Source organism: Erpetoichthys calabaricus, chromosome 3 (genome assembly GCF_900747795.2).
Source record: "Erpetoichthys calabaricus chromosome 3, fErpCal1.3, whole genome shotgun sequence".
Taxonomy (NCBI): domain Eukaryota; kingdom Metazoa; phylum Chordata; class Cladistia; order Polypteriformes; family Polypteridae; genus Erpetoichthys; species Erpetoichthys calabaricus.
The window spans coordinates 239,153,892-239,225,980 of NC_041396.2; the positions used below are offsets into that span (position 1 = coordinate 239,153,892).

The following is a 72,089-nucleotide window of genomic DNA, read 5'->3' on the forward strand; positions in this document are numbered from 1 at the left end:
CCAAAGTGGTTCTAACAGACCAAGGGATTCACTTCACTTCGGAAACGTTCAGTGAAGTTAGTAAGTTACTGCAAATTAAACATCTAAAGACATCGGTCTATCATTCTCAAACAGATGGACTGGCAGAATAATTTAATAAGACTCTGGAACAGATGTTACATAAGGTAGTTAGTGAGGATGGGAGTAACTGGGATAAGTTGATTCCCCTCGTGCTCATTGCCTACCAGGAAGTACCGCAGACCTTGACGGGCTTTTCTCGTTTTGAATTATTATATGGTAGACAACCCCGAGTTCTATTGGACATGTTAAAAGAAGGGTGGGAAGAAGAGGTCTTTCCCTCCTCTAATATTTTGGAATATATCGCTCAATTACGCGATAGATTGGCGAAAATTAGACCTGTACTATAAGACCATATGGAAAAAGCTCAAGCAGCTCAGGTGCGATATTATAACAGAAACACCATCCTTCACGAATTTCATCCGGGAGACCATGTTAAGGTGCTGATTCCCACTTCCCACTCTAAATTATTGGCACATTGGCAGGGCCCTTATGAAATTAAGGAAAGAAAAGGTTGTTGGTCAAACAATCCAGTCGTTGGCCGACTGAACGAGTATTTCATATTACTTTGCAGAAAGAGTGGAAGGACAGGGACACTGATCCCTTCTCACTTCTGGTCCTCAATGATAACGTCATTAAAGTCCATCCGCATTTGATGTCATTTCCTGTAAAACTCAATGTATTCATTGTTCCATTGTCAAATGCTCTTATTTTATTCCAGTTTTGCACCATTTTTTTCATTCTGTCCAGAATTTTATATGGGGTCATTCCCCAACTGTTTTTGAGACTTTCTGCGTTGATTATTACTATCACAAGGGTAATAATGAAATCCCATATAGTCTTGTTACCTTGTTTCAATTTCAATAGGTTATTACGTGCCATTCAAGTATGATCAGGGATGTCAAAAATTCAATCAAACTCTTTTTTAAAAAAGTCTACTCTTGTAGGGTATATGGGTGCTTATTCATATACAGGTTTGACAGCTTATAAAGAGGCTGATTTGAGAGTTGTGAGAAAATAAATGCTACTTGTGCCTTTTTGTCAGTATATGTGCAAGGTTGGAGGTTGAAAACCAAATTGCATTGACTGACAAAGCCATGGAACTGTTTTGATTCATGGTCATCTGCTCCTCTCACAGGCAGTTTTTTTTGGCTAACATGTTATCCATCTCCCTTGGTATGCTATGACACAGGAGTGTCAAAGGGTATTGTGAACACCTGATTTTATCTGGAGATGACAAAAAAGACAAAAATCCTAGTCAAAAAAATAAGTCTAAGTCAGAGCCAAAATGACTGCCTGGAAGGCAACACAAAAACAATGGCAAAACATGGAGCAAAATAAAAGGCGAAAATGAGTTGAAAACCCAGACAAAATCTAAAGCTATGGCTGCTTTGAACAGGAAACTCTAAAAGTTATTTTCTTTATTCAACCACAGGGATAACAGTACTGGTGACATAATAAAGATAATGACCACAGTTATGTGTTGCAAAACTAGCATCCTGTGAACAAAGAATGGAATGAAAAATAAACTTTATGAACAGAAATCAATACAAATAAATAAAAAACTTCCTAATACATTTTCCTGTTAACATAACCACAAAATAACTCAAAGTATGCATATATAAGTGGTTTAATCTAACAATCCCCACTCCTGTTTATGAGTTTGATGGACAGGATATCAAAGCAGAGGTTCAAACAGTATCTGCTTTGTAAACCTAAAATTTGCATCTCTTGTCTTTGTAGATAATACCATCTTCTTGGTCTCATCCCACCATGATCTCCCTTGCAAATGGGGGAAGTTCACATCTGACGATGATGTGGTTTAGATGAAAATTTGTATCTCATCTGAGGTCTTCTGAAAAGACGTATCTTGCTCTCTGTACCTTATGATAATTTGTTAAGTCTGTTTTCTAAAGTTTTGTGTCATTTCTAAATTATTATATACACAACATAACTCTCTTCAAACCACAAAACTAAAATTAAATTGTTAATTATTAATCATGAGTTCCATGAGTCCCGTGGAAATCCAGACAAAACATGGCCCTCTAAGAGTTTTTTTTTTTCATTTTCAGATAATTTGCGTGTCACTTTAGTTTCTTAGGGCGGCATGGTGGTGCAGTGGTAGCACTGCTGCCTCGCAGTAAGGAGACTTGGGTTCGCTTCCTGGGTCCATCCCTGCGTGGAGTTTGCATGTTCTCCCCGTGTCTGTGTGGGTTTCCTCCAGGTGCTCCGGTTTCCTCCCACAGTCCAAAGACATGCAGGTTAGGTGGATTGGCGATTCTAAATTGGCCCTAGTGTGTGCTTGGGGTGTGTGTGTGTCCTGTGGTGGGTTGGCGCCCTGCCTGGGATTGATTCCTGCCTTGCACCCTGTGTTGGCTGGGATTGGCTCCAGCAGACCCCCGTGACCATTTCAAAGTTCAAAAAAATATATTTTGTATTCACATCCCTAAATTAAAAAAAAAATCAGCCTGGATCATTGTGATTGCTCTGTAACAGGCTGCTAAACACAAGGATATGTTAACTCACAGTTTAGTAACTTGGAGACACTGACTAGCTTAACATTAAGCCTTTATAAAGGAAAACAGTCAATCAACCAATTAAAGAAAATTAATGTGTTCATGTATAATGTATGTATTCTGTAAATTATCTAATTTATTAAAAGGGGACTAAAAACCTAACAAACATTTCTGTGATAAACCCAGTGTGTCAAAAGAAAATCCCTCTTAACACAGGGAGAACATGCAGACTCTAAATAGACAGTAACTGAGCAATCATCCATCCATCCATCCATTTTCCAACCCGCTGAATCTGAACACCGGGTCACGGGGGTCTGCTGGAGCCAATCCCAGCCAACACAGGGCACAAGGCAGGAACCAATCCCGGGCAGGGTGCCAACCCACCACAGACTGAGCAATCAATTGAACCCAAATTAACTAAACATTGTACCATCCACAGTGCTTCATACATGAATCAAAATGGTTTGTATCTCAGAGTTAATCTAAAGAAATTACAAATCACTCTGATAAATACCACATTAGAACTTTTACTAAGAAAAGAAAAAAGATTTATATAATGTTCAATAGTATAAGTATTTTTATGCACTTACACTTCACATCTTTTATTCTAAACAATCAACACTTTTTAAAATCAGTAAATGTCAATCATTTCATAGCTGTTTGGACTTCCTGTAAAATATATTTTATCTGTTTTCACAGTATTTATTCATGATTTGTAATAAGCTGTTTATTGTACACTAATAATTGTGTGCATTTTTCTTTTTTCAAAATATATGCATGCCTTTAATATTAAAGTTCAATAACGATCACATAAAACTCATTAAAATTAGCTTAGCCGATTTTCTTGGGCTAACCTTTAGTTTAATTTATTTCATTATGGTTGTTCCTACATTTAAAAAGGCTAAATGTACCACCATAATTTATAGGTATTCTTCTAGAATAGAGAGGAGAGACATTCCTTCCACATTAATTTAAAAACAGTACCACAATAAAGTTGATTCTCAGAGGATCTGAATCTTTTCAGTAATAATCTTTGACAAAGTTGTTAGCTAGCACTAGTGGTCCTGTTATTTTGGTGATATTTTTTTAGATGTAAGGAATTATTTTAAATATATTCACATATATTTAGTATATTTGTTAAGAGACTAGAAAAATGCAGTACACCTGAAAAATAATTTTAATTTATGACTGAGAAATTCAGACACTGGTAAAATAATCTTTACTGAATAAACACATAAAAGCTAATTTTGAAATAGCTTCTTAATTTTGCATTGTTTTTAAAAATTTGGTTATATTCAGTAATAGCACAGGCAGTAAATATGATTTTGTTAATAAATGTAAGTTCAAAAACAAGCACCTTTGTCAAGGCGGCCTCAAAAGTATAAGAGGGCAAATAACAATAATAATAATAGTTTTTATTTACATAGCACACTAATATAACATAGTCATCCCTATGTGCTTTAGAAATCAAGAAATGAAACTCATAAATACAAACAATAATACTATTTAAAACTGTATATAAAAAATAAAGTTTTAAGTTTCAACAGAAAACATAAGTAAATATTACTTATTACAGATTATTAAAAGCACACTGAAACAAATGAGTCTTTAAATTCTTATTAAAAGTACAGCAGTTAGTATCACAGAGCTTCGGACAGACTGTGGAATCTTACTCCGTAGGCAAGGTGCAATAGAACAAAAAGCTAGGTAGCCCATTGTGCACAGTCTCATCTGTGGAACAGCCAGGAGGTCAGAAGTCCAAGGGCCTCATGTATAAATGGAGCGTATGCACAAAAATGTTGCGTGTGCCCATTTCACACTCACATCGCGATGTATAAAAACTAAACTTGGCGTTAAGCCACGCACATTCTCACACCAGCACAATCAATTGCATACACAAGTTTTCTGCTCGGTTTTGCAAACTGGTGGCACCCAGCGTCAAAGTAGTGTCACTGTTCCTGTGTGGTTTCCTTTTCTTTTTTTAGATTCACATCCATGGCGTGGCTTTATCAAATACATTAAGATTAACTGCATATTGTTTATAAACTTAAGGCATCTGATAGTAATCAACCAGTAACAATATAATGGCTTACGGAATGTTCAAACTATTCCAAATACCATAGCTGCTTTAGCATTGTTACTCTTAGTGCACCACTCAGGGTACTTTAACCCACTGTATCTGAGTTTGGAATCACAGCTGTACAGCATCTGATCTAAAAGCTCTATGGCAGATTTTGTGTCGAGCGCACAGTCTATTTGAACTTCACTCATTCAGCAAATGCTTCAGAGCCTTTCCTGTAGGGACCTCACGGTTCAGAAATAGTTTCATCCCAAGAGCTACAAACACACTCAATCAGTCCATCAAGTGCTCCTGGTAGAACTGTTTGAGCTTGTACGTACAATTATCTCACTGTAAACCTGAACTACAATTGTAATATTCCACAACCTGTGCCACTATATGAACCATTTGCACTGTCTACATTATATATACATGTATACTATACTTATGCTTTCATATTGTGTATATTTCATAGTTTTTTATCGTATTATTCTTCTTATTATTACTATTATTATTGTAAGAGCCAATCTTAGAAAGTTAAAGTTCTGAGTTAAACTCATATTAATGTTTGCTTAATTTGAATAGAATATAATTTCTTCCATAGTCATAGACAATGGTATGGTCTTTTCCCCCTATAAGTTAGTAAGAGATAGAACCTTCTTGCTATAACTGAGAAACAGTGTGGTAATAGCTCAGTTGTTGTGTTTAGAACAGATCCCAGTAAACAGATGTTGTAACATCATGAATATAATGTATTATGTGTCTTGTTGGCATAAGAGAAAGCCTATTGTGGGGGTTCCACGGGGCCTAGATGGCTCGCAGTCGGCGGAAGGGGTCAAGGAGAACCCGACTCCACCGCCGACCAAAAACATTAACTTTTCTTGGGCTGCACAGGAGGTGGAATCCATCCTCCTGCCTCTGCAGTCCTTGCTTAAGCTTTTTCAGGTCCTGCAGGAGACAAAGGAGAAACTCGGGAAGAAATTTGGCGCCCTCCAACCTGCAGGACACTGCGGCACAGGTAGGTGAACCCTGGGCCATAGAGGAAAGGGGGCGGAATGCAACGGCAGCAGTCATGATCAGTACTGCTTGCCAGGCCACTCCGCCCACTACACAAGACGCTGCTGCGATGACTGACAGCGTGGCAGAGGAACGTGAGTTGAGGCAGCTGGTGGATGTCGGCTGCCAAACAACTCCGCCCCGCCTGCCGGCGCCAGTCTCGTGGCCGTCTAAAGGGGTGCAGATGGTGAGGGGTCCATCTTCTTCCCATAGAGGGATCCAGACCGTCAGTGCACCCCAGAGAAAGCAGAGGACCTGGGGAAAGAAACGGGAGTCTCCCAACAGTACGCAGTGAAAGCCCGTCAGCGTGAGGGCACAGGAGGGCTACGCTGTTGAGGGGCGGAAACGTCATGTGCCCTCAACCGAGCAGGCAAAAAGGCAGGGGTTTCCTGCCTGCTTCCACTCCCTCAAGGGTCGAGCTGGAGGGAGTTGGCTGTGCTACAACTGCAGCTGCTGTGGCCACGTCTGGAGGTGTTGTCCGGAGAGGACATCTGAGTGGCAGAGGCGTCAGTGCAGCACCCCCAGACCTGTTTTTTATGTTTCCACAGGGCAGAACCATGGAGCCAAGGATGCCGACTCCCTGTCCTGGAGAGAACCGGCCCTCGCGGGGCATGCCGATGAGCCCCATAAGGCTCATCTGGGAGAGGGGCAATGTGGCGGGCGACCTGGTCCCATGCCCGGCCGGGACCCCCCTCTACATATGTTCTCACTACCTCCCCCGGGACGCTTGGTGGCAGCCTCCCTGGCTGACGATGGTGCCTCAGTTTCCCGCAGGGTTTCATGGGAGATGGAGTTCTCCACAACACTGTGGGAATCTGGGATGGCCGCCAGGGGGTGCTGCATGGATCCCGGGGCCCACCTGGACATCTCTACAGCCCCACCCGGAAGTACAATTAGGACCAGGTGGTCAAGCACCTGGAACACTTCCAGGTGGGCTATAAAAAGGGCCAGCCACCACCACTCGGGGAGCCAGAATCGGGAGGAAGAGGACGAGGTTGCCTGGGAGAAGTGGTGGTGTTAGAGGATTGTTTGTGTCATTGAAAGTGCTTGTGGGACTGTGTTGGGCCTGTGGGACACGGGGAAAGTGAGCCCCATGGCTGAAGAGAAATAAAAGACTCTTTGTTTTTAGCACGTGCCTCTGCGTCAGTCTCTGCCGGCTTGGGCTCTATATAGCGCTTTATTACATTATTTAAGAAGCACGGAGTGATTTGCACACAGAGAGCACATAGAAGAACTCATAGAATACAAGGCATTTAACATGTTACTTTAGTTACGATGGGATCTGAGAAACTCTACAAAATTAAACATTGATTATAAGATTAAGTTTACGATGTTCTACTTTAATAACAAAATAAACTACAAGATTAAAGTGGACATTTCGACCTTTTATTCACTGTGTCCCTATTTTTTTTCTTTTCTCTGTACCCTAATACACTTCCGTATCACACTCGGACAGTAGGCTGTGACTCTCCTTTTCTTGGGGACTTTGATATCTGACCACATCTTTTTTATTTCGGGCACTGTGGGACTTTCTGAACTTGAATTTTCGAGTGTCTTGACTCTGTATCACTCAATCAACTTCATTTTGTTATTTATGCCGCTGCTTAAGCCAACAAATACCGGTAGTATGTTTTTCCTTGCCTTTTCATGCTGACCGGGATTTATGGAGCGGAAGTGTGTGGAAGTTGGCTTACGCACGGTTTTGTTTTTTTTTTTTGTTTTTTGTTTTTTTTTTGTTTTTTTTTTTTATGTTTTTTAGTTTTTTTGTGCATACGTACATTTCCACTTTTGTCCGTACACCATGTTTTAGTGTGAATTCTACACATGGCATTATGCACGAGGGCCCCAGAGAGCAAACAACTAACAGATGCTTAAATGTTAATTAAGCCTTGTAGATAGGCACGGACAATACCTGCAGTACATGTGAACACTAACAGTGGGAACTTACCATGGATTTTTTTTAATAGATAACAAGTATGACGATTATAAAATTAGGATTATATAAGTATATTTACAAGTTTTTGTTAAACATGTGCAGCTCTCTTTTATATGTATATGCAGTACCATATCTAAAGTATATATCATGAGTAAAGAAAAGATGTCTGACTGAATAACTCACTCATTGATATATTAATATTTAGGAGTACAACCCCACCACAACAGAGAAACTAAATACACCAAAATCTCAAAAACACCTTGAAGGATTTGATTGAAATTTGGTGACATTATAAAAAAGAAAATTAAAAGAAAAATAGCTAACACATGTTGGTAATAAAGCTGTAAGAGTCAGGTATTCTTAGGCAAAACATACTTTTTTGCTTCAGCTGGGATTGTGTGTAGAAATTGGGCCTGTACTTCATGAAAATGAACACGGCAAGCAGAACAGTGCCAATGTACAAGCTGATGCTGTAATCCCACAGAGAAATAGAGTGGGCAAGTGAAAAAGGGCAAACAGGAAAAATAAAGGTAGTGGCGAGTTTCATGCAAAATGAGATGTGAAGTAGACAGAGAAAAGTTAATTAAAATGTGGTTAGCAAGTGGGTTCTTGGGTTCACACAGCATTCCCTATTCTCTCAACTTTATATGCATAAACTTCAAGGAACAGGAATTCGGGAAAGAAGGCAGATTCATGGTAAAATACATACAATATTGCAGAGAACTGGGGTGTCCTGCAATATGATGCTATGCTCCTGTTGGTAAAGAACAAACAGGTACACCAGCCCACTTCAAGCCCTAAGTATGACACAAGCCAGGAGTGACAGCATGCTTTGATCTATTTATGCTCTTGAACAGCTCACTAAAAGGGTTCCCCAAAGACAAACATAGAGACGTTGGACATTGTACATCATTCACTGTATTATTACTTTTCACCTGTACTTGTCTGTACAATGCTTAAAACATTGTGTTAATTCCAAGGGACTCGTAAATGTGCAGCCTTTAAATGTCAATGCTATATGTAATAAGTTAAAGGAGACCATGATTTCTAGTGTATTGCTTTTGATCTAAACCCCCTTAGACTTTGTAAAAGTATGAGATTACAGATCAAAGCACTTACATTCAAATCTGACTGAAGCTATCACTTTTACAGGTTCTGCTACATGGTGAAATCTTATTTAAACCCAAAATTCCAATTATTCCCCCTTCTTTGAATTTAAAAGAATACCGTTTCCTCTAAAATTTAGTTTAGCAATATCATCAACAAAAGCCAAGTCAGAAAATCAAGAACTGATCTACAGCAGGAATTTTTAACTCATGTGCAAATTGTATGTAGCATGCTCAAGAGTGGGTGACACAATGGTGCAGTGACAGCGCTGCTGCCTTGCAGTACGGAGACCAAGAGTCCTTCCTGTGTGGACTTTGCGTGATCTTCCTGTGTTTGGGTGGGTTTCCTTCAGGTGTACCAGTTTCTTTACACAGTCCAAAGACATGCAGTTTAGGTGGATTGGTGAGGCAAAATTGGCCATGGTGTGTGGTGTTCATACTGCAATGAGATGGAACTCTGTTGAGGGATTGTTCCTGCCTTGCTCCCTATGCTTATTGGTACAGGTTTCAGCTCCCCCTTGACTCTGCTCAGGACGAAGAGGGCTTAGAACATGGACAGATGGATGGATTGGTGGTTTTATCAATAAGCATTTTGTGATTTTTTCGTTAGAGGAGATATATGGCAGAGATGACTTAAAACATGTTATCCTATGAGATATTATTGATAAAAAAATTATATTTGCTTTTTGTCTCACAACTTAAGGCACTCAGACTGGCCTAGTTGACATGTGTATCTTGTGAAGTACAAGTGTTGCATCTAGCACACAGTATCCATTTCTTAATCCCAATACCACCAGTATAGACTCTTTAATGTAAAATGCCTGTCCAGAAAGGAACAAGACCCAATTAATCATTTGCTTTCTAACCTAGGCATTACTACTGCAATGAGACCAGCATTTCATATAAATAAGAGACTGGTTTGCCAGTTAGGAGCTTCACTGGGTTTGATTTGAATTCTATTGTTGTCAGACTAAAGTATCCATTATGACAGTGTGATCTTTTGTTTTAAAGAACCAACACTAAGGTGACATTTTGTACTGGACATTATACCTCCCACCTTATCTACCTGACATGTAAAACAGAATGGCCAGCACTTACAATTATACAAATAGTTAAGTGATGCACTTCCAATAAGTAAGCATTTTCTAGCAATTATATATAAATATTAGCCTTATTTGTTTTATCAGCATTTAATGTATACCACAGACATTTTCAAACTAATTGTGAAATGTATTTTTGACTGAAAAAACTTACCTTCAAGTATACCTGTGATTAATTTTTACAAAAACTGTACTACTAAAATTATGGTAATGAGTCATAACAGTGCTAAAACTACAAAATAGAAAAAACACTTTTCCTTTCTTAAAATACATATGCTGCAAAGCAAGGAATAATAATCGAACAGTAGAATATTTCACCTTCGTCAGCATCATTAATAAAGAACACAGTAATTATTGTTAATGAAACTCACTAATTTATACAATAATTTAAACATTTAATTCATCTTTATCTTCAGGATTTTTTTTACAATATCAGGAATATTTTATTCAGCATATAACTTAACTGTTGAAGAACTTGTTTCAAATATTGCACAACTAATTATAAGTTTCAGTGCTTTGCGAAACCAAGGATAGAAAAAGGCATATATAAGTGGATTAAAAGCAGAGTTCATGTAGCCTAGCCAAACAGCAAACAAAATTAAAAACTCAGATGCAGAAAAGTTTGTGAAAACATTAACCAGATTTAACGTGAAGTAAGGCAGCCAACAGAAAACAAACACCCCCATTACTAATGCTAACGTTTTTGCAGCTTTCCATTCTCTGTTTTGTACGAGTCGATTCTTGTTTCCTTCAAGAGAATGTGCTTTGTGCTCCATACTTTGTATTGTTCTGGCTTGTCTACGAGCCACTTTAAAAATTTGTCTGTACGTACTAATCATTGCAAAGCAAGGTATCATAAATGTGCAAGCATTAACTAAGGCCCATGTTTCATTATAAAAAAGTATACATTTATCACCATTGCATGATAACTGAGTAAACAGATCTTCATACCCTTGATTAAAAGCATTCTTGAAAATTAATCCAAAGCTGTACATAAATCCAGTTGTCCAACCAACAAATATAAAGATGAGTGCAATTCTAATGGTGATTTTATTTGGATAGGACAATGGATCACATACTGCATAATAGCGATCAATGGCAATAAATCCTAAATGAAAAATTGATACTGTGCAGAGCATTACATCTATAATTGTATGCATCTTACAGAACACAGCGCCCAGATACCAGCAGCTTTCAATAGCTATCATAATGCTAAAAGGAAGAACACACACACCAAGCATGAGGTCTGCAAATGCCAGTGAAAGAACAAGAAGATTATTTGGTGAATGAAGCTGTTTAAAATGTGAAATGGAAATTACTACAATCAAATTTCCCGTAATTGTTATTATAACAATTATACAAAAGAAAAAATACAAAGCAATCCTAGAACCAATCGTCCACGGTGTCTTGTAACATAAGGTATTTTCAAAGCAATATGATTCAGGATCAGTGTATGGAACACTTGAATTCATTTTCCTGAGTGAAGGTGATACTGTTTATTTATTGAATTAAGCCAATAATTGCCTGAAAAAGAAAAAGTATATTTAGTACTTAGGTTTATAATAAAAGACATACATGACTAAATGTACCACCACAAAAGAAAAAAAAAACTTGAGAACCCTGTTTTGATTATTTAAAATAAAAAAATTAAAAAGTTTGCTATGTTAAAAAAAAGTAAGTAAGTTAATTCAAATATATTATCAAAGCCAAAAAGTAAACAAATTTAAGACATGTTATAACAGTGTTAAACAAAGCAATGTTTGCATGTCTTTGTAAACTGACTTGTACTGACTAATTTGTAACATAAAATATATGCTTCCTCTGATTTTAAGTGTATGTAGTAGATGCAGGATATTTTTTTAAATGACTGGTAAAATTATCTGTAGTAATTTAAAAGATTATTCATGGTGTGTGACTATAGAAATGACAAATCCATCCACTTACTCTCCATTCTTTGAACATGTTCTACCTATTGCAGGATTCAGAGGACCCACAAGCTTTTCCTGAGAAAATCAGGCACAAGGCAGTAGACCATCATGTATGAATGTTCATCACAGCACTCATTACTGCACACACTAACATCCGGTTTATAATCAAATACTTACCTGCATATGTTTTTATACTTTGGATGCAAATGGAGTATTTGAACAATGCACATAAAGAGAATGTACTCTACAATGTTCGCACAATCAGAAATCAGACTTTGTCACTGTGACACTTCTCTGGCAAATTGCATTAAATGCATTCATTTTATAAATCCTAATGGGCTTATCACAGGGCACATTTATATACATTCCAACAAAATCCATCCAATAGTCATCCTACCATGTATGTCTTTTAGACTTGTGGGAAAAAAAACCTGGAATACCCGAGAAAACTAACATGAACACAAGCAGCATGTGTAGACACCACACTAGTAGTACCCAGGTCTAAGATCTGAGCCTAGAACGTTGAGACAACACTCTCTGCCGTGTTATTCTAATGCATATCATGCAAAACTAATTATCACACAAATAATTATCTTGTAAATAATGTATTAGCACTTGATCAAGTTCTTTATCAGTTACATTGGTATATAAAAATATTTTCTTTTTCAGTGCTAACCTTCTATTAAATAAATGCCTTCATAACTCAAAAACTCTTTGTTGTTGCAATTTTTTATACTTACAGATAAAGCTTTCAGTGTTACTTGCATGTATTTTCTAGTTTAAATTGATGTTTTAAAGTTTTCATATATACCAAAATGTATCATTCAGGTAGCTATTATAAAATCTCTCCCTGATATTAGTGTTAATATCTTTATGACATATTAATTTGAAAAATACTCCTTTCAATATTTTTTAGGAAATCAGTCATATAATATACTTGTAATTACCTTAAGAGTTTTCCTGCAGTGCTAATCCATCGTTTTTCTACTCTAGTTGTGTGTCAGGTTTTGAAGGCGTAGCACATGTACTTTTATAGAGTTAGGGAGGATTTCCACTGAGAATTTTTCATGAATTAATTGAGACTCAAGAAAGCAATGCCAGATGAGTAATTTCTAACAGTTGCTTTATTTCTTAATACATGAATTCAATAAATATTTATTAGGTGGCTTCAGAAAAATACAATGCAAATGTTCTTTAAGGGTTTATTATTTATATAAAGCAATTTCTTTTGTTTTGCCTCAAATATTAAAGGAACAGAGTGGTGTCTTTAAAATTTAAAAGGGATTTTTAGCTCTTTTGAAAAAGTACAATAAATATACATCACAGCATCCAAAGATGTAATAATCTACCCTAACCAATTACTTAAAATGTAAAAAAGTAATTTCTTATCACTTGTGTATCCTAATAGATGCATTACACTGTTGCTATGTTCTGCATCATTGATGAGAATATAAAGAAAATGACTCCCTCCATTTCAAACACTTAAATGGCTTCCCATGAATTACACTACCATATCTTTCTTTGCATGAATTAATACAATAAAGCCACCATAATGAAGTGACTAATCACTAACAAAGAACAGCTACTGTTTTCTAGAACTGCATTACAACTTTGTCAGATAGGATTGTCAAATACCTGAGTAGTCAAAGGAGGACACAGAAAGCAGAAAAGGAGGACAAAGGGGGGGTCATTGAAAGTTTCACTCAGGGGGTCATGTGTGAGCTTGTAAAGTCAAAGGTTAAATTAAATACAGTCAAAAAATTATAACCTATACCACTGCGTGAAGTGGAACCAAACAATTGATGGTACTGCTTATTTTTGTTATCTTCGACATCCTCCTCGCAAAGCAGATTTTTCAGAGCTTAGTTATATGGATTGGAAAAAATGTGGCTTAGAGTTTCAGTCGCCCTGATATACCTTCATTTTATCAAAGAGTGGGGTTTACTTTAGAGTTTTGATTGCGCTGATAGATACAGTATCTATATTGCATGTACATTGTGTATGCTGATAGTCTGGGGGCAATGAGGGGGATGTGTTAAGCTTTTCAGACTATGAGGCACAAGTAGACAACCAAATACTGCTGGTACTCAAGCTCCTTAAATGGAACAGGGCCAGTACACAAGTCCTGACCCATAGTATAAAAATGAAAAGGCTGGACATTTTCCTGGTGTTTAGCTTTGTCTGATGGATAACGGACATAAGGCCAAGAAGGATGGCCTCATTTTGACAGGTGTCTGGCAATCCATCTGAACACATTGCATCTGTGTTGCAACAAAATGTTACTTTTTTGTTTCTGTTAATTTTCTTTAAATACGTATCAAGTTTTATTAAAATGGTTAAATTAGAAAAAAATTATAATCCTAAAAGATCCATGCAGGTGTAATGCAGAAATGTGATTACATATCATGTTAGTAACAATACCGATATTATAGCCACAACTCTAATGACATTATAAGTGCATAATGCTGCATAAAACAGAATCAAACATGGGCACTGTCCCAAAAAATCAAAATAATTAAACTGCAGAGAAATTTGCTAAATTAGTATGAAACAAGGCAGGTTTATACAGAATTAGTGAAAAAGGACAAGGTTAGTAAATAATAATATGGTATTTCAAAGTGGTCTATTCTTTTTGTGTTGCTTATATCAGAACCTTACGTAATGACTTTCAGGAAATTAAGGGTAATTTTTTTCTTTTGGCTACTCCCATTTAGGGGTTGCTACAGCAGATCATTTGTCTCCATCTATCCCTGTCTTTTACATATTTTCTGCCACACCGACTGCCTTCATGTCCTCTCTCACCACATCCATAACCCTCCCCTTTGACTTTCCTTTATCTTTTCCTCTTGCCTGCCAGTTCCATCCTCAACTTTCTTTTCCCAATGTAGCCCTCATCTCTCCTCTGCACATGCCTAAAGCATCTCAATCTAGCCTTTCTCACTTTGTCTGAAAACTGTTGTACTTGTGTTGTCCCTCTAATATACTCATTCCTAATATTGTCTGCTCTTGTAGAGCCTGCAGAACAAACACAACATCTGCTGTTTTTTTTCCTACAGTTACTGGATAATATTGAGATGATACATCACATCATCACAGAAATATTGAATCCTTTTGTAATCACAAGTTGCAATCCCTGGTCATGAAATGATGCTATATTATGGGGTGTGTTTATTTGATTTGAACACTCAGCTTACATCTGATATTTAAAATAATCCATCTATTTTCTACCACACCTGTCTAGCTCAATGCAGTTTTACTGTAATATATAAATATACAAATAATTCTAAGGTACTTCAACTGCATGAATAAGAGCCTGAGCCTGGGAAGTTGCACAATATCTAAGACATACTGGCTTATGTGACCCTGCTGGCTGAGTTAGGAACTTAAGGGCAATGATGACCAGTAAAGATGTAGCCTGCAGACCATGCAGAAATACATGGGTATAAAGTTGATCAGCCACACCATGAAAATACAGGAAAGAGTGATGGATGCTTGGCTGTGAGAAAGGTGACAATCTGTGAGCAGCAATATGGTTTCATGCCAGGAAAGAGTGCTGCAGATGCAATATTTGTTTTAACAGTGTTGATGGAGATGTACAGAGAAGGTCAAAAGGAATTGCATTGTTTGTTTGTGGACTTAGAGAAAGCATATGATAGGGTGTCAAGAGAGGAGTGATTGAATTTAGTAGTTGCAGAAAAGTATACTGTATGAGGGTGATGCAGGACATGTATAAGAACAGTGTGACTGCGGTGAGGTGTGCATTAGGAATGACAGCCTGGTTTAAGGTGATAGTGAGATTACATCAAAGATCCACTCTAAACCCTTTCCTGTTTGCAAAGGTGATGGACAGGTTGACAGATGAGGTCAGACAGAAGTCTCTGTGGACTACGATGTTCGTGGTATGACATTGTGATCTGTAGTGAGAATAGACAGCAGGCTGAGGCAAACCTGGAAAAGTGCATGTACGTACTGGAGAGAAGGAGAACACAGGAGTAAGTAGAAGTATGACAGAGTACATGTGCCTGAATGAGAGGGAAGATGGTGTAAATGTGCAGCTGCAAGGAGCAAAGGTGCTGAAGGAAGATTAATTTAAATACTTGGGTTCAAGTCGGGTTGAAGAAGAGAATGCAGGCAGGGTGGACTGCGTAGAGAAGAGTGATAGGAGTGATCTGTATTAGGACAGTACCTGCAAGAGTGAAAGGGAAGGTCTAAAAACAGTAGTGAGAATAGCTATGTTGTATGGTTTGGAGACGGTAGTACTGACAAAAGCACAGGAGGCAGAGCTGGAAGTGGTAAAGTTGAAGATGCTACGATTTTAACTCAGAGTAACAAGGTAAAGCAGGATTATGAATGAGTATATTAGGGTGACAACACAGGTACGAAAGTTTGGTGACAAAGTGAGATAGGATAGATTAAGATGATTTGTGAATGTGCATTGGAGAGATGAGGGGTACATCAGGAAATGATTGTTGAAGATGGAACTGCCAGGCAAGAGCAACCTAGGAAGGCCAGAGGTTAATGGTTAATGGATATGGTGAGAGAGGACATGAAGACAGTCAGTGTGGCAGTGTAGGAGACAGGGATAGATGGAGACAGATGATCAGCTGTGGTGACCCCTAAATGGAAGCAGCCGAAAGAAGACTAAATAATATTACTAGTTACATATATACATATATATTACCCAGTTTTGGATTAGAATCTGGAACAACATGAGTCATTTTTGCATGCACTTTGATGAAACATAGCCTAGTCTTTGATCACATCCTGACTGTAAAATTCATTCATTTCTTCTATCACACTTCTTAGACCAAAAGTAAATGGTTTCTAAAATAAGAACTGATTGTGAGAAGTAGACAATTGCAGTTTGTCAGAGTAACTCACAAGTATGAAATTGACAAGCAGCAAATTAATTATATTATTATTCCAAATTAACACTCAGAGACTGCATTAAGAGGCATGCTGCACATCTTGAGCATGACCTCTGATTTTTCAAGTAAGTGTCTGGATGATTTCATGTTAGAATTAACTATCAACCCAATTTATGATGTATGCCCATGACTGTAAGTGATGAACTAAGACATTTTTAATTACTTTATTTATTGTGAGTGAAAACTTGTATTATATATAGAGCATATTATAAAACCTATTAAAATATAGCAACTCCAATTATTTGTTATATAGCACCTTTCCTTATCAATATATTGAGAGGGGAAGCCAATATACTCAAATTTACTCATGATCAAGTTATTAAGGCTGCATCCCTAATTGAGTCAGAGTATTTGTATTTTATTATCAATTTTATACGTGTAGTCATTCATTGTTCCAATATATTAATGCACTGACCAGAAAAGAAAATGCAAAACTGACCAATGTTCATGGGTGCATCTGACTCGAACTGTACTGATTTTAATTTATTTTTATAGACTTTTTGGACTTTGCCTTGACTGCCTTGGGGACAACTGAATCTTTCTGTGGTTCACAGGATGAGTCTTATAAACATATAATGGATATACTGATTGCTCTTGATTACTTCTATACATGCTTATTGACTGAGAAATGATCTGATTTTACACCCACCTGGCTTGTGGCTCTGGGGCACGCCTGTTATACCCAGCGTTATATGTGGCTGCATATTGGAACCTCCATATTCTGGTATCTTCATGTGCATCTTGTAATATCTCCTACTATGCTTCTTCTGCTGCTTGCTATTGCCTCTCCTCTGTGCCACCTGACCCTGCCATCTCACCTTCCCAGCTATTCTGTGCTGCTTCTCTGCTACTATTACATAATTATTGCTCTGTACTATGCTAAAATACTCTTGTGACAAACTCCTTCATATTAAACAGTTTGTCCAGAGCAAATGGTCAATGTGGAATGTCCTAAAAGAAACTGGTATGGTGCGGTGCCCATAATATTTACATCGTTGATCAGGTTGCTGCCACCGCCAGGCACTGAATGCAAAGTTCAACACCAGCATTTGATCAGGAATACTCCATCTTATTCATGGCTTTGGAAATAGGAGTGTCAGTGTGCCAAATTTGTAATTTGTTAAAATAAACTCTGATCGTGGATCTGTACATAATGAACCATCATCAGCTAAAATTGCATTGTTTAACTCAAGATCTGTTAATGGCAAATGCTGGTGCTATCAGAATTCATTATAGACTCAAACCTTGACATGGTGTGCCTAACAGAAACCTGGCAAAAGCCAAATGAGTTTATGTCTCTCGCAGAGACAACACCATCCAGATACATTTACTTCGCAGAGCCTCGCAGCTCAAGACAAGGCGGAGGAGTTGCAGTAATTGTTAGAGCGGAACTAAACATCAAAGAATCCCGATTGACTTCCCATTGTCATTCGAGTGTCTGGCTCTTAAGCTAATAACGAAATCAGGTCCTGTCTTACTCATTGTTCTCTATTGTCCCCCAAAATACAATGTATCATTTTTATCTGATCTGACTGAATTATTAACCCACTTAAGTTCCCTTTTGCAGAGAGTCATTCTTCTTGGTGATTTCAACATTCATATTGACATTACTAAATGTAAGCTGAAAAATGAATTCCTACCCTTACTGGACTGTTTTGACTTGGTACAACATGTTGATTTTCCTTTTCACTCTGTTGGTCATACATTGGACCTGATCTGCACATATGGCTTATCTGTCGTCAACACTTATAGCAGTGATTTGAGGGCCATGATAAACCAAGGGTTTTGTTCTCTGTAGTTAATAAACTACTTCAGTCTGCATCTGGCCCAATTACCTCCTCTACCAAAGTCTGTGAAATATTCCTCCACTTTTTCCGTAATTAAATTAAAGATCTAAATAATTCAACTAACATAAATCCATCATCCATTTATACTTTCTTTATCATCCCACTCCATCCAGCTATTTCTTTTAAATTTTCACCAGTCACATCTACATTTGTTAATGACTTGCTTTGTAAGATGAGGCCCACTATCTGTGTACTAGGCCAGATCCCTACAACTAGGCGTGGATTAATGCACAGGCTGGCCTAGGCTGCATCCTAGGGGCCCCACGTATGCAGGGGCCTGGGATTGTCCACACTATTTTTAATTATTTTTTAATTCACTGAAAGAAAACCTCCTCCCTGACGCCCATTGGCCAATAAGAAACATTTTAAATTTAAACAACTGATTGGGTAAATGTGACCCGGTTAAAGTTAATTTTGTTTTGAGTTAATACCACACCACTGTGTTATTCTGGGTAACTGGATAGCATATTGGCAAAATGCCTGAAAGAAAATATAATAGCGGAACACAAAAACGAAAAGCACAATGAATGAAAGAACAGTGTAACCAAGAACTGCTAAAGAAAATCCCTAAATTGACTGGATATTTCAAGGCTGTCGAATCTTCATGCAGTCAGCAACAAAATGCTAATCCACAGGAAAGAGGCTTTGAAATGCTTTTCAGACTTTAGATGGTCGGCACATGCACTAGAAATAAAAGCACTAGACCAGAATTCAAGAGTCACTGCAAAAGTTAGCTGATGACCCGAACCAAACCCTTACTGCTCGGGATGAAGCCAGGACACTCTACGCGAAGATGGAAAAACTAGAGATTTCCTTTTTGTGTAACATGTGGCACAGCATACTGCAACACTTTTACAAGACTAGCACTGCTCTGCAGATTTGGATTTATGTAACGCTGTTGATCTCATTAGCTCATTGAGGAATTATGTAGTCTGCCTGCGAGATGATTTTGACAACTTTGAGAGTGGTGCAAAGAACATGTTCCAACACTACAAAGTGGACACACAGAGACACAGAAAAAGGAAAAAACAAGCTGACGAATCCACTGAATCTGACTGTGAGCGATCAGGCTGACACAAGTTCAAAACAACAGTTTTTATCGCCGTCATAGACCGACTCGTTGCCAAATTGGATCGGAGGTATCACTCCTACAAAGATACTGAGTAGACATTTGGATTTTTGAACAATATTCCCTCCATCTCTGTAGAAGATCTTTGAACTAGAGCAGCTAATCTTCAGAAGAAATATGCAGGTGATCTGGAGGAAGATTTTGTGGACGAAATCGGACAATTCAGAGAATTTATTAAAGAAAACAAGGACATCTCAGCAAGGTCACTGCTGCAACTTATACGAGGAAGAAAATTACAGTCAATTTTTCCAAATGTTGACATATCACTCCGGATATTTATGACTTTGCATGTAACAAATGCTAGCGGGAAGCGTTCATTTTCAAAACTGAGACTAGTTAAAAACAGACTGAGATCCACAATGGGCCAAAACAGACTGAATCACCTGTCTCTGATGTAAATTGAAAGTGATATTTTGCGCAAACTGGATTTTACCTGCCTCATCAAGGAGTTCTCTTTCAGGAAAACAAGGAAGAAAATCTTTTAAAGGTAGGAAAATGTGTATTTACCATATGATTGTGATGCTGTTGTGTTATTACTTTGTGTTACTGTATTGTATTGTTATGGGTCTTGTTTTATTTGATATTGCCTCAGTAATATAGTGTGGCCTGTATACTACTGCCATTATTGCACCTGTTGGTTTAGAAAGCTAAAAGCAGTTAATAACTTGCAGATCCACTGTTAATGCCTTTTATCTGTGGAGTTGCTATTTATAGTAAAGGCTGTCAAGTTATTTCTGCAGATGTTTGTTAATGCTGGTGCACCCCGAGTGGGTGCAATTCGGCTATGTAATATTTCCAGCATGCTATTACATGTGGCATTAAATCATTTTTTTTTCTGGTAAAGCATTATGAGTAAGTGGGGCTGTCTATATCCTCTGCAACAGGAGGCCCACACAAAGAGTAGCCTAGGGACCCATGACCACCTTAATCCGCCTCTGCCCACCACACTTTTTAAAGCTTGTCTTCATGCTATATTCCTGACTGTTACAACAATAATAAATATTGGCTTTATTCCAGCCACTTTTAAAATCACTCCTGTAACCCCAGTGTTAAATAAGTCTGGTCTTGATGCTGACAATGCTAACAATTTTCAGTCTATTTCTCACTTACCTTTTCTGTCAAAAGTTATTGAGCATGTTGTAGCCTTCCAACTCACCAATTACCTAACTTCTAATAATTTAACATAACTCTTTCAGTCTGGTTTCAGGGCACAGCACAGCTGTGAAACTGGTCTGTTTCGGGTAACTAATGATTTGCTTCTGGGAGCAGACTCTGGACAAACAAGGATATTCATTCTGTTAAATCTTAGTGCAGCATTTGACATTGTCAGACATATTGTGCTGTCCAGATTGAAGAAAATGCTGGGTATCGCTGGCACTGCTCTCCAGTGGTTTGAGTCCTATAGGGCCTTTAGCTGTATAGCACCCAGACTTTGAAATGACCTCCCTAAATTGTACTAATCAGCTGTCTCCATTCATACTTTTCAAAAACAACTTAAAACTCAACTGTTCAGGAAGGCTTTTAACTTAAACTTGCATTCTGCCTACTCTTTCAGTCTTCCTCTCTGTCCAGATCCTCAGAATAATTTGTGTGTGTGTTATATCACAAATTATGTTGTTTGCTAGGCTTTTCATTTAGTATTGAATTTAGTATTTTACTCTGGTTTATTGTCTTTTATTCTATTTAATGCCTTTGTATATCCTGCATCTATCTGTTTTAGTGTTTTATTCAGGAAACATTATTTTTTTTGTTTGTTCTTTATTTCGCCTTATACAATTTCTCGTTTTAGGAATTTGTTAGTTTTTCACTTACGCCTTGGAGTCAGAGCGCAGGGTCAGCCATTGTACAGCACCCCTGGAGCAATTACAGGTTAAGGGTCTTGCTCAAGGGCCCAGCAGAGTAGGATCTCTTTTTGGCAGTGATGGGGATTCGAACCGACAACCTTCAGGATACCAGCGCAGATCCTTAGCTTCAGAGTTACATATGTTACATATTTATCCAATGTTACATATACCCGTTGCTTCTGTAGAAGGAAAATTTTTTATATTAGCATAAAAATAGCAAATTAACATGAAGAGCCATAAAAAGTAATTAAAAGCTTCTAAAACATTAGATTAAGCATAAATTAGAACGTTAAGAAAATAAGATAGGTCAAGTAAATAGTTAACTAAAAAATCTGTCATTTTGCATTATTTTTTAAGCTTACAGCAGAATTGCTAGTGTGGGAAAGAACAGAAAAAAGAACAAAAAATGACGTATAGAAACCAGCTTAAGAACAGGATAAGAAGATTGAGAACACCTGTGTCCAAGGATAGGAAGCTAAAAGAACGATACCACAGAGAAAAGAAAGCTCTGGAAGGCATGTAAAGACACCAGCTGGATTGATGAATCAGCAGAAAGGCAACAAAAGGCTTTAGCTGTAAGCAAGGTCACACTGACATTAGCAATAAATATAGAAGAATATATAGGAAATTAACTTTAGTGTAGAAATTAAGACAAATCAAGTATACCAAGCAAATGATTAAATAAAAGCATATACCATATTTCTTTTTAATTAAAGTTTAAGCTTTAGGCCACCATTATAAAAAAAAGGTTTGGAAGGCTTAAGAAAGGAAATGACAAGAGGAAACCCATATATGGAATCAAGGCCTTGGCCAGTTAAAGAAAATAAAAAAAAAAAACAAACTAGAAGTGAACAATAGACAGTGAAAATACCAGGGAGGCCAGCTGCAGGGTGAATTCAGGAGATAATAAGGGTTCCCATGGGAACTCAAGGGGTGTCAGAGAAAATGAGCAAATCAGCTAATTTGAACGAGGTCGAAGAGATAAGAAAATGATATATAAGTTTTGGATTTGGAACTGTTCAGGGTTCAGCTCAATTTGGCTGTATTGGGTTGAGTCCTTGTTATTATAATGGTTATTTTATTGCAATAAAACTGTAAATTCTGTATGCCTATCCTGAGTCTTCTAATAGCCTTTATTTCAGGTAAAAAGCCTTCTGGTGATGATTTTTAGCCACGACACTTCTTTATGAGAGTTTGTGAAGCACTTTGAGCATTGGAAAGGTGCTATATAAATAAAATGTATTATTATTATTATTATTACTATTATTACAACAGATAAGAAGTTCTTCTTCTTAAATTAATTGTAACGACTTTGTGTTTTTGAAAGTAGTGGAACAACTGTGTCAGGCATATAAAGATGGGCACCTCTCCACGTGGATGTTTGGTCATTTGTACAAAGCCACTGAGACATCACGATTGTCTTGTATTGTTGGCCATGGAAAAACTGTGCAGCCACACCATTGCAATACTGTAGAAGTTAACATCATTTTTTTTTGTTTAATTTTCACAACAGCCTGCCTAAAATACTGTATGTGTCAAAATATTCTTAACAGTTATGTCTGCTTACAAATAATGTAGTGGTATAGCTTTACACTGAAAAACTGAAGACTGCAATGAATATCTCCATCAACACAATCTGAAGCCTGATCTGCCTCTTTTTGCATCAGATGATTGTGATAACCTCTGGCACTGTCATCTACCAAAATTTAGTAGATTTAAATACTTCAGTGCCATAGCCACTCTCTGCTGAGGAAAATGAATTAGCTATGGGCAGCATAAAATTAAAATACCAAGATATGCAAAGTCATTCTGTCTAATTTAGGTATGAAAAACTACCTGCAATTACTTGGAACCACCATGCAAACTAAATACCCTTCATGAGTTGAACTATGGAACTGAACGATTGTGATGATGGCCATTCTGTATCTCATTTTGTTCTAGACAGTACAAAGCTGGTAAACCCTTCAAATGACATTTCTCTACAATAACTCGTTGCTTCTTTAAAACCAAATACATTATACCAAATATCTTTTTGAGACTGAGGTGGTCCTCTGCTGCGTTCTTTTCCACAAAGTAAAAAGAAAACACCTATGGTTTCTTTGGTAGCTTTTCAGATTCTTTCAGACAGTGGTCAATCATGTATTTTGGAAGATGGTAAAAATCAAAAGATGCACTGCATAAAGTCTTCTTGTGAAAGTATTTCTGGCACGATATCTGTTAAGTTTTTTTTTTTTATTATTGTTGTGGCATTCTGTAACAGAGACATTAGTGCTGTACTTTTCAAAGTTCCCTGCTCACCTTGATTGGCAATAGTGTTACTATGAAACAAAACTTGTGTTGCCCTTATTCCTCTTGAGTGGATATAAGAGAAATGTACAACTGTTTCAAATACAATGCATAACCCTTTTCAGCAAATGCTTATGCAAATTCCATATAGTTTTTTCTTAACTGACCTCTTAAATATTCTAGACATATTGACTACTGTACTGCTGTCAGTCATCTCCTATGTATTTTTAACTGGACGGTGTCTATTGTTTCCACAAGAATTATTGAGCTATCTAATAATATTTTATGGAAAATATTAACATGGAGAAGAAACCAAAGCGAGTAAATATGGTTAATTCTATTAAAGTACTTTGTTTAGTTTGAGCTGTACAATGATGCAGTGTTTAGTCCTTTTCCTTACGGATCCAACATTCTTGTTTTGATTACTGTGCCTCATAGTGTGTGTGAAGTCAACACTCCCTGCTTCTGCATGACTTTTCTTTTTGGTACTTTGGTTTTCCTACCCTATCTACAGGGCAGACCCTGCAAAGGACCAGCTCCCTGTCCAGAGAAGATTCCTGCTTACTGGTCAATGCTCCATGCTAGGTTATGGCCATAAATTTGACAATTGGGTTTGTGAATAAATGAACATTTAATTTGTTACATGGAAAATTATATTTATTTTTTACACTTGGACACTTACCAATACAGAGTGAAAAGTCCCTCAGAAATGAGAGACAGAAAATAGGATTCAAACCATTTCAGCAAACTGCACATGGCTCTTCGTCATTGTTAAGAAAATGTGAAAACACTGTATTGCAGCACTTTCTTTTCAATTTCATTTAAGGTTAAAGGATGTGTCCTCATCAAATGTATTCACTTCTTTCAAAATCCATAATGTAATAAAGCTTCTTTCAGTAGTGCTGGGGAGTGAAGTCAATCCGATCCTTGGAAAAGGAGCCAACTCTGGATGAAAACATCTGCCATTCATATACAAACATACCCCCAGCTTTTTTGGAGTAAAATTAGTGATATGATGTGAAAATGTCACAATAAGTGACATTTCTTTAATATTGGACCTATTTTTAGATAAATTCTATTTATTTCCAAAGATATTTATTGCAACAGAAAAGTTAACATTAAGCACCTTGCTATAAACAAAATACAAAAAAACTGTTCAAAAATGGAATCAACCCAATAAATCACAGCAATAAATACATTAGGGATTTTCCAGGTAAGTGAGATTCGTCAATGTGCTAACAATGGAATCAGGAAATTATGGGAAGTTTACAGATGAGTGTGAAACCTCTGACATGGCCTCTACAGTAAAACTGATGTAAGATGATTAAGGATAACAGCAGATTCAGTACTGTTGGATAAATATTTTTGCCCAAAAACTTAAAACATTTCCTAAATATACTGTATGTCCTCATGAGGCCAGGGCTACGTGGCATTGTTCACGATTAGGGCCCAACCCCGTTATATTTTAGATAACTTTAATCTGTAGAGAAATGTCCAGTGTGCAATTTTAAGAAGATTTGCACCATGTTTATAATTGACTGTCACTCCTTACCTGAGTCATTGATCAAAAGGTCTCTTTTCTCAGAGTTACCTAAGACCCCGTAGCAATAAACTTTCTTAAAATCTAGAAATACTAAAAAAAAATATTCTTTTCAATCCTCTATTAGATCATTTTTATCTGGTGTAGATACTGACATAAAATTAGGAATGTAAGGTAAATTGCTAATAACAAAGTTTCTGACTTATTCATATACAGTAAATACATGTATGTTTAAGGAATTCAATATTTATTATAGAGCTGATAAAAACCTGCTAACATGTTTTTTATTAAAGGTCTCTGAAGACAGATTCCTGTTGACTTCCATAAAACAAATGCTAATATACAGCTGGAATGCAATTTTTTTCTTTATTTTGAGTAGATAAAGCACAATCTGGTTATTAGTAAATTGACACAACTTTATACAAAATTTCTTTCCAGAAGCACCTTCCAAATGAAAAATATTATGAATCACTGTGTAATGCATAGATTTATTCAACTGGAACGGTAAAGCAAAATTATATTATTTATTTTATTAGCTAACTGTAAGGCTTTTATTGGAATGCTGTCTTTTACATGGCTTGTCAGTAATTTTAAACTAAAACCTGAGAGAGCAAATTGGTCATTGAAAACATGGATGTCTGAGTGAGAGATTTGTAAAATTTCCATTTCATTGCAGACATAGAAGCAAAGACTGACTGATCAATTAGGTGTGGGCTTCCAATGTGCATGGATGGTTTAGTGCAGTTTCATGAATATTTATTTTTTTGGAAAGCAAAAATGTGCAAATTGTATGTAGCATGCTCAAGAGTGGGTGGCATGATGGTGCAGTGACAGCGCTGCTGCCTTGCAGTACGGAGACCAAGAGTCCTTCCTGTGTGGACTTTGCGTGATCTTCCTGTGTTTGTGTGGGTTTCCTTCAGGTGTGCCAGTCTCTTTCCACAGTCCAAAGACATGCAGGTTAGGTGGATTGGTGAGGCAAAATTGGCCATGGTGTGTGGTGTTCATACTGCAATGGGATGGAACTCTGTTGAGGGATTGTTCCTGCCTTGCTTCCTATGCTTATTGGTACAGGTTTCAGCTCCCCCTTGACTCTGCTCAGGACGAAGAGGTTTTAGAACATGGACAGATGGATGGATTGGTGGTTTTATCAATAAGCATTTTGAGATTTTTTCGTTAGCAGATATATGGCCGAGATGACTTAAGAAATGTTATCCTATGAGATATTATTGGTAAAAAAATATTTGCTTTTTGTCTCACAGCCTTAGGCACTCAGACTGGCCTAGTTGACATGTGTATCTTGTGAAGTACAAGTGTTGCATCTAGCACACAGTATCCATTTCTTAATCCCAATACCAGCAGTATAGACTGTAATGTAAAACGCCTGTCCAGAAAGGAATAAGACCCAATTAATTATTTGCTTTCTAACCTAGGCATTACTACAGCAATGAGACCAGCATTTCATATAAATAAGAGACTGGTTTGCCAGTTAGGAGCTTCACTGGGTTTGATTTGACTTCAATTGTTGTCAGACTAAAGTATCCATTATGACAGTGTGATATTTTGTTTTAAAGAACCAACACTGAGGTGACATTTTGAAATGGACATTATACCTCCCACATTATCTACCTGACATGTAAAACAGAATGGCCAGCACTTACTATTATACAAATAGTTAAGTCATGCACTTCCGATAAGTAAGCAGTAAGCATTTTCTAGCAATTATAAATAACATGTCATTTAGTTATGTTTTGTGACCACAATCTTGGAAAGTTGATGTATCGTAGTCAATACATGATTGTTATTAGTACAGGAAAATAGCAAAAACCTGAAAATGACTTTATGTAGCATTCACAATGCTAATAACAAATATAAATATCAGCCTTATTTGTTTTATCAGCATTTAATGTATACCACAGACATTTTCAAACTAATTGTGAAATGTATTTTTGATTGAAAAAACTTACCTTCAAGTATACCTGTGATTAATTTTTTCAAAAACTGTACTACTAAAATTATGGTAATGAGTCATAACACTGCTAAAACTACAAAAATAAAAAAAAACTTTTCCTTTCTTAAAATACATATGCTGCAAAGCAAGGAATAATAATCAAACAGTAGAATATTTCACCTTCGTCAGCATCATTAATAAAGAACACATAGTTCATTATTGTTAATGAAACTCACTAATTTATACAATAATTTAAACATTTAATTCATCTTTATCTTCAGGATTTTTTTACAATATCAGGAATATTTTATTCAGCATATAACTTAACTGTTGAAGAACTTGTTTCAAATATTGCAAAACTAATTATAAGTTTCAATGCTTTGCGAAACCAAGGGTAGAAAAAGGCATATATAAGTGGATTAAAAGCAGAGTTCATGTAGCCTAGCCAAACAGCAAACATAATTAAAAACTCAGATGCAGAAAAGTTTGTGAAAACATTAACCAGATTTAACGTGAAGTAAGGCAGCCAACAGAAAACAAACACCCCCATTACTAATGCTAAAGTTTTTGCAGCTTTCCATTCTCTGTTTTGTACGAGTCGCTTCTTGTTTCCTTCAAGAGAATGTGCTTTGTGCTCCATACTTTGTATTGTTCTGGCTTGTCTACGAGCCACTTTAAAAATTTGTCTGTACGTACTAATCATTGCAAAGCAAGGTATCATAAATGTGCAAGCATTAACTAAGGCCCATGTTTCATTATAAAAAAGTACACATTTATCACCATTGCATGATAACTGAGTAAACAGATCTTCATACCCTTGATAAAATGCATTCTTGAAAATTAATCCAAAGCTGTACATAAATCCAGTTGTCCAACCAACAAATATAAAGATGCTTGCAATTCTAATGGTGATTTTATTTGGATAGGACAATGGATCACATACTGCATAATAGCGATCAATGGCAATAAATCCTAAATGAAAAATTGATACTGTGCATAGCATTACATCTAAAATTATTTGTATCTTACAGAACACAGCGCCCAGATACCAGCAGCTTTGAATAGCTATCATAATACTAAAAGGAAGAACACACACACCAAGCATGAGGTCTGCAAATGCCAGTGAAAGAACAAGAAGATTATTTGGTGAATGAAGCTGTTTAAAATGTGAAATGGAAATTACTACAATCAAATTTCCTGTAATTGTTATTATAACAATTATACAAAAGAAAAAATACAAAGCAATCCTAGAACCAATCGTCCACGGTGTCTTGTAACATAAGGTATTTCCAAAGCAATATGATTCGGGATCAATGTATGGAACACTTGAATTCATTTTCCTGAGTGAAGGTGATACTGTTTATTTATTGAATTAAGCCAATAATTGCCTGAAAAAGAAAAAGTATATTTAGTACTTAGGTTTATAATAAAAGACATACATGACTAAATGTACCACCACAAAAGAAAAAAAAACTTGAGAACCTTGTTTTGATTATTTAAAATAAAAAAATTAAAAAGTTTGCTATGTTAAAAAAAAGTAAGTAAGTTAATTCAAATATATTATCAAAGCCAAAAAGTCAACAAATTTAAGACATGTTATAACAGTGTTAAACAAAGCAATGTTTGCATGTCTTTGTAAACTGACTTGTACTGACTAATTTGTAACATAAAATATATGCTTCCTCTGATTTTAAGTGTATGTAGTAGATGCAGGATATTTTTTTAAATGACTGGTAAAATTATCTGTAGTAATTTAAAAGTTTATTCATGGTGTGTGACTACAGAAATGACAAATCCATCCACTTACTCTCCATTCTTTGAACATGTTCTACCTATTGTAGGATTCAGAGGATCCACAAGCTTTTCCTGAGAAAATCAGGCACAAGGCAGTAGACCATCATGTATGAATGTTCATCACAGCACTCATTACTGCACACACTAACAGCCGGTTTATAATCAAATACTTACCTGCATATGTTTTTATACTTTGGATGCAAATGGAGTATTTGAGCAATGCACATAAAGAGAATGTACTCTACAATGTTCACACAATCAGAAATCAGACTTTGTCACTGTGACACTTCTCTGGCAAATTGCATTAAATGCATTCATTTTATAAATCATAATGGGCTTATCACAGGGCACATTTATATACATTCCAACAAAATCCATCCAATAGTCATCCTACCATGTATGTCTTTTAGACTTGTGGAAAAAAAAACTGGAATACCTGAGAAAACTAACATGAACACAAGCAGCATGTGTAGACACCACACTAGTAGTACCCAGGTCTAAGATCTGAGCCTAGAACGTTGAGACAACACTCTCTGCCGTGTTATTCTAATGCATATCATGCAAAACTAATTATCACACAAATAATTATCTTGTAAATAATGTATTAGCACTTGATCAAGTTCTTTATCAGTTACATTGGTATATAAAAATATTTTTTTTTCAGTGCTAACTTTCTATTAAATAAATGCCTTCATAACTCAAAAACTCTTTGTTGTTGCAATTTTTTATACTTACAGATAAAGCTTTCAATGTTACTTGCATGTATTTTCTAGTTTAATTGATGTTTTAAAGTTTTCATATATACCAAAATGTATCATTCAGGTAGCTATTATAAAATCTCTCCCTGATATTAGTGTTAATATCTTTATGACATATTAATTTGAAAAATACTCCTTTCAATATTTTTTAGGAAATCAGTCATATACTGTACTTGTAATTACCTTAAGAGTTTTCCTGCAAAGCTAATCCATCGTTTTTCTACTCTAGTTGTGTGTCAGGTTTTGAAGGCGTAGCACATGTACTTTTATAGAGTTAGGGAGGATTTCCACTGAGAATTTTTCATGAATTAATTGAGACTCAAGAAAGCAATGCCAGATGAGTAATTTCTAACAGTTGGTTTATTTCTTAATACATGAATTCAATAAATATTTATTAGGTGGCTTCAGAAAAATACAATGCAAATGTTCTTTAAGGGTTTATTATTTATATAAAGCAGTTTATTTTGTTTTGCCTCAAATATTAAAGGAACAGAGTGGTGTCTTTAAAATTTAAAAGGGATTTTTAGCTCTTTTGAAAAAGTACAATAAATAAACATCACAGCATTCAAAGATGTAATAACCTACCCTAACCAATTACTTATCACTTGTGTATCCTAACAGATGCATTACACTGTTGCTATGTTCTGCATCATTGATGAGAATATAAAGAAAATGACTCCCTCCATTTCAAACACTTAAATGGCTTCCCATGAATTACGCTACCATATCTTTCTTTGCATGAATTAATACAATAAAGCCACCATAATGAAGTGACTAATCACTAACAAAGAACAGCTACTGTTTTCAAGAACTGCATTACAACTTTGTCAGATAGGATTGTCAAATACCTGAGCAGCCAAAGGAGGACACAGAAAGCAGAAAAGGAGGACAAAGGGGGGGCTCTTTGAAAGTTTCACTCAGGGGGTCATGTGTGAGCTTGTAAAGTCAAAGGTTAAATTAAAAACAGTCAAAAAATTATAACCTATACCACTGGGTGAAGTGGAACCAAATAATTGATGGTACTGCTTATTTTTGTTATCTTCGACATCCTCCTCGCAAAGCAGATTTTTCAGAGCTTAGTTACATGGATTGGAAAGCATGTGGCTTAGAGTTTCAGTCGCCCTGATATACCTTCATTTTATCGAAGAGTGTTGGGGGGTTACTTTAGAGTTTTGATTGCGCTGACAGATACAGTATCTATATTGCATGTACATTGTGTATGCTGATAGTCTGGGGGCAATGAGGAGGTTGTGTTAAGCTTTTCAGACTATGAGGCACAAGTTGACAACCAAATACTGCTGGTACTCAAGCTCCTTAAATGGAACAGGGCCAGTACACAAGTCCTGACCCATAGTATAAAAATGAAAAGGCTGGACATTTTCCTGGTGATTAGCTTTGTCTGATGGATAACGGACATAAGGCCAAGAAGGATGGCCTCATTTTGACAGGTGTCTGGCAATCCATCTGAACACATTGCATCTGTGTTGCAACAAAATGTTACTTTTTTGTTTCTATTAATTTTCTTTAAATACGTATCAAGTTTTATTAAAATGGTTAAATTAGAAAAAAATTATAATCCTAAAAGATCCATGCAGGTGTAATGCAGAAATGTGATTACATATCATGTTAGTAACAATACCAATATTATAGCCACAACTCTAATGACTTTATCAGTGCATAATGCTGCATAAAAAAGAGTCAAACATGGGCAGTGTCCCAAAAAATCAAAATAATAAAACTGCAGAGAAATTTGCTGAATGAGTATGAAACAAGGCAGGTTTATACAGAATTAGTGAAAAAGGAAAAGGATAGTAAATAATAATATGGTATTTCAAAGTGGTCTATACTTTTTGTGTTGCTTATATCAGAACCTTACGTAATGACTTTCAGGAAATGAAGGGTAATTTTTTTCTTTTGGCTGCTCCCATTTAGGGGTTGCTACAGCGGATCATTCGTCTCCATCTATCCCTGTCTTTTACATATTTTCTGCCACACCGACTGCCTTCATGTCCTCTCTCACCACATCCATAACTCTCCCCTTTGACTTTCCTTTATCTTTTCCTCTTGCCTGCCAGTTCCATCCTCAACTTTCTTTTCCCAATGTAGCCCTCATCTCTCCTCTGCACATGCCTAAAGCATCTCAATCTAGCCTTTCTCACTTTGTCTGAAAACTGTTGTACTTGTGTTGTCCCTCTAATATACTCATTCCTAATACTGTCTGCTCTTGTAGAGCCTGCAGAACAAACACAACATCTGCTGTTTTTTTCCTGCAGTTACTGGATAATATTGAGATGATACATCACATCATCACAGAAATATTGAATTCTTTTGTAATCACAAGTTGCAATCCCTGGTCATGAAATGATGCTATATTATGGGGTGTGTTTATTTGATTTGAACACTCAGCTTACATCTGATATTTAAAATAATCCATCTATTTTCTACCACACCTGTCTAGTTCAATGCAGTTTTACTGTAATATATAAATATACAAATAATTCTAAGGTACTTCAACGGCATGAATAAGAGCCTGAGCCTGGGAAGTTGCACAATATCCAAGACATACTGGCTTATGTGACCCTGCTGGCTGAGTTAGGAACTTAAGGGCAATGATGACCAGTAAAGATGTAGCCTGCAGACCATGCAGAAATACAGGGGTATAAAGTTGATCAGCCACACCATGAAAATACAGGAAAGAGTGATGGATGCTTGGCTGAGAGAAAGGTGACAATCTGTGAGCAGCAATATGGTTTCATGCCAGGAAAGAGTGCTGCAGATGCAATATTTGTTTTAACAGTGTTGATAAAGATGTACAGAGAAGGTCAAAAGGAATTGCATTGTTTGTTTGTGGACTTAGAGAAAGCATATGATAGGGTGTCAAGAGAGGAGTGATTGTAGTTGGGAGTTGCAGAAAAGTATACTGTATGAGGGTGATGCAGGACATGTATAAGAACAGTGTGACTGCGGTGAGGTGTGCATTAGGAATGACAGCCTGGTTTAAGGTGATAGTGAGATCACATCAAAGATCCACTCTAAACCCTTTCGTGTTTGCAAAGGTGATGGACAGGTTGACAGATGAGGTCAGACAGAAGTCTCTGTGGACTATGATGTTCGTGGTATGACATTGTGATCTGTAGTGAGAATAGACAGCAGGCTGAGGCAAACCTGAAAAAGTGCATGTACGTACTGGAGAGAAGGAGAACACAGGAGTAAGTAGAAGTATGACGGAGTACATGTGCCTGAATGAGAGGGAAGATGGTGTAAGTGTGCAGCTGCAAGGAGCAGAGGTGCTGAAGGAAGATTAATTTAAATACTTGGGTTCAAGTCGGGTTGAAGAAGAGAATGCAGGCAGGGTGGACTGCGTAGAGAAGAGTGATAGGAGTGATCTGTATTAGGACAGTACCTGCAAGAGTGAAAGGGAAGGTCTAAAAAACAGTAGTGAGAATAGCTATGTTGTATGGTTTGGAGACGGTAGTACTGACAAAAGCACAGGAGGCAGAGCTGGAAGTGGTAAAGTTGAAGATGCTACGATTTTAATTCAGAGTAACAAGGTAAGGCAGGATTATGAATGAGTATATTAGGGTGACAACACAGGTATGAAAGTTTGGTGACAAAGTGAGATAGGCAAGATTAAGATGATTTGTGAATGTGCATTTGAGAGATGAGGGGTACATCAGGAAATGATTGTTGAGGATGGAACTGCCAGGCAAGAGCAACCTAGGAAGGCCAAAGAAGAGGTTAATGGATATGGTGACAGAGGACATGAAGACAGTCAGTGTGGCAGTGTAAAAGACAGGGATAGATGGAGACAGATGATCAGCTGTGGTGACCCCTAAATGGGAGCAGCCGAAAGAAGACTAAACAATATTAGTAGTTACATATATACATATATATTACCCAGTTTTGGATTAGAATCTGGAACAACATGAGTCATTTTTGCATGCACTTTGATGAAACATAGCCTAGTCTTTGATCACATCCTGAAAATGCAAAACTGACCAACGTTCATGGGTGCATCTGACTCGAACTGTACTGATTTTAATTTATTTTTATAGACTTTTTGGACTTTGCCTTAACTGGGTTTGCAGTCTTGGGGACAACTGAATCTCCTTCATATTAAACAGTTTGTCCAGAGCAAATGGTCAATGTGGAATGTCCTAAAAGAAACTGGTATGGTGCGGTGCCCATAATATTTACATCGTTGGTCAGGTTGCTGCCACCGCCAGGCACCAAATGCAAAGTTCAACACCAGCATTTGATCAGGAATACGCCATGGCTTTGGAAATAGGAGTGTCAGTGTGCCAAATTTGTAATTTGTTAAAATAAACTCTGATCGTGGATCTGTACATAATGAACCTTCATCAGCTAAAATTGCATTGTTTAACTCAAGATCTGTTAATGGCAAATGCTGGTGCTATCAGAATTCATTATAGACTCAAACCTTGACATGATGTGCCTAACAGAAACCTGGCAAAAGCCAAACGAGTTTATGTCTCTCACAGAGACAACACCATCCAGATACATTTACTTCGCAGAGCCTCGCAGCTCAAGACAAGGCGGAGGAGTTGCAGTAATTGTTAGAGTGGAACTAAACATCAAAGAATCCCAATTGACTTCCCATTGTCATTCGAGTGTCTGGCTCTTAAGCTAATAACGAAATCAGGTCCTGTCTTACTCATTGTTCTCTATTGTCCCCCAAAATACAATGTGTCATTTTTATCTGATCTGACTGAATTATTAACCCACTTAAGTTCCCTTTTGCAGAGAGTCATTGTTCTTGGTGATTTCAACATTCATATTGACATTACTGAGAAATGAATTCCTACCCTTACTGGACTGTTTTGACTTGGTGCAACATGTTGATTTTCCTTCTCACTCTGTTGGTCATACATTGGACCTGATCTGCACATATGGCTTATCTGTCATCAGTGATTTGAGACTCTCTGATCATAAAGCATTGATTTGCCCTTTCTCATGAACTCTCCCTCCTCTTACCTGTAAACATCAAATTTCTGTCAGAAACCATAAAAATATGTGTCCTTTTGTCCTTGCTAGTTCCATTTCCGATCTTTCTCTGTCTTCGCCTATTCAATCAACACTAGATAATCTTGCTGACCACTATAACACAGCCCTTCATTCTGCACTAGATAAAACAGCTCCTTTAAAGCATAAGGATGCTTCCTTTAAGCGCTCAGCTCCATGGTACAATTCAGACTTATGGTCTATGAAAGCAGCAGGCCGACGCCTTGAGAGAATGTCATGTAAGCCTGGCCTCACCATGCACATCCAGGCTTTCTCTGGCCATCAAAGTGCTTACAGGGATGCACTAACTGCAGCAAAGAACACACATTATGGCAGAATAATAGAAAAGGGCCATGATAAACCAAGGGTTTTGTTCTCTGTAGTTAATAAACTACTTCAGTCTGCATCTGGCCCAATTACCTCCTCTACCGAAGTCTGTGAAATATTCCTCCACTTTTTCAGTAATTAAATTAAAGATCTAAATAATTCAACTAACATAAATCCATCATCCATTTATACTTTCCTTGTCATCCCACTCCATCCAGGTATTTCTTTTAAACTTTCACCAGTCACATCTACATTTGTTAATGACTTGCTTTGTAAGATGAGGCCCACTATCTGTGTACTAGGCCAGATCCCCACAACTAGGAGTGGATTAATGCACAGGCTGGCCTAGGCTGCATCCTAGGGGCCCCATGTATGCAGGGGCCTGGGATTGTCCACACTATTTTTAATTATTTTTTAATTCACTGAAAGAAAACCTCCTCCCTGACGCCCATTGGCCAATAAGAAACATTTTAAATTTAAACAACTGATTGGGTAAATGTGACCCGGTTAAAGTTCATTTTGTTTTGAGTTCATACCACACCTCTGTGTTATTCTGGGTAACTGGATAGCATATTGGCAAAATGCCTGAAAGAAAATATAATAGCGGAACACAAAAATGAAAAGCACAATGAATGAAAGAACAGTGTAACCAAGAACTGCTAAAGAAAATCCCTAAATTGACTGGATATTTCAAGGCTGTCGAATCTTCATGCAGTCAGCAACAAAATGCTAATCCACAGGAAAGAGGCTTTGAAATGCTTTTCAGACACTAGATGGTCGGCACATGCACTAGAAATAAAAGCACTAGACCAGAATTCAAGAGTCACTGCAAAAGTTAGCTGATGACCCGAACCAAACCCTTACTGCTCGGGATGAAGCCAGGACACTCTACGCGAAGATGGAAAAACTAGAGATTTCCTTGTGTAACATGTGGCACAGCATACTGCAACACTTTTAAAAGACTAGCACTGCTCTGCAGATTTGGATTTATGTAACGCTGTTGGTCTCATTAGCTCATTGAGGAATTATGTAGCCTGCCTGCGAGATGATTTTGACAACTTTGACAGTGGTGCAAAGAACATGTCACCAACTGTGTTCCAACACTACAAAGTGGACACACAGAGACACAGAAAAAGGAAAAAACAAGCAGACAAATCCACTGTAAAGGACAGCCGGGTTCCATGCCCGGCAGGGACGCCTCTGCTGCATCTGTTCCGGGGGAGCCACCACGGGCAGCTCAATACCTCCCCCGGGACACTTGGTGGCAGCCTGCCTGGCGGATGATGTTTCCCCAGCCTGGCGCATGACTCCATGGGACATGGAGTCCTCCACAGCCTGGTTGGGGGCTTGGATGGCCGCCAGGGGGAGCTGCATGGTCTTGGCAGCCCGGCTGGTCAATTCCTCAGCCCCACCCGGAAATGCAATTAGACCCAGATGATCAAGCACCTGGAATACTTCCGGGTGGGGTATAAAAAAGGCCAGCCACCACCACTGAAGAGAGCCAGAATCGGGAGGAAGAGGACGAGGTTGCCTGGGAGGAGTGGTGGTGCTGAGGTGGAGAGAAGAAGTGTGGTTTGTGTGTTATTTAAGTGCTTGTGGGACTGTGTTGGGCCTGTGGGACATGGGGAAGGCGTGCCCCATGGCTGAAGAACAATAAAAAGAAACTGTTTGTTTTACACGTGCTTCTGCCTCAGTCTGTGCCGGGTCGGGCGCTATATAGCGCTCATATTACATTGGCGTAGTCGGCAGGATCCCGGTCCGTCCATTTGGACCGGAACCTGCAAAGAAATTTATATACTAGCTCGGTACAGCACCCAGAGGCACATACACCACAGCGCAGGGAGCGCACACAGCACCGCAGCGTCAAGCGCACTCCCTGGGCAGAGAATGTGCTCCAGCAGACTACAGGGCTGAGAGCGCCCTTTGGACTTCAGCGCGGGGCATGCTCCTGAGGAAAGCGCGCCACCGAGGAGCAGCGCGAGGTACGCGCCGACAGGGCTAGCCGGCGGACACGCGCAGCACAGCGCGGAGAGAGCGCGCTCACAGCTGCAGGCAAGCCACGCAGCTCAGTGCACTGAAAAGCCCACCTGCGGCTGGAGCCGCAAGACACCGCTGAATGGGGAAAAAGAAGGCCAGGCGGGCACAGAAGCCAGCCGCCAGACGCCGCCATACCAACCAGCACCACGGGTTGCAGCCGGAGGTAGGTGACGGGCCCAAGGGTGAAGGGCCGCGGGAAGGGTTTTCCGCGTTCACGTCAGCCTACCTTCTAGGTGCCAAGGGGCGAAGCACCCATTGCTGGCCGGATGAGGTCTGTCTGTGGCGTGATGGCGGAGAGAGCTCGGGAGAGAGTGAGGCTGGGCTGTGTCTTCTCTTCGAGCCGAGTAAACAGCTGAAGGAGGAGAGCCCGGATGAGTTTCCCGACGTGGTGTCCCCGCGCACGGAGCAGGAGCTCCTTTTGGAAACAGGTGAAGGGGGGGAGGGCGTGTGTCAGTTGCCCGCCGAGGAAAGGTCGCATGCGGGGCCGACGGACCTTCTCCCCGAGCCTCCTGGTTACTCGAACGGGCCTGCGAAGATTCCGCAGGGCCGTGATGGCTCGCGGTCGGCAGAAGGGGACGAGGGGAGCCCAAGTCCACCGCTGACAGAAGAATTTAATGTGTTTTGGGCTGCATGGGAGTTGCAACATGTGATTCTTCCCCTGCAGTCCCTACTTAAGCTTTTTCAGGTCCTGCAGGAGACGAAGGAGGATTTAGAAAAGAGGATCTGTGCCCCGATGGCAGCTGTTGTGAAATGGCTGGAGAGAAGGGGGGCGTCGGCCTCCAGCCTGCAGGACGCAGCGGTGCAGGTGAGTGGAGCCTGGGCCGCAGAGAAATTGGGGGGGGGGGGCAGAGTGCAGCGGCTACAGTGATGGTTAGTACTGCTTGCCAGGCCGCTCCGCCCACTACACAAGACGTGGCTGTAATGACAGATGGCGTGGCAGAAGAGTGCGCGGGAAGGCAGCTGGTGAATATCAGCTGCTAAACGACTCCGCCCTGACTGCCCGCCCCTGTCTTACGACCGTCTAAAGGGGTGCAGACGGTACAAGGGTTCCCTTTTTCCCATAAGGGGTTCCAGACTGTCAATACACCCCAGAGGAAAAGGAGGACTTGGAAGAAGAAAACGGGAACTTCTAACAGAGCACAGCGTAAGCCCGTTGGCTCGTAGGAGGGCTACGCTGTAGAGGGGCAGAGACGACACGTGCCCTCCTCAGAGCGGGCGAAGGGGCAAGGGTTTCCTGCCTGCTTCCGCTCCCGCAGGGGTTGGACTGGAGGGGGTCAGTTGTGCTTTAATTGCAGCCGCGGTGGCCACTTCTGGAGGTGTTGTCCAGAGAGGACGTCTGAGTGGCAGAGACATCGGGGCAACACCCCCAGACCTGTTTGTTATGTTTCCACAGGGTACAGCCGCGGAGCCAAGGAAGCCGACTCCCTGTCCTGGAGAGGACCAGCCCTCGCGGGGCAGGCCGATGAGCCCCAGAAGCCTCATCTGAGAGAGGGGCATTGTAAAGGACAGCCGGGTTCCATGCCCGGCAGGGACGCCTCTGCTGCATCTGTTCCGGGGGAGCCACCACGGGCAGCTCAATACCTCACCCGGGACGCTTGGTGGCAGCCTCCCTGGCGGATGATGATTCCCCAGCCTGGCGCATGGCTCCATGGGACATGGAGTCCTCCACAGCCTGGTTGGGGGCTTGGATGGCCGCCAGGGGGAGCTGCATGGTCTTGGCAGCCCGGCTGGTCAATTCCTCAGCCCCACCCGGAAATGCAATTAGACCCAGGTGATCAAGCACCTGGAATACTTCCAGGTGGGGTATAAAAAAGGCCAACCACCACCACTGAAGATAGCCAGAATCGGGAGGAAGAGGACGAGGTTGCCTGGGAGGAGTGGTGGTGCTGAGGTGGAGAGAAGAAGTGTGGTTTGTGTGTTATTTAAGTGCTTGTGGGACTGTGTTGGGCCTGTGGGACACGGGGAAGGTGTGCCCCACGGCTGAAGAACAATAAAAAGAAACTGTTTGTTTTACACGTGCTTCTGCCTCAGTCTGTGCCGGGTCGGGCGCTATATAGCGCTCATATTACACCACTGAATCTGACTGTAAGCGATCAGGCTGAGACAAGTTCAAAACAACAGTTTTTATCGCCGTCATAGACCGACTTGTTGCCAAACTGGATCGGAGGTATCACTCCTACAAAGATACTGAGCAGACATTTGGATTTTTGAACAATATTCCCTCCATCTCTGTAGAAGATCTTCGAACTAGAGCAGCTAATCTTCAGAAGAAATATGCAGGTGATCTGGAGGAAGATTTTGTGGACGAAATTGGACAATTCAGAGAATTTATTAAAGAAAACAAGGACATCTCAGCAAGGTCAATGCTGCAACTTATACGAGGAAGAAAATTACAGTCAGTTTTTCCAAATGTTGACATAGCACTCCGGATATTTATGACTTTGCCTGTAACGAATGCTAGCGGGAAGCGTTCATTTTCAAAACTGAGACTAGTTAAAAACAGACTGAGATCCACAATGGGCCAAAACAGACTGAATCACCTGTCTCTGATGTAAATTGAAAGTGATATTTTGCGCAAACTGGATTTTACCTGCCTCATCAAGGACTTCTCTTTCAGGAAAACAAGGAAGAAAATCTTTTAAAGGTAGGAAAATGTGTATTTACCATATGATTGTGATGCTGTTGTGTTATTATTTTGTGTTACTGTATTGTATTTTTATGGGTCTTGTTTTATTTAATATTGCCTCAGTAATATAGTGTGGCCTGTATACTACTGCCATTATTGCACCTGTTGGTTTAGAAAGCTAAAAGCAGTTAATAACTTGCAGATCCACTATTAATGCCTTTTATCTGTGGAGTTGCTATTTATAGTAAAGGCTGTCAAGTTATTTCTGCAGATGTTTGTTAATGCTAGTGCACCCCGAGTGGGTGCAATTCGGCTATGTAATATTTCCAGCATGCTATTACATGTGGCATTAAATCTTTTTTTTTTTTCTGGTAAAGCATTATGAGTAAGTGGGGCTGTCTATACAGTATCCTCTGCAACAGGAGGCCCACACAAACAGTAGCCTAGGGACCCATGACCACCTTAATCCGCCTCTGCCCACCACACTTCTTAAAGCTTGTCTTCATGCTATATTCCTGACTGTTATAACAATAATAAATATTGGCTTTGTTCCAGCCACTTTTAAAATCACTCCTGTAACCCCAGTGTTAAATAAGTCTGGTCTTGACGCTGACAATACTAACAATTTTCAGTCTATTTCTCACTTACCTTTTCTGTCAAAAGTTATTGAGCATGTTGTAGCCTTCCAACTCACCAATTACCTAACTTCTAATAATTTAACATAACTCTTTCAGTCTGGTTTCAGGGCACAGCACAGCTGTGAAACTGGTCTTTTCTGGTAACCAATGATTTGCTTCTGGGAGCAGACTCTGGACAAACAAGGATATTCATTCTGTTAAATCTTAGTGCAGCATTTGACATTGTCAGACATATCATTGTGCTGTCCAGATTGAAGAACATGCTGGGTATCGCTGGCACTGCTCTCCAGTGGTTTGAGTCCTATCTGACCTATAGGCAAGAGTTTATTAGTCTTGGCAACAACAGGTCCAGCTCAGTGCCGGTCTCACAATGGGATCCTCGGGGCTCTGTCCTCTGCCCTTTGTTCTTCTACTGTTCTGTCTATTTGCTTCCCCTTAGCCATATCATTCGTAGCTATGGACTGCGTTATCATTTTTATGCAGCTGATACTCCACTCTATTTTAACGTTAAAAGTGAAACTTCATCAGGGCTTGTCTCAGTGAAATTAAAACCTGGATGGAGCAGAGCTGTTTAAAATTAAATTGAAACAAAACTGAACTCCTGCAAATTGGTGCTAAAGCGTAACTTAAGAAAATGAGCTCCTTCTCAGCCATTTTTGATGGTGATCTCATCAGGCCTTCTTTTGATGCAAAGAATCTTGGTGTCATTTTTGATTCTTCCATTTCTTAATCTTCCCACATAAACCACATTAAGAAATTCTCTTACTTTCACCTCCGTAACATGTTCCATTTTCGTTCATTCCACTCCTTTTCCAAAGCCGAGAAACTTGTCCATGCTTTTATTAGATCCTACATTGATTATTGTAACTCCCTACGGGCAGGTGCTGCTTCAAAACTTATATCACAGCTCTAGTTGATTCAAAACTCTGCTGCAAGATTCCTAACACAGACCAGCAACAGCGATCACATAACACCCATCCTGCTTCACCTCCACTAGCTCCTTGTGTCTTACAGAATTGAAAATAAAATTCTATTATTAACCTACAAAGCTTTATATGGTCTTGCACCGGACTACATCAATGACCTTTTCCATCACTATGCTCCTGTTCACCAACTAGGGTCCTCTGATTGTGGCAAACTTGGTGTGCCCCACACTAACCTGCACTCTATGGGTGACAGGGCCTTTAGCTGTATAGCACCCACTTTGAAATGACCTCCCTAAATTGTACTAATCAGCTGTCTCCATTCATACTTTTCAAAAACAACTTAAAACTCAACTGTTCAGGAAGGCTTTTAACTTAAACTTGCATTCTGCCTACTCTTTCGGTCTCCCTCTCTGTCCAGATCCTCAGTATAATTTGTGTGTGTGTTATATCACAAATTATGTTGTTTGCTAGGCTTTTCTTTTAGTATTGAACTTAGTATTTTACTCTGGTTTATTGTCTTATTATTCTATTTAATGCCTTTGTATATCCTGTATCTATCTGTTTTAGTGATTTATTCAGGAAACATTATTTTTTTTGTTTGTTCTTTATTTCGCCTTATACAATTTCTCGTTTTAGGAATTTGTTAGTTTTTCGCTTACGCCTTGGGGTCAGAGCGCAGGGTCAGCCATTGTACAGCACCCCTGGAGCAATTACAGGTTAAGGGTCTTGCTCAAGGGCCCAGCAGAGTAGGATCTCTTTTTGGCAGTGACGGGGATTCGAACCGGCAACCTTCAGGATACCAGCACAGATCCTTAGCCTCAGAGTTACATATGTTACATATTTATCCAATGTTACATATACCTGTTGCTTCTGTAGAAGGAAAATTTTTTATATTAGCATAAAAATAGCAAATTAACATGAAGAGCCATGAAAAGTAATTAAAAGCTTCTAAAACATTAGATTAAGCATAAATTAGAATGTTAAGAAAATAAGATAGGTCAAGTAAATAGTTAACTAAAAAATCAGTCATTTTGCATTATTTTTTAAGCTTACAGCAGAATTGCTAGTGTGGGAAAGAACAGAAAAAAGAACAAAAAATGACGTATAGAAACCAGCTTAAGAACAGGATAAGAAGATTGAGAACACCTGTGTCCAAGGATAGGAAGCTAAAAGAACGATACCACAGAGAAAAGATGGCTCTGGAAGGCATGTAAAGACACCAGCTGGATTGATGAATCAGCAGAAAGGCAACAAAAGGCTTTAGCTGTAAGCAAGGTCACACTGACATTAGCAATAAATATAGAAGAATATATAGGAAATTAACTTTAGTGTAGAAATTAAGACAAATCAAGTATACCAAGCAAATGATTAAATAAAAGCATATACCATATTTCTTTTTAATTAAAGCTTAAGCTTTAGGCCACCATTATAAAAAAGGTTTGGAAGGCTTAAGAAAGGAAATGACAAGAGGAAACCCATATATTATTATGGTTATTTTATTGCAATAAAACTGTAGATTCTGTATGCCTATCCTGAGTCTTCTAATAGCCTTTATTTCAGGTAAAAAGCCTTCTGGTGATGATTTTTAGCCACGACACTTCTTTATGAGAGTTTGTAAAGCACTTTGAGCATTGGAAAGGTGCTATATAAATAAAATGTATTATTATTATTATTGGCGGCACAGTGGCGCAGTGGGTAGTGCTGCTGCCTCACAGTTGGGAGACCTGGGGACCTGGGTTCGATTCCCGGGTCCTCCCTGCGTGGAGTTTGCATGTTCTCCCCGTGTCTGCGTGGGTTTCCTCCGGGCGCTCCGGTTTCCTCCCACAGTCCAAAGACATGCAGGTTAGGTGGATTGGCGATTCTAAATTGGCCCTAGTGTGTGCTTGGTGTGTGGGTGTGTTTGTGTGTGTCCTGCGGTGGGTTGGCACCCTGCCTGGGATTGGTTCCTGCCTTGTGCCCTGTGTTGGCTGGGATTGGCTCCAGCAGACCCCTGTGTTCGGATTCAGCGGGTTGGAAAATGGATGGATGGATGGATTATTATTATTATTACTATTATTACAACAGATAAGAAATTCTTCTTCTTAAATTAATTGTAACGACTTTGTGTTTTTGAAAGTAGTGGAACAACTGAGTCAGGCATATAAAGATGGGCACCTCTCCACGTGGATGTTTGGTCATTTGTACAAAGCCACTGAGACATCACGATTGTCTTGTATTGTTGGCCATGGAGAAACTGTGCAGCCACACCATTGCAAAACTGTAGAAGTTACTATCATTTTTTTTGTTTAATTTTCACAACAGTCTGCCTAAAATACTGTATGTGTCAAAATATTCTTAACAGTTATGTCTGCTTACAAATAATGTAGTGGTATAGCTTTACACTGAAAAACTGAAGACTGCAATGAATATCTCCATCAACACAATCTGAAGCCTGATCTGCCTCTTTTTGCATCAGATGATTGTGGTAACCTCTGGCACTGTCATCTGTCAAAATTTAGTAGATTTAAATACTTTAGTGCCATAGCCACTCTCTGCTGAGGAAAATGAATTAGCTATGGGCAGCATAAAATTAAAATACCAAGATATGCAAAGTCATTCTGTCTAATTTAGGTATGAAAAACTACCTGCAATTACTTGGAACCACCATGCAAACTATATACCCTTCATGAGTTGAACTATGGAACTGAACGACTGTGATGATGGCCATTCTGTATCTCATTTTGTTCTGGACAGTACAAAGCTGGTAAACCCTTCAAATGACATTTCTCTACAATAACTCATTGCTTCTTTAAAACCAAATACATTATACCAAATATCTTTTTGAGGCTGAGGTGGTCCTCTGCTGCGTTCTTTTCCATAAAGTAAAAGGAAAACATCTATGGTTTCTTTGGTAGCTTTTCAAATTCTTTCAGACAGTGGTCAATCATGTATTTTGGAAGATGGTAAAAATCAAAAGATGCCCTGCATAAAGTCTTCTTGTGAAAGTATTTCTGGCACGATATCTGTTAAGTTTTTTTTTTATTATTATTATTGTGGCATTCTGTAACAGAGACATTAGTGCTGTACTTTTCAAAGTTCCCTGGTCACCTTGATTGGCAATAGTGTTACTATGAAACAAAACTTGTGTTGCCCTTATTCCTCTTGAGTGGATATAAGAGAAATGTACAACTGTTTCAAATACAATGCATAGCCCTTTTCATCAAATGCTTATGCAAATTCCATATAGTTTTTTCTTAACTGACCTCTTAAATATTCTCGACATATTGCCTACTGTACTGCTGTCAGTCATCTCCTATGTATTTTTAACTGGACGGTCTCTATTTTTTCCACAAGAATTATTGAGCTATCTAATAATATTTTATGGAAAATATTAACATGGAGAAGAAACCAAAGCGAGTAAATATGGTTAATTCTTTAATAAGTACTTTGTTTAGTATGAGCTGTACAATGATGCAGTGTTTAGCCCTTTTCCTTACGGATCCAACATTCTTGTTTTGATTACTGTGCCTCATTGTGTGTGTGGAGTCAACACTCCCTGCTTCTGCATGACTTTTCTTTTTGGTACTTTGGTTTTCCTCCCCTATCTACAGGCAGACCCTGCAAAGGACCAGCTCCCTGTCCAGAGAAGATTCCTGCTTACTGGTCAATGCTCCATGCTAGGTTATGGCCATAAATTTGACAATTGGGTTTGTGAATAAATGAACATTTAATTTGTTAAATGGAAAATTATATTTATTTTTACACTTGGACACTTACCAATACAGAGTGAAAAGTCCCTCAGAAATGAGAGACAGAAAATAGGATTCAAACCATTTCAGCAAACTGCACATGGCTCTTCGTCATTGTTAAGAAAATGTGAAAACACTGTATTGCAGCACTTTCTTTTCAATTTCCTTTAAGGTTAAAGGACGTGTTCTCATCAAATGTATTCACTTCTTTCAAAATCCATAATATAATAAAGCTTCTTTCAGTAATGCTGGGGTGTGAAGTCAAGTACACAATCCGATTCTTGGAAAAGGAGCCAACTCTGGATGAAAACATCTGTCATTCATACACAAACATACCCCCAGCTTTTTTGGAGTAAAATTAGTGATATGATGTGAAAATGTCACAATAAGTGACATTTCTTTAATATTGGACCTATTTTTAGATAAATTGTATTTACTTCCAAAGATATTTATTGCAGCAAAGAAGTTAACATTAAGCACCTTGCTATAAACAAATTACAAAAAAAAAGGTTCAAAAATGGAATCAACCCAATCAATCACAGCAATAAATACATTAGGGATCTTCCAGGTAAGCGAGATTAGTCAATGTGCTAACAATAGAATCAGGAAATTATGGGAAGTTTACAGATGAGTGTGAAACCTCTGACAGGGCCTCTACAGTAAAACTGCTGTAAGATGATTAAGGATAACAGCAGATTCAGTACTGTTGGATAAATATTTTTGCCCAAAAACTTTAAATTTGAAACATTTCCTAAATATACTTTATGTCCTCATGAGGCCAGGCTACGTGGCATTGTTCACGATTAGGGCCCAACCCCGTTATATTTTAGATAACTTTAATCTGTCGAGAAATGTCCAGTGTGCAGTTTTAAGAAGATTTGCGCCATGTTTATAATTGACTGTCACTCCTTACCTGAGTCATTGATCTAAAGGTCTCCTTTCTCAGAGTTACCCAAGACCCCGTAGCAATAAACTTTCTTAAAGTCTAGAAATACTAAAAAAATATTCTTTTCAATCCTCTATTAGATCATTTTTTATCTGGTGTAGATACTAACATAAAATTAGGAATGTAAGGTAAATTGGTAATAACAAAGTTTCTGACTTATTTATATACTGTAAATACATGTATGTTGAAGGAATTCAATATTTATTATAGAGTTGATAAAAACCTGCTAACATGTTTTTTAATAAAGGTCTCTGAAGGTTGAGATTCCTGTTGACTTCCATGAAACAAATGCTAATATACAGCTGGAATGCAAAATTTTTCTTTATTTTGAGTAGATAAAGCACAATCTGGTTACTAGTAAATTGACACAACTTTATACAAAATTTCTTTCCAAAAGCACCTTCCAAATGAAAAATATTATGAATCACTTTAGAATGCATAGATTTATTCACCTGGAATGATAAAGCAAAATTATATTATTTATTTTATAAGCTAACTGTAAGGCTTTTATTGGAATGCTGTCTTTTTCATGGCTTGTCAGTAATTTTAAACTAAAACCTGAGAGAGCAAATTGGTCATTGAAAACACGGATGTCTGAGTGAGAGATTTGTAAAAATTCTATTTCTTTGCAGGCATAGAAGCAAAGACTGACTGATCGATTAGGTGTGGGCTTCCAATGTGCATGGATGGTTTAATGCAGTTTCATGAATATTATTTTTTTGTAAAGCAAAAGTTTAATGTATGTTTTGCAACGTCTGATTGCTTGTTATGTGATCAGACTTTTTTTTTTTTTTTTTTGTTTTAGTCATTCTCATGTGTATTCATGACAGGTTTGCTGTTTGCCATATTAAATTTATTTAGTGAGCTTCTGTAAAAACTTTGATGTAAATACAGCAAATTTACAATAATCCTTTACCAGCAAAGAACACATAAGAAATAACTTCCATTTGTTAAGAATACTTTATTTTTCTTTTTTTTTTACAATAATATATTTATCTTTTAGCAATATCATCCAAACTACTCAGTATACAGCATTATCGTTGAAGAGCTTGAGTCAAGTATTTTACATGAAATTATAAGTTTTAGTGCTTTGCGAAACCAAGGGTAAAAAAAGGCATATATAAGTGGATTAAAAGTAGAGTTCATATAACCCAGCCAAATAACAAAGTTAACAAATATGTCAGATGTGGAGAAATTAATAAACACATCGATTAAACGTACAATGAAGTAAGGTAACCAACAGAGAACAAACACCCCCATTACTAATGCTAATGTTTTTGCAGCTTTCCATTCTCTGCTTTGTACAAGTCTATTTTTTCTTGTTTCAAAAGGGTTTACTTTATTTTCCATACTGCTTATTATTTTGGCTTGTCTATGTGCCACTTTGAAAATTTGTCTATATGTAGCAATCATTGCAAAACAGGGTACTATAAATGTGCAAGCATTTACCAAGGACCATAATTCATTATAAAGAAGCATACACTTACTACCATTGCATGACAATTGAGCAAGTAGATCTTCATATCCTTTGCTAGCAACATTATTGTATACTAGTCCAAAACTGTAAATAAATGCAGTTATCCAACCAATACATATAAAAATCGCTGCTGTCTTAACAGTGATTTTATTTGGGTAGGACAGCGGATCACACACTGCATAATAACGATCAATCGCTATAAATCCTAAATGAAAAATTGAAACTGTACAGAGCATCACATCTATGGTTGTATGTACCTTACAGAACACAGTCCCCAGATACCAGCAGGTTTCAATAGTTGTCATAATGCTAAAAGGTAAAACAAACACACCGAGCAAAAGATCTGCAACAGCCAAAGAAAGAACAAGAAGATTATTTGGTGAATGAAGCTGTTTAAAGTGTGAGATGGAGATGACTACACACAGATTTCCTACTACTGTCATTGAAACAATAATTAAAAACATAGAATACATAACAAACCTAGAAGTGGTTGTCCGAGGTACCTTATAACATAAGATATCATCAAAGCAGTAGTCTTCTATGTAATGAACAGTCAAATTCATTGTCTTCTAGATAGATTATAAAGAATTCCTTATTGTGTTTAGAAGTGAAATCAGAAATCGTCTGCAAATGAAACACAATTTGAGTAACACAATAAATTTGTCTTACTTTAAAATAATCAAGACAATTATGCTGTTTTAGTAATGTACTTAGTAATGTAGTTAGTAATGTAAACACAACTTTGCCATTCAATAACTCAGTATTATGAGATGAACTATGTCAAAAAATACAATAAAATGCTGGTGTAGCGTTAAATTACAATAGCTGTATCGCTACACATTTAACAGAGTCCTTTAACAACTGTGAATTATAATATTAGGATACATGACACTTGTTTACATGTGTGCCTTTTACAACTGAGCACAGTGAGTTCAGTGACTTGTTCATGTTCACATCATAAGTCAGATGCAGACTGAAATATTATTATATTATATATTACTGTTATATGACCATACTGTATCTAGTAATCAGTATTCAAACTATATCTGTAAAAAGACAAATATACCCTTTACAAGTCTGAACTAAATGTTTCATTATATGCAACATCACACTTGGTCAGATGAGAGTAGTATTAATTACTGAATTCACCGCAAAAAGAAAATTAACATAACAAACAATAAAAATTATTAATATAATAATTTCTAACTTTAAAAATACTTACAATTTCCAAGTGCAGAAAAATATGTTTTTTATTGAAGTTTCTTCAAAAAAAATAGCAAGGATCATTGTGATTGCTCACTAATTGGCTAAAAAACACAAACATATGTGGAATCACATTTTACTGGTCTTCCGAATTTTAGGTCTTTATATAGGAGAAAGAAAACAGTCAAACATTTATATACAATGTATTTATTCTGTAAATCTGCTTTATTTCTTAGGGAGATGAGACAGGGGCTGATCAACCTAGCATAAATATGTGTGTGATATAGCCTACATACCAGGAGAAAAACCCTCTAAACAAAGGGATGATATGCAAACTCTTAGCATTAAACATTATGCCACTGAAAATAATTCATGTATTAATCTAAGGAAAATACACATTACTCTGAAAAAGGGCACATTTGTAAAGCATATTTTCAAAAGTTAAAGTATTTTTAGGTACTTATGACTTAAAATGTTTAAGATCAGCAAATGTCAGTTATACCAGACATCTTGTATGCACAAGGTGTATTGATTATTTTTAATAAGCTATTTATTTTATGCTAATAATTTTATGCATTTTTGTTTTTCAAAATTCATGCATACTTTTAAAGGTTTCTCAATCGCATGCAACTCTTTTAAATTACCTTAGGAGTTTATGTGGGGCTGATCTTCAGTTGAATTTATCCCATTGTGGTTATCCTTGCATTTAAAAAAATTTAAAGTACTAACATAATATATGGGTAGTTTTATAAAATAAGGAGGAGCAAGACTCATAACCATTTCTTTCAGATTAATTAAGGTAAAAGTCACCACAACATATTTGAGTCTCAAAGGATCTGCTTCTTTTAAGTAACAGTTTTTCAAACCTGTTAGCTAGCAGTGGTAATCCTGTTATTTTGACAGATTTGATAAGGATTTTAAAGTGATTTTTTTTAGAAATGAGTAAACATTTCTTTCAACTATTTAGAACATATTAATGTATATTTAATTTATATTTTATTATACTAGAAAACTACAGCGCATCTAAAAAATATGAAAACAATCTTTCAGTGGCAAATTATTTGTTGCAAAGGCAATGCAATTCACTGAATTGTTAAGACCTGAATCACAACTGGCAACAGAATACAATCCAATACCATTCAGTTATATACATCTACCATTTTCAATCACATTTTTATTAGACAATGAAGTTTGACCCACTTCTAGCAGTCACCACTTTTGAAAAGGTTTCTGTTTTTTTGTGGGGTTTTTTACAGTATTTTCTGTTAAGCAAGACATTTGTGTGGGTTTTCAAAGTGACTATCCTTCCTGATTTACTGAAGTTTAGTTCTACATGTAATGGATGTCTGTCATCAGTTGAGATGATTTCCAGTTTCTTTAGCATTGCCCTCTGACACACACTAGTCAAATCATCTACATCAGCCCCAATAACTTTAGCTGCATATTTCGTAATCTGCTGGAGCTTTTTTGAGTTTTGGTTTGTCAGACTATTAAACCAGGCAATGAAACTGAAAGTGATCACAGAGTGGATCATACTGTGATAGAAGGACAACATGAGGTCGTTGTCTACTTTAAATAGTTTGAGTTTATGGAGGAGAAATAAGCGCTGGTTGCATTTAGAAAATAATTTTTTTGTATTTGTATTCCAGTTAAGATTGTTATCTAGGTAAGTTCCTAAGTGTTTATATTCAGTCACTATTTCTACCTCCTCTCCCAGAACTACAATAGGTGAACATACAGATTTCTGTCTCTTAAAATCAAATATCATTTCTTTGCTCTTTTTTACATTCAGAGTGAGAGTTTTTATTGCACCAGTTTACCATACAGTCCACTTGATTTAGATAGTGGCTTTCATCCTCTCCAGATATGTGTCCTATGATCATGGTGTCATCTGCATACTTGAAGCAGTGGTCATTGTTCTGTCTCAGGTCACTTGTGTACAGAGTAAGCAGTAATGGTGATAAGACACACCCCTGCGGACTTCCTGTGTTTGAATGAATGACTATTGAAAAAGTGTCCTGAACTTTAACTGTCTGTGAACGGTTTAAAAGAAAGTTCAGAATCCATAGTGTAATAAATGGGTTTACATTCATACTGTTCAATTTCCCAATCAGTATATGAGGCTGTATAGTATTGAACGCTGAAGAAAAATCCCAAAATAGTGCTCTGACATATGAACCAGGCTGATCAAGAAAGGTGTAGATTTGATGTAAGATAACAAGCAGAGCATCTTCCACACTTCTGTTTGCACAATAAGCAAATTGATTGTTGTCTTGAAAAGACTTTGTCTCTGTCATTAAAATGTTTTTCACCAAATGTTCAAAGCATTTCATTGGAATAGAGGTAAGTGCCACTGGTCTATAGTCATTTAAACAGCTTGGCCTACAAACCTTAGATACAGGGGTAATGATTGATTGTTTCCACAGATTAGGTACAATACCACAGGTCAGAGACCAGTTAAAAAGCAAGTGAAAAACTGGGGAGAGCTGCTTAAAGCAAGACTTTAAGAGCCGACCTGATATGCCGTCTGGTCCCACTGCACTATTTGTTTTGGCCTGCCGCAAGCCTTTTTCCACTTCAGTTAAACTGAACCCAATCACAGCAGAATTTCTGGTGTTTTTATAAAACATCTCCTTTATTTCTGTATTTTGGGTGCTGAAATCACTTGTTTCGAATCTGGCAAAAAAGTTATTCAGTTCATCTGCTAAAAGCTTGTGGTCTTTGTCAGCTGGAAAATCCACATTCTTTTTAGGGCCCAGTCCTGTAATTGTTTTTAGTCCCTTCCAGACCTGCTTTGGATTGTTATCATTAAACCACCTCTTGATTTTTTCCCCATACATCTTTTTATTTTGTTTAATTAACCTGTTAATCCTTTGCTGTAAAATTCGCTTATTTTCTTGATGTGCATGTTGCTTTTGCAATAGTAATGCTTTAACCTCTTTAATGATCCATGGCTTACTGTTTGGGTACACCTTGACAGTTTTTTCCTTAATGATCATAGACTTACAGAATTGAATATATTCGCTGATAGTGTAAGTGGCCACATTCCAGTGACGGTGAGGATATCAGCACATCCCAATTTGTACTGGAGAAGCATTCCTGCAGTTCCACTAGTGTCCTTGCACCAGTTTTGTGTTGTTCATATTGCTGGTTTTTCTTGTTTCAGTTTCTGTTTGTACTTCGGGAGTAGATGAATAACGACGTGTTCAGATGCACCCAGGGCTGCTCTGTGATGGGATATGTAGGCATCAGAGACGTTTCCATAGCACTTGTTCAGAGTTTTGTCCCCTCTAGTGTTAATATTCACATATTGATGGTAATTTGGTAATACTGACTTCAGAAAAAAATTTAAATTAAAAAAATTAAAATTTTCAGAATTTAAATTAAAATCACCCATCACAAGTTTGAAAGAATCAGGTGATTTGGTTTCTAGTTTATGAGCAGTTTCAAGAATCGATTCAGCTGCAGCTCCCACATCAGCATGCGCCGGAATGTAAACGACTGTCACAAATAATTGGTTAATCTCCCGTGGTAGATAGTATGGGCGAAGTCCGACGGTGAGTAATTCAATATTTGGCGTGCAGATGTGCTCTTTTTCAGTGATATTCCTGCACCACCTTTTGTTAATGTAAAGGCAGACCCCACCACCCGTCTGCTTACCAGAAACTGGATTTCTGTCTTGCTGTACACAAACAAATCCATCTACTTCGACTGCTGTATCCGAGTCTGTATTCTTAAACCAGGTCTCCGTAAAGCACATCAGACAGCTTTCATGGTACTCGTGGAGGTATTGCGCAGATGCTCTCAGCTCGTCCAGTTTATTTCACAATGACTGTGCGTTGCTCATGATGATGGTTGGCAAAGGTGTTTTAAAACTTCCCGTCTCAGATGTACTCGTAGTCCACCTCTTTTTCCTCGCTTTCTGGGTTTCAAAGATTTTATTTCGTTCGGTATATTAGTAATACACGGGGAGTAACTGGTAGCTGATCTCATAGATAGCAGCGCATCCCAGCTGTAAATGAACAGCGCTGGCCACACACCTGGGATTTCTTGCGCAGGTAGTGCATTAGTGTAACGTTGGATTCCAAAGGCAATAATGATCAAAAATAAGAAACTTTCGCAAATGTTATAAAGCATTTTATAGAAATAACTACTTGTAAACTAGTAAAAGAAAACAAAATGAAAACAATTTTACACAATTTAAGAACAAAAAGCAGGTACAAAACACGGAGAGATGCACTGAGAGGTCTGCTACAGTGTAGCGACCGGAAATAAATATATGTGTAATGGCTGTCAATTATTATTCAAATATGGTAATTCCTGATCTGTTGCACATGCAAATTCTCTCTATGTGTTTGAAGGAATCATTTCTTGAAAACATTTTTCTTCTAACTATTCACCATCCTATATACATTATCATTCCTTATATTTCTTACTTCCCTGAACATTACTAATATCATTTCAACTAGTAAGCAGTTCTTGAAAAACCATGGTGACTTACAAACTAAACTTGCAATGTTTGGTATATACGGTAGATCTAATTAATTAGTGTGCAAATAATAGTTTAATTACAGTATTTAACCTAGTTCTGGAATACAATCCTAAAGCAAAATTTTAAATGTATTGGCCTGCCAGTAAGGTAACAACTACAGCAGTAGCTCAAGTCGGGGAGTTTGGTGAATTCATGAAGAATGAATTTCAGAGAGGTTTGAAAACCTAGAACACCATGAAATGACTCCGGGAAAGTAAAATGGTCATTGCCCAATACATTCTCAGCAAGGGTTTAGATTTTTTTGCCAACTTGTAAGATCATTGAATACTGGGAGGATCACATAAATTCCTATCCTTGTAGGTCTGTTGTTTTTTTATTGGGTTCAAATGGCCAGAGTTCTCTAGCTGAGGCCATTGTAATTATTGTAAAACTCTGTAGTGATAAAACTGTTATGGTGGGTTAAATCTGGGCAAAAACTTTAATATGACAATATCTTGTGGAAGTTTCTTACTTAGAATACATGCAAAGAGATGGTGTCTCATTATTTACAGGCTGACTAACATCTGCTGATCTCTACATTCCCGTCTTGCTATATGGTTGGGAGACATAATTTAACTTTGTGTCAAATTGCTCATGGATTTCCGAATGAGGCACATTACTTGCATTGTGAGGGAGCATCAGTTACGACACGATTCCCATAGGGTGATCCAGCTCGCAGGATCCTCATTGTTGGGGATCCGAGTGGCTGGACCAGGCCAAGGGGTCGCCCAAATAACATCTGGCTGCGACAGATAGTAAGTCATTTCCGGAGGGTGGGACTGGACTGCATGTCTGCCCGAGAGGTTGCCATCTGGGATCCCGAGCTGTTTCGTTGTGTGGTGGGTGTGGCAACACACTGTACCAGTGCATGCTCCCCAACTTGACTAGACTTGACTTGACTTTTTGACCTGGTGACCTAGAAGACTAACAAATTGATCTTTGTAATCCTTGATGGACAAACCTATGCACCAATTATTGTGTGTTTATGAAGGAGTGCAGACCACTGTCATGCCTAAGTTCAACCATCAGCCCTCCGTCATGTTTCAGCCAGCATTTTTCTCTTAGCTGGGTTTCAAAATCATGTTTCTGTTCTGTTTTGTCGAATGTTGTATGTTTTATTTATATTACTATTTCTTTTGTTTATTGTGTATATTTTTCATTGTGTTTATTTGGAATTAGAAGTAGCCTAGATTATGTCCTTTGTGTTTTGTGGGTGGTTTCCCAATGGGCAAGGTCACCTGCCAATCATCACTAGGAAGAGCCCTCCACGCTATTTATGGGAGGGCCATCCATAGTTTCTGGCAGTTCTTTGCAAATTCAATAGGGAGTGGAATGTTTCTTGTGTTTACTGTGCCTTGTGATATTTTTGTATTTCTCTGATTTTTGACCCTGTGTTCTATTTCTAGACTACATCTTTGGATTCTGTATTGAGACTGTGTTTACTGATTTTTGAACCTCTGCTCTGTTTTTGACTATGCCTTTGGATTCTAATTTGGGAATTGTTTGCTGTGTTTGCCTTGTCTTTTCAGGTAACTCATTTGAGCCCTTTGGAGCTTTCCGTTTTGCAGAGCCTTTTGTTTAAAATAAACCTTTTGTTTGTAAAGATTTTTCAAGGCCCTTTTTTGTTGGGGTGGACAGTATTTCCCACCCTAGATGGCTATTGTTTGAAAGTACTTTGGAATTTTTGTGCTTTTGGGACTCTCCAGTCGCGACACCCTCAAGCAGACTCCCTGTTTTTTCAAGTCTTACAGCCTTCAATAATATCTTTAGCACCCTTAGAATCTGATATGGCTGATGAGCAGTCCAACATTAGTGAAGCTGAGATGCACAAGGCAAGTGAAACATATATAAAAGAAACATATATGTGCTACTTCATCATTGGCCCCAGGCAGATTCTCTTTACATTAGCAAGAAAGGATCTTTGTGTAAAATTCAAAAGACTGTAAGTGCAGAAAACACACAACATGATGCTACAACACCCAGAGACTAGCGCAACAAATTATTTAACATTTCTTTTTTATATTGTAATTCTTGTGTGTGTTTCTTTAGCTTCTGTCAAAGCTCTCCCAGAAAATTACATTTTAGGAAAAAGTATCACCTCTAGTGTTTAGTCATAACAAGAATGTAACAAAGATTAAGTTGTTGTTGTGGTTCTGAAGCTAATATGTCATTTCATGATTAGGTAAAAGTTAGCATATGCATTAGCGTAATATCACCTAAGATGAATGTAGTAACCTACAGTATGTGTTTAGGGAAAATCTTTACCACTCATACAGCTTTCTTTCTTCAAAATGAAAAAGAAAACTGAAGTTGTGAAATTCAAACTTCCTCACCCTTTACAATTTGAGCTACTGTCTCAAGTGCCATACTGTGTCTCCAAGCTGAAGTAAGTTGGCCACTGAATTTAAAATGATGCTATGTATGTTCTTTCAGGTAAAAGGTTTATACACTTTACTGGCTATCACACTAGAGGTTCTGCAACAGCATTGAAATTGTGTTATTTTGACTGTGAGATCTTATGTTTCTGAAGAAAGATATGTAATCGGCCCAGGTTTTATGTTTTGTGTATTTCATTTATATAAAAATACAAAAGAAGAAAAACATCTTCCATAATCCTTGTGCTATTAACAAATTGTCCATTCGTCCATCCATTTTCCAAACCCGTTTTATCCTAAATGAGAACAACATACAGGTTTTTATTTCTCTGAATGAACTCTTGTCTATAAACAAACTTGACCTGGTGGACTGTGTCAATAAGCATCTCACACATGTGGCTGTTCAGCTTTGTATGTACATTCTTGTGACTGAATATACAAAGTTTTGGATTCAAAATCCTTTCAATTGTGGTAGAAATGACTCTGGGAAAGCAAGAGGGTCACTGCCCAATTTGTTCTCAGCAAGCATTTAGATTTTTTAATAATTGTAATATCATTGAGTACTTGTTGGTTCACCCTGAGAAATTTCTAACCTTGTAATCAGTCGTCTTTTTATTGGATTAAAATGGACAGTTCTCAACCTCAGGTCATTGTACTTTCCTGTAATTGAATGTGCAATATTTTGGATTCAGAATCCTTTCAATTGTCTTACCAGCACCCCCACTTACCATCTGCCACTAAGTGAGCAAAAAAACTTCATAGGGATTGTTGCAATGGAGGCTTGAAAGGCAAATATCAACATCTACTGCTGGCAGACTTTTGTTTAAGTTTATATATATATATATTGTCACAAACTCGAGACAGAGTCATATATAGGTTTGAGGCAGCCACCCGTATAATTTGGTATCCTGGCTGCAAAGTTGCTTTTTTGTTAATACAGCACTGATGTGCACAAAACCGAGTCCAAACAGAACTGAGGGAATAGGGAAAAGGTGCAGGCTTTTAAAGGGGAAGACAGGAAGTGAGATCATATGGGTCGGGCTCACGAAGGTCTTCAGCCATTGGTTCGAGCCCGGACGTGACATCACAGGAGCCGGAGCCGGCAAGGTCTCCTTCCATAGGCTCGGTCCCCCGTGAATGGTCTACAGGAAAGGGAGAAAAAGAGTCAGTGCACTCTGCCACATCCCGGTATGTCTCGGAACTGCCCTTACTCAAGCCCTTTAGCTGCCTCCCATGCGCACGTGTGTGACAATATATAATATATATATATATTGTGAAATAAATAACCTTGACACACAGAAGAAGGTTTGGGGCAACCACCCGTATGCTTGAGCCCTGGCTGTAAAAGTCAAAATTAGTTGCACTGATGTGTACAGATTCAAGTCCACCATTGAACCGAGGAAACATTGGAAGTGGTTGGAAATGTGATTGTGGCTGGACCTGGAAGTGACGTCAGGGTGGCCGGAACTGGAAGTGAAGTCTTCATAGCCGGACCTGGAATTGATGTCAGGGTGGCCAGAACCGGAAGCAATGTCTTTCATAGCTGGAATCAGGCAGAATTTCCTGTGTTTGGTCTGCAAGGATAACAGAGAAAGCATTAGCACCACCCCGCCACCCCACAGCTTTCAAACCACATAACTCTGTGGTAGTGGTTTTTCTGCAGTCACTGAAATAAAATTGAAATACAGACATAGTCTTTCTATTGCTTAAAACTAAAACTGTCATGCATTTCACCAGACCTGTTCCAAGATACAAACACACACTTTACATTAATAGGGAGCTGAATAAATAAAAAAAGTATAATAAAGTATAAGTGTAAAATAAGTAATGCTTTTTGTTATTGTGCCAATTCTATATTCTACAAGACAGTTATTGCTACTAGTATGAATAACACATTCTTAAAGCGGCATGCAGAGAGTCTGTAGAGCTGATGACAGGCGGCAAGTACGGAACAATTTGACAGTCACTGCCTTACACAACTCCATTCTTTACAGGGATTGTAGGAGAGCAGGACGAAGAACAAGATACTTTCACAATGTAAACAGCCCACAAATAATAGGAGGAGTTGCTGCTGTAGTAAATATTTCTCCGATAGTTTCACCATCAATACCTGCTACATGAAGAGGCATTTTTAGTTGTTTTATTTTCAAACCACAAGTTCTTGAGAACTCTAAGCTAATAAAATGTTATGCCAAGCAAGAATCAATAAAGACCATGGTTTCTTTATTATTTCCTGTAGGAGGAAGAAATTAATTATGGTTTATATGGGTTTGATCATAAGTGCCCATCCCACTAAGCCTATATGAGATAGGATCTTCAATTTACCTGCAACGTAGGTCAGTTTGCAACTACATGCCCTGATTCGCCACAATAAAATTATAGCCCTGCAGATACTTGACAATTTTGCTCCTCAAAATAAATACTTGCTTTTCCCATTTCCATAGGCTTCCATTGCTGTTCCTCAGGGTCTCTGTTGTTTGTGCTTACTTTCTTAAGTAAGAGAAGTAAAAAGGTTTGAAACTGTGTCTCTTTCATTTGTGCTCCTTGCATCCAGGTCCCACACAAGGCCTCATTAAGTGTATCCTCAAGACTGTATTTGTCAATTTCATCCTTGATCTCGTCAGATTAGTGACTCCAAAATACTGTAACTAATGTGGCATTGTCCCAACAGGACTCAACTGCCAGCATTTTAAGGGTAATAATGAAATCTCAATGTAGTCTTGTTACCTTGTTTAATTTCAATAGGGTGTAATCCCCTATAGTCTTGTTACCTTGTTTCAATTTCAATAGTATGTTACGTGCCATTCAAGTATGATCAGGGATTTCAAAAATTCTGGCAAACTCTTTTAAAAAAGTGTACAGTTTTAGGGTACAGGGATGCTTATTCATATACAGGTGTGATAGCTATTCAAGAAGGTTATCTGAGAGTAGTAATAAGACAATAATTGCTACCTGTGCATGGTTATCAGTATATGTGCAAGGTTGGAGTTTGAAAACCAACTTTCACTGACTGACAACGCCATGGAACTGTTTTGGATCACTAGAAAAACATCTCAGGTGAGGGATATTAGGTTCACAAATACAAGCACCAAGAGGAACTGTTTTACTGGCTTGCTCTAGAGCAATAACACTGTTCAAAACATGCTGAACAGTAGCTTCAAGTGTATTGATTTGTTTTTTCATGGCCATCTGCTCCTCTCATAGGCAGTTTATGTTGGCAACCATGTTAACCATCTCCCATACTATGCAGGAATGTCAAAGGATATTGTGAACACCTGATTTGATCTGGAGATGGCAATGTAAGACAAAAATTCTAGTCAAAAAGCAAAAACTAGGTCTGAGCTAGAAAGACTGTCTGGAGGGCAACACAAAAACAACGACAAAACATGAAGCAAAATAAAAGGCAAAAACGAGTTGAAAAAACAAATACGAAATCTAAAGCTAGGCCTGCTTTTAAAAGGAAACTAACTGACTCTATAAGCCATTTTCTTTATCCAACTGCGGGATAAAAGTAACTACCATAGTTCTGTGGTGCAAAACTAGCATCCCGTAAACAAAGAATGGAGTGAAAATAAACTTTATTAAAACAAATCAACAAAGATAAATGAAAACCTTCCTAATACATTTTCCTGTTAACATAACCACAAAATAATTCAACCTACACATATATAAATGCTTTAATGTAACAGTACCCACTTTTGTTTATGATACCGAAGCAGAGGTTCGAAAGGTATCTGTTTTGTAAACCTAAAATATGCATCTCTTGTCTTTGTAGATAATGCCATCTTCTTGGTCTCAATCCACCGAGATCTCCCTTGCAAATGGGAGAAGTTCACAGCTGACTATGATGTGATTTAGATGAAAATTTGTATCTCCATCTGAGGTCATAGATCTCCACTGGAAATAAGTGTCTTGCTCGTAATACCTTATGGTAATTTATTAATCTAGTTGCAGTCTATTTTCTAAAGTTTTATGTCATTTCTATATTATTAGAGTGGTGGCTCTGAGGCTAGGGATCTGCACTGGCAATCGGAAGGTTGCTGGTTTGAATCCCGTAAATGCCAAAAGGGACTCTGCTGTGTTGGGCCCTTAAGCATGGCCCTTAACCTGCAATTGCTGAGTGCTTTGAGTAGTGAGAAAAGTGCTATATAAATGCAAAGAATTATTATTATGATATATACACGGCATAATTCACTCCAAACCACAAAACTAAAATTAAATTGCTAATCAGGTCTCATGAATCCCTTGGAAATCCAGACAAAATACATATCTCTAAGAGTTATTTTTATTCATTATGCAGATGTATTGCTGTTGGTATAAAGCGGCCCTAGTAGCATTTCTTGCCACACTTCTGCTGAACAATTTGTTATCTGAAAGTTCTTAGTATTAGTGTTTTAGAGAGAGAATGATCAGCATTATTCATAATGGAACTCAGTTTTGTTTTAACTCTCTCCTTCACTAATACCTCTGAGGGTTCCAGAGTGCATCCTACAACTTTTAATTAACTTGTTGATTCAGTGGCTCCTCTCTTGAAGTGATGTTACCAGCCCAGCAAATCACAGTATAGAAAATTGCACTGTCCATAACAGAATGCCAAAAGATATGAAGGATATCACATCCTACATTATAGCAACATTGTCTCCTAAGGAAGAAAAGCCTGCTCTGCCCTTTCTTACATAGTTCCTCTGTGTTCCGATACCATTCCAACCTGTCATGATGTGGAATCCAAAGTACTTGTAGAAGTGAACCACCTCTACATACGCTCTCTTACTAGTGACCAGACATAGAGGCTGTTTGGTGCGGTGAAAGTCAATAACCAGTTCCTTGAATTTGCTGATGTTAAGATACAGACAGTTCTCTTTGCACCAAGAAACAAACTTTTTCACCTCGCTCCTATACTCTTTGTTGCATCCCCCAAAAAGTAAAGTTTCTCAGCAATCTAGCCATGCATAACAGTCCACTGTTTGTGTCCTCATTAGTGGCTGTTCTGCCACAAACTTCTGCTTAAAAACAGTAAGGTATAGTATGAAACAATGCTGTAGATATATGCATCAATTTAAAATAAGAAGCATATTAGAAGACTGGATTGCAAGTTTCTCAACTTATTCCCATGTTTCCACCATATAATTAAAATTTAGTTCCATTCTGCAATGAATTAAGTCAGATCCAAAGAGGGTGCAGCTCTCTAAATTTGGGGTTGGTTTAAAATTGATGGTAGGGTGACTGTAATATTGAACAGTATCTTTTAAATGTGTCACCATAACTGACATAATGCACAGTTACACACACTTCTGTTCAAATAAAATTACATAACCTTCTAGATGGAAACATGCAGAACCATTCCCTACATATACAATGTAGATCTACTGTTGCTGAGAGTAATGAATTGGAAACTTCCCCTCGACTGGATTTGCAAGAGCACGTTTTCTCTGGCCATAAGATAGCTCCTCTAATGTTTTCAAATCACATTAAAAGTATGAAAAAATCTGTAAGTCTGTGCCTATAAAATCAGGCTCTTCTAGAAAATGTGAAAGGGACAGGCGCTCATTTCCAGTTAAAATACACTTTGGGTGTGGGAGATAATTTATAATGAAATTAAATATTGTAATGCATTCCTGGGTTGCTGTCTCAATCATATACTGCTTGAACTTTAGCACAAGGTTGCAGGTATCTTGACTATTTTTAAAAAATTCTATTTGGTTCAATTTAGTAAAATTTCACTTTGCTACTTCAAAGCAAACAATTCTTTCACAATTGTCACCTTATCCCATCCTGAGTTAGTTCAGAAAATAAATTACATGATTTGTGCTGTTCTGAGAGGGTGATGAGGTGAGTTTGTGACCAATCACTTGTGAGTTATAAACATTTTAGCATTAGACATACTGTGGATGACACCAATGGGATTTGTCTTTTAAAATCCTTAGTAATTTCGTGAGTGTGATTGTCATGTGCTAATGTCATTTCTTGACTTTTCCTAAATACTGTAGCTTCACTGTAAATGCCTATGTTGTTGTAACTGCACAAATGTGAATTGTTGTCTCTCTTCTGCAGACAAAAACAAAAATAAGCGAAAAAAAAGTAAGATTTATAAGCACACACATTATTTCACTATGTGCAATTAAGGAAACAGACAAACCTGAAAAATGTCTCTGCTAGGTCAGTCATGTTAAAAACAATTATAAACTCATCTATGATGGGATCACAAAGTTTTTACACGACTTGTAAGCCAAAGACAATAATGTATGTAAACTGGAGAATAAACACTGGGATTATTTGGTTGAGGTACATGAATATGTTGACACACATCTGAGATTGTTCATTAACTGAAGCTGGAAGGACCAATGGAATACAATAGTTGTGAGTTTACTGCTAGAGAGGCAAACCCCATTTGACAGATTTTAAAACACGGCTGTAAGAGCATTTGGGATGATTGTAAATTTGTCAGATAGATAAACAAATATCTTCACTCAAAAACGTTTAAATTTAGGACTTTTCAAACTATATTACTAATTAGGCTGAAGCTACTTTATATGGTATCTTTCACATTTTAAGGTCCAACCCCTAATGCATTTTAGATAGTTTCAGTTTGGAGAGGAGTGTCCAGTGTATACCTATAAGCAGAATTATGACATAACTAACTCTTGACAAGATATACTTATATAACAGTCTCCTTTTCTCAGAGATACCTAAGCTGCCTAAGTAAACATGGTGACATTAATATATAAAAGTACTAAAAAGATTCTCTTTAATTCTAGCTAAATCACTTTATAGCATGGACATTGACAAATAATTAGGAAAGTTAGGAAAATTTGCCTTATCAAAGTTCATGCTCGGCAAATGCAAAAATAAGTATGTTGAAGTATTTCAATATTTACAACAGATTTAATCAAAAGGTGATCAATATTAAGGTCTCTGAAGGTTGAGATTCCTAATGACTTCCATAAATGAAATAATAATAGACGGCTGTAATGCAAAATTTTCCTGCAATGAAGCAGCAGATAACAGAATCTCTTTCTTCATATGTTCTACATTTGTTCCATATTTTATGTGAGTAAAGCTTATTCTGATTAATAGTAAATTGAAGACAATTATTGATAACAGCACAGTATGTGAAGAGTATCTTCCAAGCACCTTCAAATGAAAAATATTATAAATCATGGTATAATACAACCAGTTATCTAATTGGGAAACATTAAGGATAGTGATTATTTATTGCATAAGCAAATTGTAAGGCATTTATGGAAATGCTGGCTTTTAAATGGCTTCCTAATAATTCTTAACCAAAACATGAATGGGCAAATTGGTCCACTGAAAGCATGCATGTTTGTGTAAGTGGTTTGGAAAATTTACTTTCACTGCAGACACAGAAGCAAAGTCTATCTGATCGATTAGGTGCGGGCTCCCAATATGCATGGATGGTTAATGAAGTTTCATGTATATTCACTTCTTGGAAAAAAAAATGTTTCTTTTAATAAGTCTAATGTGACATGGTGTATACCCTTAATTTTAAAGTGACCTCAATAAGCATATTTTGCTATCTTAATTGTACTTTGAGCTAAATATGGTAAATGTAGAATATACATGATGATATTCTGTATTTTAGTAATTCTTGACTAAATAGAAACACAAGAAGAAATGTTGGTTAACCAACTGGTTGTCATTTAAAGGAAACATTTAATTTTATAGTTTGTACAGTACTCTGTTTTTCTATAAAATCATCCTTATTATTCAGTATACAGCATTATCGTTGAAGAGCTTGAGTCAAGTATTTTACAGGAAATTATAAGTTTCAATGCTTTGCGAAACCAAGGATAGAAAAAGGCATATATAAGAGGATTAAAAGTGGAGTTTAAATAACCCAGCCAAATTACAAACACAATGAGCATGTCAGATGTGGAGAAATCAATAAACACATTGATTAGACTCACCATAAAATAAGGTAACCAACAGAGAAGAAACACCCCCATTACTAATGCTAATGTTTTTGCAGCTTTCCATTCTCTGTTTCGTACAAGTCTATTTTTTCTCACTTCAAAAGGATTTACTTTATTTTCCATACTGCTTATTATTTTGGCTTGTCTATGTGCCACTTTGAAAATTTGTATATATGTAATAATCATTGCAAAACAGTGTACTATAAATGTTGAACCATTTACCATGGACCATATTTCATTATAAAGAAGCATACACTTAGTACCATTGCATGACAATTGAGCAAGCAGATCTTCATAACCTTTGCTAGAAGCACCACTATATATTAATCCAAAACTGTAAATAAAAGCAGTTATCCAACCAATACATATAAAAATCGCTGCTGTCTTAACAGTGATTTTATTTGGGTAGGACAGTGGATCACACACTGCACAATAACGATCAATCGCTATAAATCCTAAATGAAAAATTGAAACTGTACAGAGCATCACATCTATGGTTGTATGTACCTTACAGAACACAGTCCCCAGGTACCAGCAGGTTTCAACAGTTGCCATAATGCTAAAAGGTAAAACAAACACACCGAGCAAAAGATCTGCAACAGCCAAAGAAAGAACAAGAAGATTATTTGGTGAATGAAGCTGTTTAAAGTGTGAGATGGAGATGACTACAAACAGATTTCCTACTACTGTCATTAAAACAATAATTAAAAAGAGAGAATACATAACAAACCTAGAAATGGCTGTCCGAGGTACCTTGTAACATAAAATATCATCAAAACAGTAGTCTTCAATGTATGGAAAAGTCAAATTCATTGTCTTTTATACAGATTGTAAAGAATTCCTTATTGCTTTTAGCAGTGAAATCAGAAATTCTCTGCAATGAAAAACAAATTAAATAGTGCAAAAATATTTTCTTTAGTTCAAAAAAATTAACAACATATGTAATTTCAATAATGTGCTTATAATAATTAAAAGTTTGCCCTTCAATAACTAAAATAATATATTAAGAGAAGTCACAAAATACCATAAAATTCTAGTGCAACATTAAAGAACAATAAATATAAAACTGCATATTTAAAAGATGCCTTATTATATTATATTATATTATATTATATTATATTATATTATATTATATTATATTATATTATATTATATTATCCATCCATCCATTTTCCAACCCGCTGAATCCGAACACAGGGTCACGGGGGTCTGCTGGAGCCAATCCCAGCCAACACAGGGCACGAGGCAGGAACCAATCCCGGGCAGGGTGCCAACCCACCACAGTATATTATATTATATTATATTATATTATATTATATTATATTATATTATATTATATTATATTATATTATATTATATTATTAGAATACATAACAATTGTTCACATATCTATTTTTTGCAATTGAGCACAGTTACTTTAGTGACTTGCTTATGTTTACACTGTGAGTCAGATGCAGATTGAACTGGAAGCATTATGGTTCAAAAATTGTTTTATGTTAATATTACCATATGACCATATCTCATAATGAATACAATACTCACACTATATCAGTAAACAGACAAATATACCTTTTTCCAGTTTGAACTGAACAGAACACTGGGCAGAGGACAGCAGTATTCTTTACTGACTTCACCTCAAAAAAAGTTACGTCATGAACAATCAAAAGTATTATTTTTCTAATCTATAACTTTAAAAATACTTACAGTTTTTAAGTTCAGAAGTAAATGTTTTTATGGACATCCATTCTGTTAGAAACTCAATCTGGATCACTGCTACTAAACACAATGATATTTGAACCCATGTCTTAGTAATTTGGAGACACTGCTCTTCCTAACATTAGGGCTTTATATTGGAAAAAGGAAACTGTCAAACAATCAATTTAAAGAAAATTAATACATTCATATATAATCTATTTATTCTGTAAACCTACTTAAAGAGTTGTGACCAACCTAACATAAACACTTCTGTGCTAAAGCCAACATGCCAAAGAAAATTCCTCTGAACACAGAGAGAACATGCAAAATCTTAAAGGAGTCACTAAACATTATGCTATCCAAAATAATTCATATATGGATCAAAACAGTTTATATCTTAGAGGTAATCTAAGAAAATAATAAATGCTCTGAAAAATAGCACACTAGATCTTCCGCTATAAAAGTAGTAATATCATATTCAATAGTTTAAGTATTATGTACTTACACTTCATGTTTTTTATTCTAAACATTTGTCACTTTTTAATTTTGTAAATTATTTAATGGCTGTTTGGATTTATTGTCAAATATCTTTTATCTGTTGTCTTTTCACAAAATTTGTTAATTGTTTCAAACTGTATATTGTACACAAATAATTTTGTGATTTTTTTTTTAAAATAGAGGCATGCTTTTAATGTTAAAGCTTCGCAATCACAAACAATTAATTTAAATTACCTTAGCAGATTTTGTGAGGCTGAACTTCAGTTGAATTTAATTAATTATGGTTATCCCTGCATTTGAAAATGTCAAAATTATACCTTAATATATAGGTTCTTTAAAAGAATAGGGAGGAGTCAGAGACATTTCTTAAGCTTAATTAAGGTAAAAAGCACCACAATGAAACTGATTCTCTAAGGATCTGTGTCTTTTTAGTAAACATCTTTTACAAACTTGTCAGCTAGCACTAGTGGTCCTGGTATTTTGACAGGTTAATTTTTCAATTTTGACAGGTTAATAATTCAATGGCATTCTATTATACATATCTACGGTTTATAATCACTTTCCTTTACAAAAGCTGTACAATAAACCAATGAAAGATTTCCATTTCTGAATACACCTAATTTGAATTAGATAAAACATTGTGACTAATTTTCCGGTCACTACTAGCTCCAGGATACTACACTCTGCTTTTTTTAATCTCTGTGGAATGGTTGTCTGTTACAGAGGTTCTCAACTGAGGGACCATGGTCCACTAAGGGGCATCAGTAAACTTCAGGGGGTCTATAACATGAATGGAAATAATTTATAAAAACTACAAAAAATCATTAAAAATTAAGATACAGCAGTGGTGTCAAACTCATCTTTTTAAAATGGACCGCTGTATCTGAATTTAAAATACTGTAGCATCTCAGCTGGCTAAATGGTGGCGGCTGTACAACAGCTGGATTTGACAAGGAAGGCAGAGAGCACCAGAATAAGCTGAATGTCACTGATACTGTTGGAAAGAAGGGGCGGCTCATTGATTGGATGAAAAGTAAAAGAAAGGCTGGTCTGAGCCTCATTGCTCCTAATCTTGTGCATTCAGTAGATGTGCCCTCTTTGTACTGGATGCAAATGAACAGAGTTCTGTATCTGAGGTCACTGTGATGATAACACAATTCTGTAGTGTCAAAACTTCTGTACTGGAAAACGTCTCAACCCACATTTTGAAATGACTATATCTTAGATATTTTTCTTGACATAAACCATCAGAGTTATGTGGAATGTATGCAAAAATTAGATGTCTCCCTATGCATGGGCAAATTAACATCTGTTAATCTCTCCATCTAAAAATAAAGTATTAATAATGACCGTGGTGATGTCTTGCTTATATCCCATAGGTCTGTTGATCTGGTGAACTAGAAGATAATTGCTTTATAAGGAAGTATATGTAAACACACAGTTTAGCCATTTACAGATATTGGTTGGCCTAAATTTAGGACTTTATAAAGGAAAGGGGAAACAGTTAACCAACCAATCAAAGAAAAATAATATGTTCACATATAATGTAAACCCACTAAATTCTTTAAAGATCTGTGACAATGGATGACCAACCTAACATAAATAGTTATGCGATGAAGCAATGTGTCAGGAGAAAATCCCTCTGAACACAGGGAGAACATGCAAACTCTCAATGGACAGTAACTGAGCTTTCAATTAAATTCAGATGAACTAAACATTGTGCCCCCCAAAGTATCTCCTATATGAATCAAAACAGTTTATATCTTAGAGTTAATCTAAGGAAAATATTTATTGCTATGAAAAAATAAACATTTTATTTAAAAAGCATTTATATAATTTTCAATAGTTTACATTTTTGTATGTACTTACACTTCATATTTTTATCCAAAACTTTTAAAACATTTTAAATCAGCCATGTCAATTGTTTTTAAAGCTATTTAGACTTCAGGTCTGGAGATAAAGGATGAAATCAAGCAGGGGCAATTAAAACTTTAGAAATAGTTCCATGAGGGCAAAGGCTACTATAGTGACAGACTTCGGCACACAACAGAACAACATGAAGGAAGTGTGGAATGAGGAGTATTACTGACTATAAGCAGACTGTTAAACATTCAGAAGAATAGAACAAGAACAGAGCAAATGACAGGTTTAACTCATTCTTGTCAGCCCACCTCTCCCATAGCACTGCTACCCTCTGTGTGCAAGCTGAGGAGGTTCTAGGAAAATGTCACATGAAGAAGACTGCAGGACTGGCTGGAATCAGCTCCAGGGGGCTGAAAACGTGCCACGCATCTCTGTGGGGTCCCTTAGCACCAGTTCTCAAAATCTCTGAATTTGCAGAAGATTCCCCAGCTGTGGAATACATCCTGTGTAGTCCCAGTGTCAAAGAAATGGCATTCCAGTGAATGCTGGGGAGAAAGACATTCAGGGATTATTCAAACCATTGACCATAGTGTTATTTTTGGTGGAAAAACATGTACCCATGTACTAAACAACTATGTCCTTATCTCTGAGACCTGTAACAAAGTTAAAACTACTCAGAGCTACCCTATTGCAACCAATTTATGCTCCCGGAAGTAGTTAGCAATGGGTTTTATAACAGACTTTCCTACATTGCATTGTTATACCACCATTTCTCTTCTTGTGGCTACTTTTTCCATAAGTACACACTTTGCCTCTTTAAAGAAATGACCAATCTTGAAGAAGACTGGCTGATTTTTTAAGGGAAGTTCTCATCTGCATTGTATTGCCAAGAATATAATTTTCTGAACAAATTCCTTTATTTCACAATTCTGCTGGGTGGTGCTGAAGTGAATCTTCTGCATTTTCTCATGACAGTAGTTTAAGGTGTACCACTGATACTTTTCACCTTTTAGCTAAGTTCTCTCAGAACATCTTTGCATGTTTTTGTGCACTTCCTGATGATGTCAAAGGGTGAGTTTAACATGGATTAATTGCAGCTGAATGACTGTCCTGGATTAATTCTAGTGTTGTTCTAGGATCAACTTAAACCCAATGATATCAGACCATCCTACCAACACATGTGACAGAATCAAAATAAGAAATATGGGCAGAAAAAAAACACACAAATATGTCTTTTATTTTAAAGGGATGAGCCAGAACTAACATAGATGTTAGAGAGGTATCAATTATAAAGAGCCACGGATCACATTTAAGGGTGCACCTCCCAGCATGCATGAGAGTGTCTATTATGGGATGTTAAAAAGTGAAGAAGGTGCGCGAGTGTCGCAATAGTCAATCCGCAAAAAGAAACATTTATTTGTTTTAAGTAAGAATCAGCAGTGTACCGAGTTAAGATAAGTGTGCGTTGATGACCAGAGACCACACACACACAACTACAAATACACCTATACCTATTCGAATGCAGGTGTATATCTCCAAATAAATAAGTTCAATTTCAAACTAAGCTGCTGTGTGGAATATTCTGAATCATTTGCCAGTGTCCTGATCGACACTCCGGAGTGAACACTATAAGTCCTGAACATACGAAAGATAAAGTGGTCCTTTGCTACAAAATTTGGTCCTTCGAGCCGGATAGTGTGTTTACAAAGGAAGAAGGATGTCGGAGTATCAGTCCTACAGTGACCGTCCTCGACGCTTGACCCGTCCACCAGCCTATCTTAAAGAATTTGAAGTTCAGTATCCTGGTCAAGTTCCTTTACCACCTGTGGCCCATACCGCACGCCCATCACCTGATAAGGAAAGGTATCAAGAGTATACCAATAAATACTACATCCCAATGAAGTCAACAAATCACTTTACAGCCTCATCTCCTACCAGTCAGTACAGTTCCTATGGAGGAGAGAATAGATTGTACACTACAGTAGATCGGTGGGATGTACAAGATGTGAAAACACCTTTACTTCAAACAGAAGATACTGATTTCTTACCACTGAGATACAACTTAGTTATTCACGACCTTGAACTTGAGAATCAACAGTTAAGACAGACTACACAGTCCATGAGAGAGGAGATCGGGCACTTATGGGAGATGCAGGTAGGCATTCAAGAGCAGTTAAAATTAAATCAACAACTGCCCTCAACCCACAGGCGACTGACCCAAGATCAAGTTCCCCCAGTGCCTGCACCCAGAACTCGTATTAGATCAGCAGAGAAGATTGCCTTTAACTTTGATCGAAATACTCCACCACTACCCGCTCCGAGGCGTAGACAAGTGGCAGATAAACAAGGAAGCGCCTCTCTTGATGACAACGAACCTAGTACGGGCCGAAACTTCATTCATCATAGACCATCAGGAGAGCAGCAAGCTCTTATGGTTCCAGAACCCCCAGGCATTCAATACGTATGTGAAGAATCTTCTCCTATGTATGGATCTGTAAACCATTGCTCTCCACAACCAAGTTTTTTATTGCATACTCCTATTAGACAATATCAAGATCTTCGGAAGTCGGAGCCACTAGAATTGACTCAAACCTATTCAGTACCACACGAACAACACTGTTCTTATCCTCCCATGTTGCACTCTGCTCAAACGGGACAGCAGCACAGTGTTATTAAGCAAGAAATGACGTATAGAGGTCCAAAACCAACAATTCCACATTTCAGTCATAGGGATCCCAGTGAGTTTGCCCGTCTCAGATTAGCTTTGATGAACCTACTGCCAGAAGATGCCACCGAGCTCTTTAAATATCAGGTGTTGTTGGATCATCTGAAGCTAGAAGAGGCACGTCTAATAGCTGATTCATTTCTGAACTCGGTTACTCCCTACACAGACACAATGGCAGCATTAACAGAAAGATTCGGACAACCTCATCACCTAGCTTTAAGCAAAATAGCCGCAGTTATGGACTCGCCTGATATTCAACCTGGTGATGCAGCAGGATTTGAAAAGTTTGCCCTTCAGATACAAGCCTTAGTGGGCCTACTCCAAACTTTAGGTCCAAAAGGTGATATCGAATTACATTGTGGCTCACATGTCGCTCGTTTACTAACCAAATTACCTTCGGAGTTGCGATCATCTTTTAGAAGACAAATGTGCTACCAACCAGGCACTATTTATTCCCTTCTGGATTTAGCAAAATGGCTTAAATTTGAATCTTGGTGCCAAAACTATGAAGGCCAGACCAGAGGCAAAGGACACAAGGATCGAGCGATGCACAGACCAGACAACAGAAGAGATATAGGAGCTAAAACCCGACAGACCACTATCTTTCATGGCACAGAGCAATCTTCAGCGTCACCTACTTTGACATCATCAGCATCCGTGTCACAGTCTACAAGTAAGAAGCCTGAGAAGAGCAAAGTTTTCTGCCCATACTGTGATAGCACTGAGCATTACCTGAGTCAATGCTCTCAATTTCAACAGCTTAATAAGGAGCAGATAATCAACTGGATTAAAACTAAGAATAGATGCTGGAGGTGTAGACGAGCCCATCAAGCTGCTCAGTGCACACTGAAGAAACCATGTCATATCTGTAACAGGAAGCATCTTCAAATCCTGCATGAAGTAAACGACAGATCACCAAATGAAGAAACTTGTTTAGTGAGTTCTACAAGTGAAACTCTTTACCTAGATAAACCTGAAGGCTCCAGCCGTGTCCTCCTTAAAATAATCAAAGTTCGTCTACAACACCAAGATAAAGTTTTAGACACTTATGCTATTCTTGATGATGGATCAGAGAAAACAATCCTGTTATCTGATGCTACCCAGAAACTAGGTCTGAAAGGAGAACCAGAGGATCTAATATTAAGGACCATTAGACAAGATGTGAAGACACTGCATGGTGCTTCAGTATCCTTCAGAATAGCTTCAGTTTCACAACCTAACAAGAATTATCTTATCAGAAGAGCCTTTACAGCTGATCAACTGAGTCTGGCAGAACATTCATACCCAATAGCAGACCTACAGCAACGATACAATCACTTAAAGGGTCTTCCACTACAACCTGTTCATAAAGCATGCCCTCTCTTGTTAATTGGAGCTGATCATCCACACTTGATCACCCCTATTGCACCTGTGCGCCTTGGACCACCAGGGGGTCCTGCAGCAGTTAAGACCAGATTAGGGTGGACATTACAAGGTTCAGCACAACTACTTAAGGAGAACCTGCAACCACAGCAATGCCTTCATATTACCCTCACCCCTTTAATGTCTGAACTTTTCAGAAATGTTGAAAGACTCTGGCAAACAGACATCATACCTTACAGAAATGAGAGACTCCTAACAAGGTCTAAACAAGATCAAGAGGCCATAGATCTACTGCATGCGAAAACGATAAAGGTAATGGTAGATGGTGTAAACCGTTATGCCAC

The 72,089-nt window shown here is 37.6% G+C and overlaps 2 protein-coding genes across 2 annotated transcripts; both read right to left on the reverse strand.

The window, feature by feature from the left end:
- Positions 1-10,246: 10,246 nt before the first annotated feature.
- On the reverse strand, positions 10,247-11,353 carry LOC127526932 (trace amine-associated receptor 4-like). The gene has a single exon (XM_051924172.1). It carries the CDS (start codon positions 11,300-11,302, stop codon positions 10,274-10,276), a length of 1,029 nt encoding a protein of 342 aa, XP_051780132.1. The 5' UTR covers positions 11,303-11,353; the 3' UTR covers positions 10,247-10,273.
- A 35,515-nt stretch (positions 11,354-46,868) lies between these two features.
- LOC127526937 (trace amine-associated receptor 4-like) lies at positions 46,869-48,177 on the reverse strand. The gene has a single exon (XM_051924177.1). It carries the CDS (start codon positions 48,120-48,122, stop codon positions 47,100-47,102), a length of 1,023 nt encoding a protein of 340 aa, XP_051780137.1. The 5' UTR covers positions 48,123-48,177; the 3' UTR covers positions 46,869-47,099.
- Positions 48,178-72,089: the final 23,912 nt, after the last annotated feature.

What these genes read in the sequence shown, in the direction of transcription:
- LOC127526932 (XM_051924172.1), bottom strand. Translation starts at nt 11,302, where the DNA reads ATGAATTCAAGTGTTCCATACACTGATCCTGAATCATATTGCTTTGAA.
- LOC127526937 (XM_051924177.1), bottom strand. Translation starts at nt 48,122, where the DNA reads ATGAATTTGACTGTTCATTACATAGAAGACTACTGCTTTGATGATATC.